The following is a 72,089-nucleotide window of genomic DNA, read 5'->3' on the forward strand; positions in this document are numbered from 1 at the left end:
CCTCTCCCATGCATTACCATAAATGTATTCCTGCTCACTCTCTCCCATTACACATGGCATCAGTGATAGGCCTCTCCCCAGCATTACCATAAATGTACTCCTGCTCACTCTCTCCTATTACACATGGCATCAGTGATAGGCCTCTCCCCAGCATTACCATGAATGTATTCCTGCTCACTCTCTCCCATTACACATGGCATCAGTGACAGGCCTATCCCCAGCATTACCATAAATGTATTCCTGCTTAGTCTCTCCCATTACACATGGCATCAGTGATAGGCCTCTCCCCTGCATTACCATAAAAGTATTCCTGCTTACTCTCTCCCATTACACATGGCATCAGTGATAGGCATCTCCCTACATTACCATAAATGTATTCCTGCTTACTCTTTCCCATTACACATGGCATCAGTGATAGGCCTCTCCCTACATTACCATAAATGTACTCCTGCTTACTCTCTCCCATTACACATGGCATCAGTGAGAGGCCTCTCCCCAGGATTACCATAAATGTATTCCTGCTTACTCTCTCCCATTACACATGGCATCAGTGATAGACCTCTCCCCTGCATTACCATAAATGTATTCCTGCTCACACTCTCCCATTACACATGGCATCAGTGATAGGCCTCTCCCCTGCATTACCATAAATGTATTCCTGCTCACTCTCTCCAACTACACATGGCATCAGTGATAGGCCTCTCCCCTGCATTACCATAAATGTATTCCTGCTCACACTCTCCCATTACACATGGCATCAGTGATAGGTCTCTCCCTACATTACGATAAATGTATTCCTGCTCACTCTCTCCCATTACACATGGCATCAGTGAGAGGCCTCTCCCCAGCATTACCATGAATGTATTCCTGCTTACTCTCTCCCATTACACATGGCATCAGTGATAGGCCTCTCCCCTGCATTACCATAAATGTATTCCTGCTCACTCTCTCCCACTACACATGACATCAGTGAGAGGCCTCTCCCCAGCATTACCATAAATGTATTGCTGCTCACTCTCTCCCATTATACATGGCATCAGTGAGATGCCTCTCCCCAGCATTACCATAAATGTATTCCTGCTCACTCTCTCCTATTACAAATGGCATCAGTGATAGGCCTCTCCCTACATTACCATAAATGTATTCCTGCTTACTCTCTCCCATTACACATGGCATCAGTGAAAGGCCTCTCCCCTGCATTACAATAAATGTACTCCTGCTTACTCTCTCCCATTACACATGGCATCAGTGAGAGGCCTCTCCCTACATTACCAAAAATGTATTCCTGCTTACTCTCTCCCATTACACATGGCATCAGTGAGAGGCCTCTCCCTACATTGCTATGAATGTATTCCTGCTTACTCTCTCCCATTACACATGGCATCAGTGATAGGTCTCTCCCTATATTACCATAAATGTATTCCTGCTTACTCTCTCCCATTACACATGGCATCAGCGAGAGGCCTATTTCCTGCATTACCATAAATGTATTCCTGCTTACTTTCTCCCATTACACATGGCATCAGTGAGAATCCTCTCCCCAGCATTACCATAAATGTATTCCTGCTCACTCTCTCCCATTACACATGGCATCAGTGATAGGCCTCTCCCCTGCATTACCATTAATGTATTCCTGCTCACACTCTCCCATTACACATGGCATCAGTGATAGGCCTCTCCCTACATTACCATAAATGTATTCCTGCTTACTCTGTCCCATTACACATGGCATCAGTGAGAGGCCTCTCCCCAGCATTACCATAAATGTATTCCTGCTTACTCTCTCCCATTACACATGGCATCAGTGATAGGCCTCTCCGCTGCATTGCCATAAATGTATTCCTGCTCACTCTCTCCCATTACACATGGCATCAGTGAGAGGCCTCTCCCCAGCATTACCATAAATGTATTCCTGCTCACTCTCTCCCATTACACATGGCATCAGTGAGAGGCCTCTCCCTACATTACCATAAATGTATTCCTGCTCACTCTCTCCCATTACACATGGCATCAGTGATAGGCCTCTCCCCAGCATTACCATAAATGTATTCCTGCTCACTCTCTCCCATTACACATAGCATCAGTGATAGGCCTCTCCCTACATTACCATAAATGTATTCCTGCTAACTCTCTCCCATTACACATGGCAGCAGTGAGAGGCCTCTCCCCAGCATTACCATAAATGTATTCCTGCTTACTCTCTCCCATTACACATGGCATCAGTGATAGGCCACTCCGCTGCATTACCATAAATGTATTCCTGCTCACTCTCTCCCATTACACATGGCATCAGTGAGAGGCCTCTCCCCAGCATTACCATAAATGTATTCCTGCTCACTCTCTCCCATTACACATGGCATCAGTGAGAGGCCTCTCCCCAGCATTACCATAAATGTATTCCTGCTCACTCTCTCCCATTACACATGGCATCAGTGAGAGGTCTCTCCCTACATTACCATAAATGTATTCCTGCTCACTCTCTCCCATTACACATGGCATCAGTAATAGGCCTCTCCCCTGCATTGCCATAAATGTATTCCTGCTCACTCTCTCCCATTACACATGGCATCAATGAGAGGCCTCTCCCCAGCATTACAATAAATGTATTCCTGCTCACTCTCTCCCATTACACATGGCATCAGTGAGAGGCCTCTCCCTACATTACCCTAAATGTATTCCTGCTCACTCTCTCCCATTACACATGGCATCAGTGATAGGCCTCTCCCCAGCATGACCATAAATGTATTCCTGCTCACTCTTTCCCATTACACATGGCATCAGTGATAGGCCTCTCCCTACATTACCATAAATGTACTGCTGCTTACTCTCTCCCATTACACATGGCATCAGTGAGAGGCCTCTCCCCAGGATTACCATAAATGTATTCCTGCTTACTCTCTCCCATTACACATGGCATCAGTGATAGACCTCTCCCCTGCATTACCATAAATGTATTCCTGCTCACACTCTCCCATTACACATGGCATCAGTGATAGGCCTCTCCCCTGCATTACCATAAATGTATTCCTGCTCACTCTCTCCAACTACACATGGCATCAGTGATAGGCCTCTCCCCTGCATTACCATAAATGTATTCCTGCTCACACTCTCCCATTACACATGGCATCAGTGATAGGTCTCTCCCTACATTACGATAAATGTATTCCTGCTCACTCTCTCCCATTACACATGGCATCAGTGAGAGGCCTCTCCCCAGCATTACCATGAATGTATTCCTGCTTACTCTCTCCCATTACACATGGCATCAGTGATAGGCCTCTCCCCTGCATTACCATAAATGTATTCCTGCTCACTCTCTCCCACTACACATGACATCAGTGAGAGGCCTCTCCCCAGCATTACCATAAATGTATTGCTGCTCACTCTCTCCCATTATACATGGCATCAGTGAGATGCCTCTCCCCAGCATTACCATAAATGTATTCCTGCTCACTCTCTCCTATTACAAATGGCATCAGTGATAGGCCTCTCCCTACATTACCATAAATGTATTCCTGCTTACTCTCTCCCATTACACATGGCATCAGTGAAAGGCCTCTCCCCTGCATTACAATAAATGTACTCCTGCTTACTCTCTCCCATTACACATGGCATCAGTGAGAGGCCTCTCCCTACATTACCAAAAATGTATTCCTGCTTACTCTCTCCCATTACACATGGCATCAGTGAGAGGCCTCTCCCTACATTGCTATGAATGTATTCCTGCTTACTCTCTCCCATTACACATGGCATCAGTGATAGGTCTCTCCCTATATTACCATAAATGTATTCCTGCTTACTCTCTCCCATTACACATGGCATCAGCGAGAGGCCTATTTCCTGCATTACCATAAATGTATTCCTGCTTACTCTCTCCCATTACACATGGCATCAGTGAGAATCCTCTCCCCAGCATTACCATAAATGTATTCCTGCTCACTCTCTCCCATTACACATGGCATCAGTGATAGGCCTCTCCCCTGCATTACCATTAATGTATTCCTGCTCACACTCTCCCATTACACATGGCATCAGTGATAGGCCTCTCCCTACATTACCATAAATGTATTCCTGCTTACTCTGTCCCATTACACATGGCATCAGTGAGAGGCCTCTCCCCAGCATTACCATAAATGTATTCCTGCTTACTCTCTCCCATTACACATGGCATCAGTGATAGGCCTCTCCGCTGCATTGCCATAAATGTATTCCTGCTCACTCTCTCCCATTACACATGGCATCAGTGAGAGGCCTCTCCCCAGCATTACCATAAATGTATTCCTGCTCACTCCCTCCCATTACACATGGCATCAGTGAGAGGCCTCTCCCTACATTACCATAAATGTATTCCTGCTCACTCTCTCCCATTACACATGGCATCAGTGATAGGCCTCTCCCCAGCATTACCATAAATGTATTCTTGCTCACTCTCTCCCATTACACATAGCATCAGTGATAGGCCTCTCCCTACATTACCATAAATGTATTCCTGCTAACTCTCTCCCATTACACATGGCAGCAGTGAGAGGCCTCTCCCCAGCATTACCATAAATGTATTCCTGCTTACTCTCTCCCATTACACATGGCATCAGTGATAGGCCACTCCGCTGCATTACCATAAATGTATTCCTGCTCACTCTCTCCCATTACACATGGCATCAGTGAGAGGCCTCTCCCCAGCATTACCATAAATGTATTCCTGCTCACTCTCTCCCATTACACATGGCATCAGTGAGAGGCCTCTCCCCAGCATTACCATAAATGTATTCCTGCTCACTCTCTCCCATTACACATGGCATCAGTGAGAGGTCTCTCCCTACATTACCATAAATGTATTCCTGCTCACTCTCTCCCATTACACATGGCATCAGTAATAGGCCTCTCCCCTGCATTGCCATAAATGTATTCCTGCTCACTCTCTCCCATTACACATGGCATCAATGAGAGGCCTCTCCCCAGCATTACAATAAATGTATTCCTGCTCACTCTCTCCCATTACACATGGCATCAGTGAGAGGCCTCTCCCTACATTACCCTAAATGTATTCCTGCTCACTCTCTCCCATTACACATGGCATCAGTGATAGGCCTCTCCCCAGCATGACCATAAATGTATTCCTGCTCACTCTCTCCCATTACACATAGCATCAGTGAGAGGCCTCTTCCTGCATTACCATAAATGTATTCCTGCTCACTCTCTCCCATTACACATGGCATCAGTGAGAGTCCCCTCCCTACATTACCATAAATGTATTCCTGCTCACTCTCTCCCATTACACATGGCATCAGTTAGAGGCCTCTCCCCTACTTTACCATATATGTATTTCTGCTCACTCTCACCCGTTACACATGGCATCAGTGAGAGGCCTCTCCCCGGCATTACCATAAATGTATTCCTGCTCACACTCTCCCATTACACATGGCATCAGTGAGAAGCCTCTCCCCAGCATTACCATAAATGTATTCCGGCTCACTCTCTCCCATTACACATGGTATCAGTGAGAGGCCTCTCTCCTACATTACCAAAAATGTATTCCTGCTCACTCTCTCCCATTATACATGTCATCAGTGCGAGGCCTCTCCCCAGCACTACCATAAATGAATTCCTGCTCACTCTCTCCTATTACACATGGCATCAGTGATAGACCTCTCCCCACATTACCAGAAATGTATTCCTGCTTACTCTCTCCCATTACACATGGCATCAGTGATAGGCCTCTCCCTGCATTACCATAAATGTACTCCTGCTTACTCTCTCCCATTACACATGGCATCAATGAGAGGCCTCTAGCCAGCATTACAATAAATGTATTCCTGCTCACTCTCTCCCATTACACATGGCATCAGTGAGAGGCCTCTCCCTACATTACCCTAAATGTATTCCTGCTCACTCTCTCCCATTACACATGGCATCAGTGATAGGCCTCTCCCCAGCATGACCATAAATGTATTCCTGCTCACTCTCTCCCATTATACATGTCATCAGTGAGAGGCCTCTCCCCAGCACTACCATAAATGAATTCCTGCTCACTCTCTCCTATTACACATGGCATCAGTGATAGGCCTCTCCCCACATTACCAGAAATGTATTCCTGCATACTCTCTCCCATTACACATGGCATCAGTGATAGGCCTCTCCCTGCATTACCATAAATGTACTCCTGCTTATTCTTTCCCATTACACATGGCATCAGTGAGAGATCTCTCCCCTGCATTACCATAAATGTATTCCTGCTTACTCTCTCCCATTACACATGGCATCAGTGAGAGGCCTCTCCCTACATTGCCATAAATGTATTCCTGCTTACTCTCTCCCATTACACATGGCATCAGTGATAGTCCTCTCCCTACATTACCATAAATGTATTCCTGCTTACTCTCTCCCATTACACATGGCATCAACGAGAGGCCTATTTCCTGCATTACCATAAATGTATTCCTCCTTACTCTCTCCCATTACACACGGCATCAGTGAGAATCCTCTCCCCTGCATTACCATAAATGTATTCCTGCTCACTCCCTCCCACTACACATGGCATCAGTGATAGGCCTCTCCCCTGCATTACCATAAATGTATTCCTGCACACACTCTCCCATTACACATGGCATCAGTGATAGGCCTCTCCCTACATTACCATAAATATATTCCTGCTTACTCTCTCCCATTACACATGGCATCAGTGAAAGGCCTCTCCCCAGCATTACCATAAATGTATTCCTGCTTACTCTCTCCTATTACACATGGCATCAGTGATAGGCCTCTCCCCTGCATTACCATAAATATATTCCTGCTCACTCTCTCCCATTACCCATGGCATCCAGTGTATTCCTGCTCACTCTCTCCCATTACATATGGCATCAGTGAGAGGCCTCTCCCCAGCATTACCATAAATGTATTGCTGCTCACTCTCTCCTATTATACATGGCATCAGTGAGAGGCCTCTCCCCTACTTTACCATATATGTATTTCTGCTCACTCTCACCATTTACACATGGCATCAGTGAGAGGCCTCTCCCCAGCATTACCATAAATGTATTCCTGCTCACTCTCTCCCATTACACATGGCATCAGTAAGAAGCCTCTCTCCTACATTACCATAAATGTATTCCTGCTCACTCTCTCCCATTATACATGTCATCAGTGAGAGGCCTCTCCCCAGCACTACCATAAATGAATTCCTGCTCACTCTCTCCTATTACACATGGCATCAGTGATAGGCCTCTCCCCACATTACCAGAAATGTACTCCTGCTCACACTCTCCCATTACACATGGCATCAGTGATAGGCCTCTCCCTACATTACCATAAATATATTCCTGCTCACTCTCTCCCATTACACATGGCATCAGTGAGAGGCCTCTCTTCTACATTACCATAAATGTATTCCTGCTCACTCTCTCCCATTATACATGTCATCAGTGAGAGACCTCTCCCCAGCACTACCATAAATGAATTCCTGCTCACTCTCTCCTATTACACATGGCATCAGTGATAGGCCTCTCCCTACATTACCATAAAAGTATTCCTGCTTACTCTCTCCCATTACACATGGCATCAGTGAGAGGTCCCTCCCTACATTACCATAAATGTATTCCTGCTTACTCTCTCCCATTACACATGACATAAGTGAGAGGCCTCTCCCTACATTACCATAAATTTATTCCTGCTTACTGTCTCCCATTACACATGGCATCCGTGATAGGCCTCTCCCTACATTACCATAAATGTATTCCTGCTTACTCTCTCCCATTACACATGGCATCAGTGAGAGGTCCCTCCCTACATTACCATAAATGTATTCCTGCTTACTCTCTCCCATTACACATGACATAAGTGAGAGGCCTCTCCCTACATTACCATAAATTTATTCCTGCTTACTCTCTCCCATTACACATGGCATCAGTGATAGGCCTCTCCCTACATTACCATAAATATATTCCTGCTCACTCTCTCCCATTAAACATGGCATCAGTGATAGGCCTCTCCCCTGCTTTACCATAAATGTAATCCTGCTTACTCTCTCCCATTACACATGGCATCAGTGAGAGGCCCCTCCCTACATTACCATAAATGTATTCCTGCTTACTCTCTCCCATTACACATGGCATCAGTGAGAGGCCTCTCTCTACATTGCCATAAATGTATTCCTGCTTACTCTCTCCCATTACACATGGCATCAGTGATAGGCCTCTCCCTATATTACCATAAATGTATTCCTGCTCACTCTCTCCCATTACACATGGCATCAGCGAGAGGCCTATTTCCTGCATTACCATAAATGTATTCCTGCTTACTCTCTCCCATTACACATGGCATCAGTGAGAATCCTCTCCCATGCATTACCATAAATGTATTCCTGCTCACTCTCTCCCATTACACATGGCATCAGTGATAGGCCTCTCCCCAGCATTACCATAAATGTACTCCTGCTCACTCTCTCCTATTACACATGGCATCAGTGATAGGCCTCTCCCCAGCATTACCATGAATGTATTCCTGCTCACTCTCTCCCATTACACATGGCATCAGTGACAGGCCTATCCCCAGCATTACCATAAATGTATTCCTGCTTAGTCTCTCCCATTACACATGGCATCAGTGATAGGCCTCTCCCCTGCATTACCATAAAAGTATTCCTGCTTACTCTCTCCCATTACACATGGCATCAGTGATAGGCATCTCCCTACATTACCATAAATGTATTCCTGCTTACTCTTTCCCATTACACATGGCATCAGTGATAGGCCTCTCCCTACATTACCATAAATGTACTCCTGCTTACTCTCTCCCATTACACATGGCATCAGTGAGAGGCCTCTCCCCAGGATTACCATAAATGTATTCCTGCTTACTCTCTCCCATTACACATGGCATCAGTGATAGGCCTCTCCCCAGCATTACCATAAATGTATTCCTGCTCACTCTCTCCCATTACACATGGCATCAGTGATAGGCCTCTCCCCTACATTACCATAAATGTATTCCAGCTTACTCTCTCCCATTACACATGGCATCAGTGAGAGGCCTGTCCCCAGCATTACCATAAATGTATTCCTGCTCACTCTCTCCCATTACACATGGCATCAGTGATAGGCCTCTCCCCAGCATTACCATAAATGTACTCCTGCTCACTCTCTCCTATTACACATGGCATCAGTGATAGGCCTCTCCCCAGCATTACCATAAATGTATTCCTGCTCACTCTCTCCCATTACACATGGCATCAGTGATAGGCCTCTCCCCAGCATTACCATAAATGTATTCCTGCTCACTCTCTCCCACTACACATGGCATCAGTGATAGGCCTCTCCCCAGCATTACCATAAATGTATTCCTGCTCACTCTCACCCATTACACATGGCATCAGTGATAGGCCTCTCCCCAGCATTTCCATAAATGTATTCCTGCTTACTCTCTCCCATTACACATGGCATCAGTGATAGGCCTCTCCCTACATTACCAAAAATTTATTCCTGCTCACTCTCTCCCATTACACATGGCATCAGTGATAGGCCTCTCCCTACATTACCATAAATGTATTCCTGCTTACTCTCTCCCATTACACATGGCATGAGTGAGAGGCCTCTCCCCAGCATTACCATAAATGTATTCTTGCTCACACTCTCCCATTACACATGTCATCAGTGATAGGCCTCTCCCCAGCATTACCATAAATGTACTCCTGCTCACTCTCTCCCATTACACATGGCATCAGTGATAGGCCTCTCCCCAGCATTACCATAAATGTATTCCTGCTAACTCTCTCCCACTACACATGGCATCAGTAATAGGCCTCTCCCCAGCATTACTATTTACTATAAATGTATTCCTGCTCACTCTCTCCCATTACACATGACATCAGTGAGAGGCCTCTCCCTACATTACCATAAATGAATTCCTGCTCACTCTCTCCCGTTACAGATGGCATCAGTGATAGGCCTCTCCCTACATTACCATAAATGTATTCCTGCTCACTCTCTCCCATTACACATGGCATCAGTGAGAGGCCTCTCCCCAGCATTACCATAAATGTATTCCTGCTCACTCTCTCCCATTACACATGGCATCAGTGATAGGCCTCTCCCCAGCATTACCATAAATGTATTCCTGCTCACTCTCTCCTATTACACATGGCATCAGTGATAGGCCTCTCCCCAGCATTACCATAAATGTATTCCTGCTCACTCTCTCCCATTACACATGGCATCAGTGATAGGCCTCTCCCCAGCATTTCCATAAATGTATTCCTGCTCACTCTATCCCATTACACATGGCATCAGTGATAGGCCTCTCCCTACATTACCATAAATGTATTCCTGCTCACTCTCTCCCATTACACATGGCATCAGTGATAGGCCTCTCCCTACATTACCATAAATGTATTCCTGCTTACTCTCTCCCATTACACATGGCATCAGTGAGAGGCCTCTCCCCAGCATTACCATAAATGTATTCTTGCTCACTCTCTCCCATTACACATGTCATCAGTGATAGGCCTCTCCCCAGCATTACCATAAACGTATTCCTGCTCACTCTCTCCCATTACACATGGCATCAGTGATAGGCCTCTCCCCAGCATTACCATGAACGTATTCCTGCTAACTCTCTCCCACTACACATGGCATCAGTGATAGGCCTCTCCCCAGCATTACCATAAACGTATTCCTGCTCACTCTCTCCCATTACACATGGCATCAGTGATAGGTCTCTCCCCAGCATTACCATAAATGTATTCCTGCTCACTCTCTCCCATTACACATGGCATCAGTGATAGGCCTCTTCCTGCATTACCATAAATGTATTCCTGCTCACTCTCTCCCATTACACATGGCATCAGTGAGAGTCCCCTCCATACATTACCATAAATGTATTCCTGCTCACTCTCTCCCATTACACATGGCATCAGTGAGAGGCCTCTCCCCTACTTTACCATATATGTATTTCTGCTCACTCTCTCCCATTACACATGGCATCAGTGAGAGGCCTCTCTCCTACATTACCATAAATGTATTCCTGCTCACTCTCTCCCATTATATATGTCATCAGTGAGAGGCCTCTCCCCAGCATTACCATAAATGAATTCCTGCTCACTCTCTCCTATTACACATGGCATCAGTGATAGGCCTCTCCCCACATTACCAGAAATGTATTCCTGCTCACACTCTCCCATTACACATGGCATCAGTGATAGGCCTCTCCCTACATTACCATAAATATATTCCTGCTCACTCTCTCCCATTACACATGGCATCAGTGAGAGGCCTCTCTCCTACATTACCATAAATGTATTCCTGCTCACTCTCTCCCATTATACATGTCATCAGTGAGAGACCTCTCCCCAGCACTACCATAAATGAATTCCTGCTCACTCTCTCCTATTACACATGGCATCAGTGATTGGCCTCTCCCCACATTACCATAAATGTATTCCTGCTCACTCTCTCCCATTATACATGGCATCAGTGAGAGGCCTCTCCCCAGCATTACCATAAATGTATTCCTGCTCAATCTCTCCTATTACACATGCCATCAGTGATAGGCCTCTCCCTACATTACCATAAATGTATTCCTGCTTACTCTCTCCCATTACACATGGCATCAGTGAGAGGTCCCTCCCTACATTACCATAAATGTATTCCTGCTTACTCTCTCCCATTACACATGGCATCAGTGAGAATCCTCTCCCATGCATTACCATAAATGTATTCCTGCTCACTCTCTCCCATTACACATGGCATCAGTGAGAGGCCTCTCCCTCCATTACCATAAATGTATTCCTGCTCACTCTCTCCCATTACACATGGCATCAGTGATAGGCCTCTCCCCTGCATTGCCATAAATGTATTCCTGCTCACTCTCTCCCATTACACATGGCATCAGTGAGAGGCCTCTCCCCAGCATTACCATAAATGTATTCCTGCTCACTCTCTCCCATTACGCATGGCATCAGTGAGAGGCCTCTCCCTACATTACCATAAATGTATTCCTGCTCATTCTCTCCCATTACACATGGCATCAGTGATAGGCCTCTCCCCAGCATTACCATAAATGTATTCCTGCTCAATCTCTCCCATTACACATGGCATCAGTGATAGGCCTCTTCCAGCATTACCATAAATGTATTCCTGCTCACTCTCTCCCATTACACATGGCATCAGTGATAGGCCTCTCCCTACATTACCATAAATGTATTCCTGCTCACTCTCTCCCATTACACATGGCATCAGTGAGAGTCCCCTCCCTACATTACCATATATGTATTTCTGCTCACTCTCACCATTTACACATGGCATCAGTGAGAGGCCTCTCCCCAGCATTACCATAAATGTATTCCTGCTCACTCTCTCCCATTACACATGGCATCAGGGAGAGGCCTCTCTCCTACATTACCATAAATGTATTCCTGCTCACTCTCTCCCATTATACATGTCATCAGTGAGAGGCCTCTCCCCAGCACTACCATAAATGAATTCCTGCTCACTCTCTCCTATTACACATGGCATCAGTGATAGGCCTCTCCCCACATTACCAGAAATGTATTCCTGCATACTCTCTCCCATTACACATGGCATCAGTGATAGGCCTCTCCCTGCATTACCATAAATGTACTCCTGCTTATTCTTTCCCATTACACATGGCATCAGTGAGAGATCTCTCCCCTGCATTACCATAAATGTATTCCTGCTTACTCTCTCCCATTACACATGGCATCAGTGAGAGGCCTCTCCCTACATTGCCATAAATGTATTCCTGCTTACTCTCTCCCATTACACATGGCATCAGTGATAGTCCTCTCCCTACATTACCATAAATGTATTCCTGCTTACTCTCTCCCATTACACATGGCATCAACGAGAGGCCTATTTCCTGCATTACCATAAATGTATTCCTGCTTACTCTCTCCCATTACACACGGCATCAGTGAGAATCCTCTCCCCTGCATTACCATAAATGTATTCCTGCTCACTCCCTCCCACTACACATGGCATCAGTGATAGGCCTCTCCCCTGCATTACCATAAATGTATTCCTGCACACACTCTCCCATTACACATGGCATCAGTGATAGGCCTCTCCCTACATTACCATAAATATATTCCTGCTTACTCTCTCCCATTACACATGGCATCAGTGAAAGGCCTCTCCCCAGCATTACCATAAATGTATTCCTGCTTACTCTCTCCCATTACACATGGCATCAGTGATAGGCCTCTCCCCTGCATAACCATAAATATATTCCTGCTCACTCTCTCCCATTACCCATGGCATCCAGTGTATTCCTGCTCACTCTCTCCCATTACATATGGCATCAGTGAGAGGCCTCTCCCCAGCATTACCATAAATGTATTGCTGCTCACTCTCTCCTATTATACATGGCATCAGTGAGAGGCCTCTCCCCTACTTTACCATATATGTATTTCTGCTCACTCTCACCATTTACACATGGCATCAGTGAGAGGCCTCTCCCCAGCATTACCATAAATGTATTCCTGCTCACTCTCTCCCATTACACATGGCATCAGTAAGAAGCCTCTCTCCTACATTACCATAAATGTATTCCTGCTCACTCTCTCCCATTATACATGTCATCAGTGAGAGGCCTCTCCCCAGCACTACCATAAATGAATTCCTGCTCACTCTCTCCTATTACACATGGCATCAGTGATAGGCCTCTCCCCACATTACCAGAAATGTATTCCTGCTCACACTCTCCCATTACACATGGCATCAGTGATAGGCCTCTCCCTACATTACCATAAATATATTCCTGCTCACTCTCTCCCATTACACATGGCATCAGTGAGAGGCCTCTCTTCTACATTACCATAAATGTATTCCTGCTCACTCTCTCCCATTATACATGTCATCAGTGAGAGACCTCTCCCCAGCACTACCATAAATGAATTCCTGCTCACTCTCTCCTATTACACATGGCATCAGTGATAGGCCTCTCCCTACATTACCATAAAAGTATTCCTGCTTACTCTCTCCCATTACACATGGCATCAGTGAGAGGTCCCTCCCTACATTACCATAAATGTATTCCTGCTTACTCTCTCCCATTACACATGACATAAGTGAGAGGCCTCTCCCTACATTACCATAAATTTATTCCTGCTTACTGTCTCCCATTACACATGGCATCCGTGATAGGCCTCTCCCTACATTACCATAAATGTATTCCTGCTTACTCTCTCCCATTACACATGGCATCAGTGAGAGGTCCCTCCCTACATTACCATAAATGTATTCCTGCTTACTCTCTCCCATTACACATGACATAAGTGAGAGGCCTCTCCCTACATTACCATAAATTTATTCCTGCTTACTCTCTCCCATTACACATGGCATCAGTGATAGGCCTCTCCCTACATTACCATAAATATATTCCTGCTCACTCTCTCCCATTAAACATGGCATCAGTGATAGGCCTCTCCCCTGCTTTACCATAAATGTAATCCTGCTTACTCTCTCCCATTACACATGGCATCAGTGAGAGACCTCTCCCCTGCATTACCATAAATGTATTCCTGCTTACTCTCTCCCATTACACATGGCATCAGTGAGAGGCCCCTCCCTACATTACCATAAATGTATTCCTGCTTACTCTCTCCCATTACACATGGCATCAGTGAGAGGCCTCTCCCTACATTGCCATAAATGTATTCCTGCTTACTCTCTCCCATTACACATGGCATCAGTGATAGGCCTCTCCCTATATTACCATAAATGTATTCCTGCTCACTCTCTCCCATTACACATGGCATCAGCGAGAGGCCTATTTCCTGCATTACCATAAATGTATTCCTGCTTACTCTCTCCCATTACACATGGCATCAGTGAGAATCCTCTCCCATGCATTACCATAAATGTATTCCTGCTCACTCTCTCCCATTACACATGGCATCAGTGATAGGCCTCTCCCCAGCATTACCATAAATGTACTCCTGCTCACTCTCTCCTATTACACAGGGCATCAGTGATAGGCCTCTCCCCAGCATTACCATGAATGTATTCCTGCTCACTCTCTCCCATTACACATGGCATCAGTGACAGGCCTATCCCCAGCATTACCATAAATGTATTCCTGCTTAGTCTCTCCCATTACACATGGCATCAGTGATAGGCCTCTCCCCTGCATTACCATAAAAGTATTCCTGCTTACTCTCTCCCATTACACATGGCATCAGTGATAGGCATCTCCCTACATTACCATAAATGTATTCCTGCTTACTCTTTCCCATTACACATGGCATCAGTGATAGGCCTCTCCCTACATTACCATAAATGTACTCCTGCTTACTCTCTCCCATTACACATGGCATCAGTGAGAGGCCTCTCCCCAGGATTACCATAAATGTATTCCTGCTTACTCTCTCCCATTACACATGGCATCAGTGATAGGCCTCTCCCCAGCATTACCATAAATGTTTTCCTGCTCACTCTCTCCCATTACACATGGCATCAGTGATAGGCCTCTCCCCTACATTACCATAAATGTATTCCAGCTTACTCTCTCCCATTACACATGGCATCAGTGAGAGGCCTCTCCCCAGCATTACCATAAATGTATTCCTGCTCACTCTCTCCCATTACACATGGCATCAGTGATAGGCCTCTCCCCAGCATTACCATAAATGTACTCCTGCTCACTCTCTCCTATTACACATGGCATCAGTGATAGGCCTCTCCGCAGCATTACCATAAATGTATTCCTGCTCACTCTCTCCTATTACACATGGCATCAGTGATAGGCCTCTCCCCAGCATTACCATAAATGTATTCCTGCTCACTCTCTCCCACTACACATGGCATCAGTGATAGGCCTCTCCCCAGCATTACCATAAATGTATTCCTGCTCACTCTCTCCCATTACACATGGCATCAGTGATAGGCCTCTCCCCAGCATTTCCATAAATGTATTCCTGCTTACTCTCTCCCATTACACATGGCATCAGTGATAGGCCTCTCCCTACATTACCAAAAATGTATTCCTGCTCACTCTCTCCCATTACACATGGCATCAGTGATAGGCCTCTCCCTACATTACCATAAATGTATTCCTGCTTACTCTCTCCCATTACACATGGCATGAGTGAGAGGCCTCTCCCCAGCATTACCATAAATGTATTCTTGCTCACTCTCTCCCATTACACATGGCATCAGTGATAGACCTCTCCCCTGCATTACCATAAATGTATTCCTGCTCACACTCTCCCATTACACATGGCATCAGTGAGAGGCCTCTCCCCTGCATTACCATAAATGTATTCCTGCTCACTCTCTCCAACTACACATGGCATCAGTGATAGGCCTCTCCCCTGCATTACCATAAATGTATTCCTGCTCACACTCTCCCATTACACATGGCATCAGTGATAGGTTTCTCCCTACATTACGATAAATGTATTCCTGCTCACTCTCTCCCATTACACATGGCATCAGTGAGAGGCCTCTCCCCAGCATTACCATAAATGTATTGCTGCTCACTCTCTCCCATTATACATGGCATCAGTGAGATGCCTCTCCCCAGCATTACCATAAATGTATTCCTGCACACTCTCTCCTATTACAAATGGCATCAGTGAGAGGCCTCTCCCTACATTACCATAAATGAATTCCTGCTCACTCTCTCCCGTTACAGATGGCATCAGTGATAGGCCTCTCCCTACATTACCATAAATGTATTCCTGCTCACTCTCTCCCATTACACATGGCATCAGTGAGAGGCCTCTCCTCAGCATTACCATAAATGTATTCCTGCTCACTCTCTCCCATTACACATGGCATCAGTGATAGGCCTCTCCCCAGCATTACCATAAATGTATTCCTGCTCACTCTCTCCTATTACACATGGCATCAGTGATAGGCCTCTCCCCAGCATTACCATAAATGTATTCCTGCTCACTCTCTCCCATTACACATGGCATCAGTGATAGGCCTCTCCCCAGCATTTCCATAAATGTATTCCTGCTCACTCTCTCCCATTACACATGGCATCAGTGATAGGCCTCTCCCTACATTACCATAAATGTATTCCTGCTCACTCTCTCCCATTACACATGGCATCAGTGATAGGCCTCTCCCTACATTACCATAAATGTATTCCTGCTTACTCTCTCCCATTACACATGGCATCAGTGAGAGGCCTCTCCCCAGCATTACCATAAATGTATTCTTGCTCACTCTCTCCCATTACACATGTCATCAGTGATAGGCCTCTCCCCAGCATTACCATAAACGTATTCCTGCTCACTCTCTCCCATTACACATGGCATCAGTGATAGGCCTCTCCCCAGCATTACCATAAACGTATTCCTGCTAACTCTCTCCCACTACACATGGCATCAGTGATAGGCCTCTCCCCAGCATTACCATAAATGTATTCCTGCTCACTCTCTCCCATTACACATGGCATCAGTGATAGGCCTCTTCCTGCATTACCATAAATGTATTCCTGCTCACTCTCTCCCATTACACATGGCATCAGTGAGAGTCCCCTCCATACATTACCATAAATGTATTCCTGCTCACTCTCTCCCATTACACATGGCATCAGTGAGAGGCCTCTCCCCTACTTTACCATATATGTATTTCTGCTCACTCTCTCCCATTACACATGGCATCAGTGAGAGGCCTCTCTCCTACATTACCATAAATGTATTCCTGCTCACTCTCTCCCATTATACATGTCATCAGTGAGAGGCCTCTCCCCAGCACTACCATAAATGAATTCCTGCTCACTCTCTCCTATGACACATGGCATCAGTGATAGGCCTCTCCCCACATTACCAGAAATGTATTCCTGCTCACACTCTCCCATTACACATGGCATCAGTGATAGGCCTCTCCCTACATTACCATAAATATATTCCTGCTCACTCTCTCCCATTACACATGGCATCAGTGAGAGGCCTCTCTCCTACATTACCATAAATGTATTCCTGCTCACTCTCTCCCATTATACATGTCATCAGTGAGAGACCTCTCCCCAGCACTACCATAAATGAATTCCTGCTCACTCTCTCCTATTACACATGGCATCAGTGATTGGCCTCTCCCCACATTACCATAAATGTATTCCTGCTCACTCTCTCCCATTATACATGGCATCAGTGAGAGGCCTCTCCCCAGCATTACCATAAATGTATTCCTGCTCAATCTCTCCTATTACACATGCCATCAGTGATAGGCCTCTCCCTACATTACCATAAATGTATTCCTGCTTACTCTCTCCCATTACACATGGCATCAGTGAGAGGTCCCTCCCTATATTACCATAAATGTATTCCTGCTTACTCTCTCCCATTACACATGACATAAGAGAGAGGCCTCTCCCTACATTACCATAAATGTATTCCTGCTTACTCTCTCCCATTACACATGGCATCAGTGATAGGCCTCTCCCTACATTACCATAAATATATTCCTGCTCACTCTCTCCCATTACACATGGCATCAGTGATAGACCTCTCCCCTGCATTACCATAAATGTATTCCTGCTCACACTCTCCCATTACACATGGCATCAGTGAGAGGCCTCTCCCCTGCATTACCATAAATGTATTCCTGCTCACTCTCTCCAACTACACATGGCATCAGTGATAGGCCTCTCCCCTGCATTACCATAAATGTATTCCTGCTCACACTCTCCCATTACACATGGCATCAGTGATAGGTTTCTCCCTACATTACGATAAATGTATTCCTGCTCACTCTCTCCCATTACACATGGCATCAGTGAGAGGCCTCTCCCCAGCATTACCATAAATGTATTGCTGCTCACTCTCTCCCATTATACATGGCATCAGTGAGATGCCTCTCCCCAGCATTACCATAAGTGTATTCCTGCACACTCTCTCCTATTACAAATGGCATCAGTGATAGGCCTCTCCCTACATTACCATAAATGTATTCCTGCTTACTCTCTCCCATTACACATGGCATCAGTGATAGGCCTCTCCCCTGCATTACCATAAATGTACTCCTGCTTACTCTCTCCCATTACACATGGCATCAGTGAGAGACCTCTCCCTACATTACCAAAAATGTATTCCTGCTTACTCTCTCCCATTACACATGGCATCAGTGAGAGGACTCTCCCCAGCATTACCATAAACGTATTCCTGCTAACTCTCTCCCACTACACATGGCATCAGTGATAGGCCTCTCCCCAGCATTACCATAAACGTATTCCTGCTCACTCTCTCCCATTACACATGGCATCAGTGATAGGCCTCTCCCCAGCATTACCATAAACGTATTCCTGCTAACTCTCTCCCACTACACATGGCATCAGTGATAGGCCTCTCCCCAGCATTACCATAAACGTATTCCTGCTCACTCTCTCCCATTACACATGGCATCAGTGATAGGCCTCTCCCCAGCATTACCATAAATGGATTCCTGCTCACTCTCTCCCATTACACATGGCATCAGTGATAGGCCTCTTCCTGCATTACCATAAATGTATTCCTGCTCACTCTCTCCCATTACACATGGCATCAGTGAGAGTCCCCTCCCTACATTACCATAAATGTATTCCTGCTCACTCTCTCCCATTACACATGGCATCAGTGAGAGGCCTCTCCCCTACTTTACCATATATGTATTTCTGCTCACTCTCTCCCATTACACATGGCATCAGTGAGAGGCCTCTCTCCTACATTACCATAAATGTATTCCTGCTCACTCTCTCCCATTATACATGTCATCAGTGAGAGGCCTCTCCCCAGCACTACCATAAATGAATTCCTGCTCACTCTCTCCTATTACACATGGCATCAGTGATAGGCCTCTCCCCACATTACCAGAAATGTATTCCTGCTCACACTCTCCCATTACACATGGCATCAGTGATAGGCCTCTCCCTACATTACCATAAATATATTCCTGCTCACTCTCTCCCATTATACATGGCATCAGTGAGATGCCTCTCCCCAGCATTACCATAAATGTATTCCTGCACACTCTCTCCTATTACAAATGGCATCAGTGATAGGCCTCTCCCTACATTACCATAAATGTATTCCTGCTTACTCTCTCCCATTACACATGGCATCAGTGATAGGCCTCTCCCCTGCATTACCATAAATGTACTCCTGCTTACTCTCTCCCATTACACATGGCATCAGTGAGAGACCTCTCCCTACATTACCAAAAATGTATTCCTGCTTACTCTCTCCCATTACACATGGCATCAGTGAGAGGCCTCTCCCCAGCATTACCATAAACGTATTCCTGCTAACTCTCTCCCACTACACATGGCATCAGTGATAGGACTCTCCCCAGCATTACCATAAACGTATTCCTGCTCACTCTCTCCCATTACACATGGCATCAGTAATAGGCCTCTCCCCAGCGTTACCATAAACGTATTCCTGCTAACTCTCTCCCACTACACATGGCATCAGTGATAGGCCTCTCCCCAGCATTACTATAAATGTATTCCTGCTCACTCTCTCCCATTACACATGGCATCAGTGATAGGCCTCTCCCCAGCATTACCATAAATGTACTCCTGTTCACTCTCTCCTATTACACATGGCATCAGTGATAGGCCTCTCCCCAGCATTACCATAAATGTATTCCTGCTCACTCTCTCCCATTACACATGGCATCAGTGATAGGCCTCTCCCCAGCATTACCATAAATGTATTCCTGCTCACTCTCTCCCACTACACATGGCATCAGTGATAGGCCTCTCCCCAGCATTACCATAAATGTATTCCTGCTCACTCTCTCCCATTACACATGGCATCAGTGATAGGCCTCTCCCCAGCATTTCCATAAATGTATTCCTGCTTACTCTCTCCCATTACACATGGCATCAGTGATAGGCCTCTCCCTACATTACCAAAAATGTATTCCTGCTCACTCTCTCCCATTACACATGGCATCAGTGATAGGCCTCTCCCTACATTACCATAAATGTATTCCTGCTTACTCTCTCCCATTACACATGGCATCAGTGAGAGGCCTCTCCCCAGCATTACCATAAATGTATTCTTGCTCACACTCTCCCATTACACATGTCATCAGTGATAGGCCTCTCCCCAGCATTACCATAAATGTATTCCTGCTCACTCTCTCCCATTACACATGGCATCAGTGATAGGCCTCTCCCCTGCATTACCATAAATGTATTCCTGCTAACACTCTCCCACTACACATGGCATCAGTGATAGGCCTCTCCCCAGCATTACTATAAATGTATTCCTGCTCACTCTCTCCCATTACACATGGCATCAGTGATAGGCCTCTTCCTGCATTACCATAAATGTATTCCTGCTCACTCTCTCCCATTACACATGGCATCAGTGAGAGTCCCCTCCCTACATTACCATAAATGTATTCCTGCTCACTCTCTCCCATTACACATGGCATCAGTGAGAGGCCTCTCCCCTACTTTACCATATATGTATTTCTGCTCACTCTCTCCCATTACACATGGCATCAGTGAGAGGCCTCTCTCCTACATTACCATAAATGTATTACTGCTCACTCTCTCCCATTATACATGTCATCAGTGAGAGGCCTCTCCCCAGCACTACCATAAATGAATTCCTGCTCACTCTCTCCTATTACACATGGCATCAGTGATAGGCCTCTCCCCACATTACCAGAAATGTATTCCTGCTCACACTCTCCCATTACACATGGCATCAGTGATAGGCCTCTCCCTACATTACCATAAATATATTCCTGCTCACTCTCTCCCATTATACATGGCATCAGTGAGATGCCTCTCCCCAGCATTACCATAAATGTATTCCTGCACACTCTCTCCTATTACAAATGGCATCAGTGATAGGCCTCTCCCTACATTACCATAAATGTATTCCTGCTTACTCTCTCCCATTACACATGGCATCAGTGATATGCCTCTCCCCTGCATTACCATAAATGTACTCCTGCTTACTCTCTCCCATTACACATGGCATCAGTGAGAGACCTCTCCCTACATTACCAAAAATGTATTCCTGCTTACTCTCTCCCATTACACATGGCATCAGTGAGAGGCCTCTCCCCAGCATTACCATAAACGTATTCCTGCTAACTCTCTCCCACTACACATGGCATCAGTGATAGGCCTCTCCCCTGCATTACCATAAATGTACTCCTGCTTACTCTCTCCCATTACACATGGCATCAGTGAGAGACCTCTCCCTACATTACCAAAAATGTATTCCTGCTTACTCTCTCCCATTACACATGGCATCAGTGAGAGGCCTCTCCCCAGCATTACCATAAACGTATTCCTGCTAACTCTCTCCCACTACACATGGCATCAGTGATAGGACTCTCCCCAGCATTACCATAAACGTATTCCTGCTCACTCTCTCCCATTACACATGGCATCAGTAATAGGCCTCTCCCCAGCGTTACCATAAACGTATTCCTGCTAACTCTCTCCCACTACACATGGCATCAGTGATAGGCCTCTCCCCAGCATTACTATAAATGTATTCCTGCTCACTCTCTCCCATTACACATGGCATCAGTGATAGGCCTCTCCCCAGCATTACCATAAATGTACTCCTCCTCACTCTCTCCTATTACACATGGCATCAGTGATAGGCCTCTCCCCAGCATTACCATAAATGTATTCCTGCTCACTCTCTCCCATTACACATGGCATCAGTGATAGGCCTCTCCCCAGCATTACCATAAATGTATTCCTGCTCACTCTCTCCCATTACACATGGCATCAGTGATAGGCCTCTCCCCAGCATTACCATAAATGTATTCCTGCTCACTCTCTCCCATTACACATGGCATCAGTGATAGGCCTCTCCCCAGCATTTCCATAAATGTATTCCTGCTTACTCTCTCCCATTACACATGGCATCAGTGATAGGCCTCTCCCTACATTACCAAAAATGTATTCCTGCTCACTCTCTCCCATTACACATGGCATCAGTGATAGGCCTCTCCCTACATTACCATAAATGTATTCCTGCTTACTCTCTCCCATTACACATGGCATCAGTGAGAGGCCTCTCCCCAGCATTACCATAAATGTATTCTTGCTCACACTCTCCCATTACACATGTCATCAGTGATAGGCCTCTCCCCAGCATTACCATAAATGTATTCCTGCTCACTCTCTCCCATTACACATGGCATCAGTGATAGGCCTCTCCCCTGCATTACCATAAATGTATTCCTGCTAACACTCTCCCACTACACATGGCATCAGTGATAGGCCTCTCCCCAGCATTACTATAAATGTATTCCTGCTCACTCTCTCCCATTACACATGGCATCAGTGATAGGCCTCTTCCTGCATTACCATAAATGTATTCCTGCTCACTCTCTCCCATTACACATGGCATCAGTGAGAGTCCCCTCCCTACATTACCATAAATGTATTCCTGCTCACTCTCTCCCATTACACATGGCATCAGTGAGAGGCCTCTCCCCTACTTTACCATATATGTATTTCTGCTCACTCTCTCCCATTACACATGGCATCAGTGAGAGGCCTCTCTCCTACATTACCATAAATGTATTCCTGCTCACTCTCTCCCATTATACATGTCATCAGTGAGAGGCCTCTCCCCAGCACTACCATAAATGAATTCCTGCTCACTCTCTCCTATTACACATGGCATCAGTGAGAGGCCTCTCCCCACATTACCAGAAATGTATTCCTGCTCACACTCTCCCATTACACATGGCATCAGTGATAGGCCTCTCCCTACATTACCATAAATATATTCCTGCTCACTCTCTCCCATTATACATGGCATCAGTGAGATGCCTCTCCCCAGCATTACCATAAATGTATTCCTGCACACTCTCTCCTATTACAAATGGCATCAGTGATAGGCCTCTCCCTACATTACCATAAATGTATTCCTGCTTACTCTCTCCCATTACACATGGCATCAGTGATAGGCCTCTCCCCTGCATTACCATAAATGTACTCCTGCTTACTCTCTCCCATTACACATGGCATCAGTGAGAGACCTCTCCCTACATTACCAAAAATGTATTCCTGCTTACTCTCTCCCATTACACATGGCATCAGTGAGAGGCCTCTCCCCAGCATTACCATAAACGTATTCCTGCTAACTCTCTCCCACTACACATGGCATCAGTGATAGGACTCTCCCCAGCATTACCATAAACGTATTCCTGCTCACTCTCTCCCATTACACATGTCATCAGTGATAGGCCTCTCCCCAGCATTACCATAAACGTATTCCTGCTCACTCTCTCCCATTACACATGGCATCAGTGATAGGCCTCTCCCCAGCATTACCATAAACGTATTCCTGCTAACTCTCTCCCACTACACATGGCATCAGTGATAGGCCTCTCCCCAGCATTACCATAAACGTATTCCTGCTCACTCTCTCCCATTACACATGGCATCAGTGATAGGTCTCTCCCCAGCATTACCATAAATGTATTCCTGCTCACTCTCTCCCATTACACATGGCATCAGTGATAGGTCTCTTCCTGCATTACCATAAATGTATTCCTGCTCACTCTCTCCCATTACACATGGCATCAGTGAGAGTCCCCTCCATACATTACCATAAATGTATTCCTGCTCACTCTCTCCCATTACACATGGCATCAGTGAGAGGCCTCTCCCCTACTTTACCATATATGTATTTCTGCTCACTCTCTCCCATTACACATGGCATCAGTGAGAGGCCTCTCTCCTACATTACCATAAATGTATTCCTGCTCACTCTCTCCCATTATACATGTCATCAGTGAGAGGCCTCTCCCCAGCACTACCATAAATGAATTCCTGCTCACTCTCTCCTATTACACATGGCATCAGTGATAGGCCTCTCCCCACATTACCAGAAATGTATTCCTGCTCACACTCTCCCATTACACATGGCATCAGTGATAGGCCTCTCCCTACATTACCATAAATATATTCCTGCTCACTCTCTCCCATTACACATGGCATCAGTGAGAGGCCTCTCTCCTACATTACCATAAATGTATTCCTGCTCACTCTCTCCCATTATACATGTCATCAGTGAGAGACCTCTCCCCAGCACTACCATAAATGAATTCCTGCTCACTCTCTCCTATTACACATGGCATCAGTGATTGGCCTCTCCCCACATTACCATAAATGTATTCCTGCTCACTCTCTCCCATTATACATGGCATCAGTGAGAGGCCTCTCCCCAGCATTACCATAAATGTATTCCTGCTCAATCTCTCCTATTACACATGCCATCAGTGATAGGCCTCTCCCTACATTACCATAAATGTATTCCTGCTTACTCTCTCCCATTACACATGGCATCAGTGAGAGGTCCCTCCCTACATTACCATAAATGTATTCCTGCTTACTCTCTCCCATTACACATGACATAAGAGAGAGGCCTCTCCCTACATTACCATAAATTTATTCCTGCTTACTCTCTCCCATTACACATGGCATCAGTGATAGGCCTCTCCCTACATTACCATAAATATATTCCTTCTCACTCTCTCCCATTACACATGGCATCAGTGATAGACCTCTCCCCTGCATTACCATAAATGTATTCCTGCTCACACTCTCCCATTACACATGGCATCAGTGAGAGGCCACTCCCCTGCATTACCATAAATGTATTCCTGCTCACTCTCTCCAACTACACATGGCATCAGTGATAGGCCTCTCCCCTGCATTACCATAAATGTATTCCTGCTCACACTCTCCCATTACACATGGCATCAGTGATAGGTTTCTCCCTACATTACGATAAATGTATTCCTGCTCACTCTCTCCCATTACACATGGCATCAGTGAGAGGCCTCTCCCCTACTTTACCATATATGTATTTCTGCTCACTCTCTCCCATTACACATGGCATCAGTGAGAGGCCTCTCTCCTACATTACCATAAATGTATTCCTGCTCACTCTCTCCCATTATACATGTCATCAGTGAGAGGCCTCTCCCCAGCACTACCATAAATGAATTCCTGCTCACTCTCTCCTATTACACATGGCATCAGTGATAGGCCTCTCCCCACATTACCAGAAATGTATTCCTGCTCACACTCTCCCATTACACATGGCATCAGTGATAGGCCTCTCCCTACATTACCATAAATATATTCCTGCTCACTCTCTCCCATTATACATGGCATCAGTGAGATGCCTCTCCCCAGCATTACCATAAATGTATTCCTGCACACTCTCTCCTATTACAAATGGCATCAGTGATAGGCCTCTCCCTACATTACCATAAATGTATTCCTGCTTACTCTCTCCCATTACACATGGCATCAGTGATAGGCCTCTCCCCTGCATTACCATAAATGTACTCCTGCTTACTCTCTCCCATTACACATGGCATCAGTGAGAGACCTCTCCCTACATTACCAAAAATGTATTCCTGCTTACTCTCTCCCATTACACATGGCATCAGTGAGAGGTCTCTCCCCAGCATTACCATAAACGTATTCCTGCTAACTCTCTCCCACTACACATGGCATCAGTGATAGGACTCTCCCCAGCATTACCATAAACGTATTCCTGCTCACTCTCTCCCATTACACATGGCATCAGTAATAGGCCTCTCCCCAGCGTTACCATAAACGTATTCCTGCTAACTCTCTCCCACTACACATGGCATCAGTGATAGGCCTCTCCCCAGCATTACTATAAATGTATTCCTGCTCACTCTCTCCCATTACACATGGCATCAGTGATAGGCCTCTCCCCAGCATTACCATAAATGTACTCCTGCTCACTCTCTCCTATTACACATGGCATCAGTGATAGGCCTCTCCCCAGCATTACCATAAATGTATTCCTGCTCACTCTCTCCCATTACACATGGCATCAGTGATAGGCCTCTCCCCAGCATTACCATAAATGTATTCCTGCTCACTCTCTCCCACTACACATGGCATCAGTGATAGGCCTCTCCCCAGCATTACCATAAATGTATTCCTGCTCACTCTCTCCCATTACACATGGCATCAGTGATAGGCCTCTCCCCAGCATTTCCATAAATGTATTCCTGCTTACTCTCTCCCATTACACATGGCATCAGTCATAGGCCTCTCCCTACATTACCAAAAATGTATTCCTGCTCACTCTCTCCCATTACACATGGCATCAGTGATAGGCCTCTCCCTACATTACCATAAATGTATTCCTGCTTACTCTCTCCCATTACACATGGCATCAGTGAGAGGCCTCTCCCCAGCATTACCATAAATGTATTCTTGCTCACACTCTCCCATTACACATGTCATCAGTGATAGGCCTCTCCCCAGCATTACCATAAATGTATTCCTGCTCACTCTCTCCCATTACACATGGCATCAGTGATAGGCCTCTCCCCAGCATTACCATAAATGTATTCCTGCTAACACTCTCCCACTACACATGGCATCAGTGATAGGCCTCTCCCCAGCATTACTATAAATGTATTCCTGCTCACTCTCTCCCATTACACATGGCATCAGTGATAGGCCTCTTCCTGCATTACCATAAATGTATTCCTGCTCACTCTCTCCCATTACACATGGCATCAGTGAGAGTCCCCTCCCTACATTACCATAAATGTATTCCTGCTCACTCTCTCCCATTACACATGGCATCAGTGAGAGGCCTCTCCCCTACTTTTCCATATATGTATTTCTGCTCACTCTCTCCCATTACACATGGCATAAGTGAGAGGCCTCTCTCCTACATTACCATTAATGTATTCCTGCTCACTCTCTCCCATTATACATGTCATCAGTGAGAGGCCTCTCCCCAGCACTACCATAAATGAATTCCTGCTCACTCTCTCCTATTACACATGGCATCAGTGATAGGCCTCTCCCCACATTACCAGAAATGTATTCCTGCTCACACTCTCCCATTACACATGGCATCAGTGATAGGCCTCTCCCTACATTACCATAAATATATTCCTGCTCACTCTCTCCCATTATACATGGCATCAGTGAGATGCCTCTCCCCAGCATTACCATAAATGTATTCCTGCACACTCTCTCCTATTACAAATGGCATCAGTGATAGGCCTCTCCCTACATTACCATAAATGTATTCCTGCTTACTCTCTCCCATTACACATGGCATCAGTGATAGGCCTCTCCCCTGCATTACCATAAATGTACTCCTGCTTACTCTCTCCCATTACACATGGCATCAGTGAGAGACCTCTCCCTACATTACCAAAAATGTATTCCTGCTTACTCTCTCCCATTACACATGGCATCAGTGAGAGGCCTCTCCCCAGCATTACCATAAACGTATTCCTGCTAACTCTCTCCCACTACACATGGCATCAGTGATAGGACTCTCCCCAGCATTACCATAAACGTATTCCGGCTCACTCTCTCCCATTACACATGTCATCAGTGATAGGCCTCTCCCCAGCATTACCATAAACGTATTCCTGCTCACTCTCTCCCATTACACATGGCATCAGTGATAGGCCTCTCCCCAGCATTACCATAAACGTATTCCTGCTAACTCTCTCCCACTACACATGGCATCAGTGATAGGCCTCTCCCCAGCATTACCATAAACGTATTCCTGCTCACTCTCTCCCATTACACATGGCATCAGTGATAGGTCTCTCCCCAGCATTACCATAAATGTATTCCTGCTCACTCTCTCCCATTACACATGGCATCAGTGATAGGTCTCTTCCTGCATTACCATAAATGTATTCCTGCTCACTCTCTCCCATTACACAAGGCATCAGTGAGAGTCCCCTCCATACATTACCATAAATGTATTCCTGCTTACTCTCTCCCATTACACATGGCATCAGTGAGAGGCCTCTCCCCTACTTTACCATATATGTATTTCTGCTCACTCTCTCCCATTACACATGGCATCAGTGAGAGGCCTCTCTCCTACATTACCATAAATGTATTCCTGCTCACTCTCTCCCATTATACATGTCATCAGTGAGAGGCCTCTCCCCAGCACTACCATAAATGAATTCCTGCTCACTCTCTCCTATTACAAATGGCATCAGTGATAGGCCTCTCCCCACATTACCAGAAATGTATTCCTGCTCACACTCTCCCATTACACATGGCATCAGTGATAGGCCTCTCCCTACATTACCATAAATATATTCCTGCTCACTCTCTCCCATTACACATGGCATCAGTGAGAGGCCTCTCTCCTACATTACCATAAATGTATTCCTGCTCACTCTCTCCCATTATACATGTCATCAGTGAGAGACCTCTCCCCAGCACTACCATAAATGAATTCCTGCTCACTCTCTCCTATTACACATGGCATCAGTGATTGGCCTCTCCCCACATTACCATAAATGTATTCCTGCTCACTCTCTCCCATTATACATGGCATCAGTGAGAGGCCTCTCCCCAGCATTACCATAAATGTATTCCTGCTCAATCTCTCCTATTACACATGCCATCAGTGATAGGCCTCTCCCTACATTACCATAAATGTATTCCTGCTTACTCTCTCCCATTACACATGGCATCAGTGAGAGGTCCCTCCCTACATTACCATAAATGTATTCCTGCTTACTCTCTCCCATTACACATGACATAAGAGAGAGGCCTCTCCCTACATTACCATAAATTTATTCCTGCTTACTCTCTCCCATTACACATGGCATCAGTGATAGGCCTCTCCCTACATTACCATAAATATATTCCTTCTCACTCTCTCCCATTACACATGGCATCAGTGATAGACCTCTCCCCTGCATTACCATAAATGTATTCCTGCTCACACTCTCCCATTACACATGGCATCAGTGAGAGGCCTCTCCCCTGCATTACCATAAATGTATTCCTGCTCACTCTCTCCAACTACACATGGCATCAGTGATAGGCCTCTCCCCTGCATTACCATAAATGTATTCCTGCTCACACTCTCCCATTACACATGGCATCAGTGATAGGTTTCTCCCTACATTACGATAAATGTATTCCTGCTCACTCTCTCCCATTACACATGGCATCAGTGAGAGGCCTCTCCCCTACTTTACCATATATGTATTTCTGCTCACTCTCTCCCATTACACATGGCATCAGTGAGAGGCCTCTCTCCTACATTACCATAAATGTATTCCTGCTCACTCTCTCCCATTATACATGTCATCAGTGAGAGGCCTCTCCCCAGCACTACCATAAATGAATTCCTGCTCACTCTCTCCTATTACACATGGCATCAGTGATAGGCCTCTCCCCACATTACCAGAAATGTATTCCTGCTCACACTCTCCCATTACACATGGCATCAGTGATAGGCCTCTCCCTACATTACCATAAATATATTCCTGCTCACTCTCTCCCATTATACATGGCATCAGTGAGATGCCTCTCCCCAGCATTACCATAAATGTATTCCTGCACACTCTCTCCTATTACAAATGGCATCAGTGATAGGCCTCTCCCTACATTACCATAAATGTATTCCTGCTTACTCTCTCCCATTACACATGGCATCAGTGATAGGCCTCTCCCCTGCATTACCATAAATGTACTCCTGCTTACTCTATCCCATTACACATGGCATCAGTGAGAGACCTCTCCCTACATTACCAAAAATGTATTCCTGCTTACTCTCTCCCATTACACATGGCATCAGTGAGAGGTCTCTCCCCAGCATTACCATAAACGTATTCCTGCTAACTCTCTCCCACTACACATGGCATCAGTGATAGGACTCTCCCCAGCATTACCATAAACGTATTCCTGCTCACTCTCTCCCATTACACATGGCATCAGTAATAGGCCTCTCCCCAGCGTTACCATAAACGTATTCCTGCTAACTCTCTCCCACTACACATGGCATCAGTGATAGGCCTCTCCCCAGCATTACTATAAATGTATTCCTGCTCACTCTCTCCCATTACACATGGCATCAGTGATAGGCCTCTCCCCAGCATTACCATAAATGTACTCCTGCTCACTCTCTCCTATTACACATGGCATCAGTGATAGGCCTCTCCCCAGCATTACCATAAATGTATTCCTGCTCACTCTCTCCCATTACACATGGCATCAGTGATAGGCCTCTCCCCAGCATTACCATAAATGTATTCCTGCTCACTCTCTCCCACTACACATGGCATCAGTGATAGGCCTCTCCCCAGCATTACCATAAATGTATTCCTGCTCACTCTCTCCCATTACACATGGCATCAGTGATAGGCCTCTCCCCAGCATTTCCATAAATGTATTCCTGCTTACTCTCTCCCATTACACATGGCATCAGTCATAGGCCTCTCCCTACATTACCAAAAATGTATTCCTGCTCACTCTCTCCCATTACACATGGCATCAGTGATAGGCCTCTCCCTACATTACCATAAATGTATTCCTGCTTACTCTCTCCCATTACACATGGCATCAGTGAGAGGCCTCTCCCCAGCATTACCATAAATGTATTCTTGCTCACACTCTCCCATTACACATGTCATCAGTGATAGGCCTCTCCCCAGCATTACCATAAATGTATTCCTGCTCACTCTCTCCCATTACACATGGCATCAGTGATAGGCCTCTCCCCAGCATTACCATAAATGTATTCCTGCTAACACTCTCCCACTACACATGGCATCAGTGATAGGCCTCTCCCCAGCATTACTATAAATGTATTCCTGCTCACTCTCTCCCATTACACATGGCATCAGTGATAGGCCTCTTCCTGCATTACCATAAATGTATTCCTGCTCACTCTCTCCCATTACACATGGCATCAGTGAGAGTCCCCTCCCTACATTACCATAAATGTATTCCTGCTCACTCTCTCCCATTACACATGGCATCAGTGAGAGGCCTCTCCCCTACTTTTCCATATATGTATTTCTGCTCACTCTCTCCCATTACACATGGCATAAGTGAGAGGCCTCTCTCCTACATTACCATTAATGTATTCCTGCTCACTCTCTCCCATTATACATGTCATCAGTGAGAGGCCTCTCCCCAGCACTACCATAAATGAATTCCTGCTCACTCTCTCCTATTACACATGGCATCAGTGATAGGCCTCTCCCCACATTACCAGAAATGTATTCCTGCTCACACTCTCCCATTACACATGGCATCAGTGATAGGCCTCTCCCTACATTACCATAAATATATTCCTGCTCACTCTCTCCCATTATACATGGCATCAGTGAGATGCCTCTCCCCAGCATTACCATAAATGTATTCCTGCACACTCTCTCCTATTACAAATGGCATCAGTGATAGGCCTCTCCCTACATTACCATAAATGTATTCCTGCTTACTCTCTCCCATTACACATGGCATCAGTGATAGGCCTCTCCCCTGCATTACCATAAATGTACTCCTGCTTACTCTCTCCCATTACACATGGCATCAGTGAGAGACCTCTCCCTACATTACCAAAAATGTATTCCTGCTTACTCTCTCCCATTACACATGGCATCAGTGAGAGGCCTCTCCCCAGCATTACCATAAACGTATTCCTGCTAACTCTCTCCCACTACACATGGCATCAGTGATAGGACTCTCCCCAGCATTACCATAAACGTATTCCTGCTCACACTCTCCCATTACACATGGCATCAGTGATAGGCCTCTCCCTACATTACCATAAATATATTCCTGCTCACTCTCTCCCATTACACATGGCATCAGTGAGAGGCCTCTCTCCTACATTACCATAAATGTATTCCTGCTCACTCTCTCCCATTATACATGTCATCAGTGAGAGACCTCTCCCCAGCACTACCATAAATGAATTCCTGCTCACTCTCTCCTATTACACATGGCATCAGTGATTGGCCTCTCCCCACATTACCATAAATGTATTCCTGCTCACTCTCTCCCATTATACATGGCATCAGTGAGAGGCCTCTCCCCAGCATTACCATAAATGTATTCCTGCTCAATCTCTCCTATTACACATGCCATCAGTGATAGGCCTCTCCCTACATTACCATAAATGTATTCCTGCTTACTCTCTCCCATTACACATGGCATCAGTGAGAGGTCCCTCCCTACATTACCATAAATGTATTCCTGCTTACTCTCTCCCATTACACATGACATAAGAGAGAGGCCTCTCCCTACATTACCAGAAATTTATTCCTGCTTACTCTCTCCCATTACACATGGCATCAGTGATAGGCCTCTCCCTACATTACCATAAATATATTCCTTCTCACTCTCTCCCATTACACATGGCATCAGTGATAGACCTCTCCCCTGCATTACCATAAATGTATTCCTGCTCACACTCTCCCATTACACATGGCATCAGTGAGAGGCCTCTCCCCTGCATTACCATAAATGTATTCCTGCTCACTCTCTCCAACTACACATGGCATCAGTGATAGGCCTCTCCCCTGCATTACCATAAATGTATTCCTGCTCACACTCTCCCATTACACATGGCATCAGTGATAGGTTTCTCCCTACATTACGATAAATGTATTCCTGCTCACTCTCTCCCATTACACATGGCATCAGTGAGAGGCCTCTCCCCTACTTTACCATATATGTATTTCTGCTCACTCTCTCCCATTACACATGGCATCAGTGAGAGGCCTCTCTCCTACATTACCATAAATGTATTCCTGCTCACTCTCTCCCATTATACATGTCATCAGTGAGAGGCCTCTCCCCAGCACTACCATAAATGAATTCCTGCTCACTCTCTCCTATTACACATGGCATCAGTGATAGGCCTCTCCCCACATTACCAGAAATGTATTCCTGCTCACACTCTCCCATTACACATGGCATCAGTGATAGGCCTCTCCCTACATTACCATAAATATATTCCTGCTCACTCTCTCCCATTATACATGGCATCAGTGAGATGCCTCTCCCCAGCATTACCATAAATGTATTCCTGCACACTCTCTCCTATTACAAATGGCATCAGTGATAGGCCTCTGACTACATTACCATAAATGTATTCCTGCTTACTCTCTCCCATTACACATGGCATCAGTGATAGGCCTCTCCCCTGCATTACCATAAATGTACTCCTGCTTACTCTATCCCATTACACATGGCATCAGTGAGAGACCTCTCCCTACATTACCAAAAATGTATTCCTGCTTACTCTCTCCCATTACACATGGCATCAGTGAGAGGTCTCTCCCCAGCATTACCATAAACGTATTCCTGCTAACTCTCTCCCACTACACATGGCATCAGTGATAGGACTCTCCCCAGCATTACCATAAACGTATTCCTGCTCACTCTCTCCCATTACACATGGCATCAGTAATAGGCCTCTCCCCAGCGTTACCATAAACGTATTCCTGCTAACTCTCTCCCACTACACATGGCATCAGTGATAGGCCTCTCCCCAGCATTACTATAAATGTATTCCTGCTCACTCTCTCCCATTACACATGGCATCAGTGATAGGCCTCTCCCCAGCATTACCATAAATGTACTCCTGCTCACTCTCTCCTATTACACATGGCATCAGTGATAGGCCTCTCCCCAGCATTACCATAAATGTATTCCTGCTCACTCTCTCCCATTACACATGGCATCAGTGATAGGCCTCTCCCCAGCATTACCATAAATGTATTCCTGCTCACTCTCTCCCACTACACATGGCATCAGTGATAGGCCTCTCCCCAGCATTACCATAAATGTATTCCTGCTCACTCTCTCCCATTACACATGGCATCAGTGATAGGCCTCTCCCCAGCATTTCCATAAATGTATTCCTGCTTACTCTCTCCCATTACACATGGCATCAGTCATAGGCCTCTCCCTACATTACCAAAAATGTATTCCTGCTCACTCTCTCCCATTACACATGGCATCAGTGATAGGCCTCTCCCTACATTACCATAAATGTATTCCTGCTTACTCTCTCCCATTACACATGGCATCAGTGAGAGGCCTCTCCCCAGCATTACCATAAATGTATTCTTGCTCACACTCTCCCATTACACATGTCATCAGTGATAGGCCTCTCCCCAGCATTACCATAAATGTATTCCTGCTCACTCTCTCCCATTACACATGGCATCAGTGATAGGCCTCTCCCCAGCATTACCATAAATGTATTCCTGCTAACACTCTCCCACTACACATGGCATCAGTGATAGGCCTCTCCCCAGCATTACTATAAATGTATTCCTGCTCACTCTCTCCCATTACACATGGCATCAGTGATAGGCCTCTTCCTGCATTACCATAAATGTATTCCTGCTCACTCTCTCCCATTACACATGGCATCAGTGAGAGTCCCCTCCCTACATTACCATAAATGTATTCCTGCTCACTCTCTCCCATTACACATGGCATCAGTGAGAGGCCTCTCCCCTACTTTTCCATATATGTATTTCTGCTCACTCTCTCCCATTACACATGGCATAAGTGAGAGGCCTCTCTCCTACATTACCATTAATGTATTCCTGCTCACTCTCTCCCATTATACATGTCATCAGTGAGAGGCCTCTCCCCAGCACTACCATAAATGAATTCCTGCTCACTCTCTCCTATTACACATGGCATCAGTGATAGGCCTCTCCCCACATTACCAGAAATGTATTCCTGCTCACACTCTCCCATTACACATGGCATCAGTGATAGGCCTCTCCCTACATTACCATAAATATATTCCTGCTCACTCTCTCCCATTATACATGGCATCAGTGAGATGCCTCTCCCCAGCATTACCATAAATGTATTCCTGCACACTCTCTCCTATTACAAATGGCATCAGTGATAGGCCTCTCCCTACATTACCATAAATGTATTCCTGCTTACTCTCTCCCATTACACATGGCATCAGTGATAGGCCTCTCCCCTGCATTACCATAAATGTACTCCTGCTTACTCTCTCCCATTACACATGGCATCAGTGAGAGACCTCTCCCTACATTACCAAAAATGTATTCCTGCTTACTCTCTCCCATTACACATGGCATCAGTGAGAGGTCTCTCCCCAGCATTACCATAAACGTATTCCTGCTAACTCTCTCCCACTACACATGGCATCAGTGATAGGACTCTCCCCAGCATTACCATAAACGTATTCCTGCTCACTCTCTCCCATTACACATGGCATCAGTAATAGGCCTCTCCCCAGCGTTACCATAAACGTATTCCTGCTAACTCTCTCCCACTACACATGGCATCAGTGATAGGCCTCTCCCCAGCATTACTATAAATGTATTCCTGCTCACTCTCTCCCATTACACATGGCATCAGTGATAGGCCTCTCCCCAGCATTACCATAAATGTACTCCTGCTCACTCTCTCCTATTACACATGGCATCAGTGATAGGCCTCTCCCCAGCATTACCATAAATGTATTCCTGCTCACTCTCTCCCATTACACATGGCATCAGTGATAGGCCTCTCCCCAGCATTACCATAAATGTATTCCTGCTCACTCTCTCCCACTACACATGGCATCAGTGATAGGCCTCTCCCCAGCATTACCATAAATGTATTCCTGCTCACTCTCTCCCATTACACATGGCATCAGTGATAGGCCTCTCCCCAGCATTTCCATAAATGTATTCCTGCTTACTCTCTCCCATTACACATGGCATCAGTCATAGGCCTCTCCCTACATTACCAAAAATGTATTCCTGCTCACTCTCTCCCATTACACATGGCATCAGTGATAGGCCTCTCCCTACATTACCATAAATGTATTCCTGCTTACTCTCTCCCATTACACATGGCATCAGTGAGAGGCCTCTCCCCAGCATTACCATAAATGTATTCTTGCTCACACTCTCCCATTACACATGTCATCAGTGATAGGCCTCTCCCCAGCATTACCATAAATGTATTCCTGCTCACTCTCTCCCATTACACATGGCATCAGTGATAGGCCTCTCCCCAGCATTACCATAAATGTATTCCTGCTAACACTCTCCCACTACACATGGCATCAGTGATAGGCCTCTCCCCAGCATTACTATAAATGTATTCCTGCTCACTCTCTCCCATTACACATGGCATCAGTGATAGGCCTCTTCCTGCATTACCATAAATGTATTCCTGCTCACTCTCTCCCATTACACATGGCATCAGTGAGAGTCCCCTCCCTACATTACCATAAATGTATTCCTGCTCACTCTCTCCCATTACACATGGCATCAGTGAGAGGCCTCTCCCCTACTTTTCCATATATGTATTTCTGCTCACTCTCTCCCATTACACATGGCATAAGTGAGAGGCCTCTCTCCTACATTACCATTAATGTATTCCTGCTCACTCTCTCCCATTATACATGTCATCAGTGAGAGGCCTCTCCCCAGCACTACCATAAATGAATTCCTGCTCACTCTCTCCTATTACACATGGCATCAGTGATAGGCCTCTCCCCACATTACCAGAAATGTATTCCTGCTCACACTCTCCCATTACACATGGCATCAGTGATAGGCCTCTCCCTACATTACCATAAATATATTCCTGCTCACTCTCTCCCATTATACATGGCATCAGTGAGATGCCTCTCCCCAGCATTACCATAAATGTATTCCTGCACACTCTCTCCTATTACAAATGGCATCAGTGATAGGCCTCTCCCTACATTACCATAAATGTATTCCTGCTTACTCTCTCCCATTACACATGGCATCAGTGATAGGCCTCTCCCCTGCATTACCATAAATGTACTCCTGCTTACTCTCTCCCATTACACATGGCATCAGTGAGAGACCTCTCCCTACATTACCAAAAATGTATTCCTGCTTACTCTCTCCCATTACACATGGCATCAGTGAGAGGCCTCTCCCCAGCATTACCATAAACGTATTCCTGCTAACTCTCTCCCACTACACATGGCATCAGTGATAGGACTCTCCCCAGCATTACCATAAACGTATTCCTGCTCACTCTCTCCCATTACACATGTCATCAGTGATAGGCCTCTCCCCAGCATTACCATAAACGTATTCCTGCTCACTCTCTCCCATTACACATGGCATCAGTGATAGGCCTCTCCCCAGCATTACCATAAACGTATTCCTGCTAACTCTCTCCCACTACACATGGCATCAGTGATAGGCCTCTCCCCAGCATTACCATAAACGTATTCCTGCTCACTCTCTCCCATTACACATGGCATCAGTGATAGGTCTCTCCCCAGCATTACCATAAATGTATTCCTGCTCACTCTCTCCCATTACACATGGCATCAGTGATAGGTCTCTTCCTGCATTACCATAAATGTATTCCTGCTCACTCTCTCCCATTACACAAGGCATCAGTGAGAGTCCCCTCCATACATTACCATAAATGTATTCCTGCTTACTCTCTCCCATTACACATGGCATCAGTGAGAGGCCTCTCCCCTACTTTACCATATATGTATTTCTGCTCACTCTCTCCCATTACACATGGCATCAGTGAGAGGCCTCTCTCCTACATTACCATAAATGTATTCCTGCTCACTCTCTCCCATTATACATGTCATCAGTGAGAGGCCTCTCCCCAGCACTACCATAAATGAATTCCTGCTCACTCTCTCCTATTACACATGGCATCAGTGATAGGCCTCTCCCCACATTACCAGAAATGTATTCCTGCTCACACTCTCCCATTACACATGGCATCAGTGATAGGCCTCTCCCTACATTACCATAAATATATTCCTGCTCACTCTCTCCCATTACACATGGCATCAGTGAGAGGCCTCTCTCCTACATTACCATAAATGTATTCCTGCTCACTCTCTCCCATTATACATGTCATCAGTGAGAGACCTCTCCCCAGCACTACCATAAATGAATTCCTGCTCACTCTCTCCTATTACACATGGCATCAGTGATTGGCCTCTCCCCACATTACCATAAATGTATTCCTGCTCACTCTCTCCCATTATACATGGCATCAGTGAGAGGCCTCTCCCCAGCATTACCATAAATGTATTCCTGCTCAATCTCTCCTATTACACATGCCATCAGTGATAGGCCTCTCCCTACATTACCATAAATGTATTCCTGCTTACTCTCTCCCATTACACATGGCATCAGTGAGAGGTCCCTCCCTACATTACCATAAATGTATTCCTGCTTACTCTCTCCCATTACACATGACATAAGAGAGAGGCCTCTCCCTACATTACCATAAATTTATTCCTGCTTACTCTCTCCCATTACACATGGCATCAGTGATAGGCCTCTCCCTACATTACCATAAATATATTCCTTCTCACTCTCTCCCATTACACATGGCATCAGTGATAGACCTCTCCCCTGCATTACCATAAATGTATTCCTGCTCACACTCTCCCATTACACATGGCATCAGTGAGAGGCCTCTCCCCTGCATTACCATAAATGTATTCCTGCTCACTCTCTCCAACTACACATGGCATCAGTGATAGGCCTCTCCCCTGCATTACCATAAATGTATTCCTGCTCACACTCTCCCATTACACATGGCATCAGTGATAGGTTTCTCCCTACATTACGATAAATGTATTCCTGCTCACTCTCTCCCATTACACATGGCATCAGTGAGAGGCCTCTCCCCTACTTTACCATATATGTATTTCTGCTCACTCTCTCCCATTACACATGGCATCAGTGAGAGGCCTCTCTCCTACATTACCATAAATGTATTCCTGCTCACTCTCTCCCATTATACATGTCATCAGTGAGAGGCCTCTCCCCAGCACTACCATAAATGAATTCCTGCTCACTCTCTCCTATTACACATGGCATCAGTGATAGGCCTCTCCCCACATTACCAGAAATGTATTCCTGCTCACACTCTCCCATTACACATGGCATCAGTGATAGGCCTCTCCCTACATTACCATAAATATATTCCTGCTCACTCTCTCCCATTATACATGGCATCAGTGAGATGCCTCTCCCCAGCATTACCATAAATGTATTCCTGCACACTCTCTCCTATTACAAATGGCATCAGTGATAGGCCTCTCCCTACATTACCATAAATGTATTCCTGCTTACTCTCTCCCATTACACATGGCATCAGTGATAGGCCTCTCCCCTGCATTACCATAAATGTACTCCTGCTTACTCTATCCCATTACACATGGCATCAGTGAGAGACCTCTCCCTACATTACCAAAAATGTATTCCTGCTTACTCTCTCCCATTACACATGGCATCAGTGAGAGGTCTCTCCCCAGCATTACCATAAACGTATTCCTGCTAACTCTCTCCCACTACACATGGCATCAGTGATAGGACTCTCCCCAGCATTACCATAAACGTATTCCTGCTCACTCTCTCCCATTACACATGGCATCAGTAATAGGCCTCTCCCCAGCGTTACCATAAACGTATTCCTGCTAACTCTCTCCCACTACACATGGCATCAGTGATAGGCCTCTCCCCAGCATTACTATAAATGTATTCCTGCTCACTCTCTCCCATTACACATGGCATCAGTGATAGGCCTCTCCCCAGCATTACCATAAATGTACTCCTGCTCACTCTCTCCTATTACACATGGCATCAGTGATAGGCCTCTCCCCAGCATTACCATAAATGTATTCCTGCTCACTCTCTCCCATTACACATGGCATCAGTGATAGGCCTCTCCCCAGCATTACCATAAATGTATTCCTGCTCACTCTCTCCCACTACACATGGCATCAGTGATAGGCCTCTCCCCAGCATTACCATAAATGTATTCCTGCTCACTCTCTCCCATTACACATGGCATCAGTGATAGGCCTCTCCCCAGCATTTCCATAAATGTATTCCTGCTTACTCTCTCCCATTACACATGGCATCAGTCATAGGCCTCTCCCTACATTACCAAAAATGTATTCCTGCTCACTCTCTCCCATTACACATGGCATCAGTGATAGGCCTCTCCCTACATTACCATAAATGTATTCCTGCTTACTCTCTCCCATTACACATGGCATCAGTGAGAGGCCTCTCCCCAGCATTACCATAAATGTATTCTTGCTCACACTCTCCCATTACACATGTCATCAGTGATAGGCCTCTCCCCAGCATTACCATAAATGTATTCCTGCTCACTCTCTCCCATTACACATGGCATCAGTGATAGGCCTCTCCCCAGCATTACCATAAATGTATTCCTGCTAACACTCTCCCACTACACATGGCATCAGTGATAGGCCTCTCCCCAGCATTACTATAAATGTATTCCTGCTCACTCTCTCCCATTACACATGGCATCAGTGATAGGCCTCTTCCTGCATTACCATAAATGTATTCCTTCTCACTCTCTCCCATTACACATGGCATCAGTGAGAGTCCCCTCCCTACATTACCATAAATGTATTCCTGCTCACTCTCTCCCATTACACATGGCATCAGTGAGAGGCCTCTCCCCTACTTTTCCATATATGTATTTCTGCTCACTCTCTCCCATTACACATGGCATAAGTGAGAGGCCTCTCTCCTACATTACCATTAATGTATTCCTGCTCACTCTCTCCCATTATACATGTCATCAGTGAGAGGCCTCTCCCCAGCACTACCATAAATGAATTCCTGCTCACTCTCTCCTATTACACATGGCATCAGTGATAGGCCTCTCCCCACATTACCAGAAATGTATTCCTGCTCACACTCTCCCATTACACATGGCATCAGTGATAGGCCTCTCCCTACATTACCATAAATATATTCCTGCTCACTCTCTCCCATTATACATGGCATCAGTGAGATGCCTCTCCCCAGCATTACCATAAATGTATTCCTGCACACTCTCTCCTATTACAAATGGCATCAGTGATAGGCCTCTCCCTACATTACCATAAATGTATTCCTGCTTACTCTCTCCCATTACACATGGCATCAGTGATAGGCCTCTCCCCTGCATTACCATAAATGTACTCCTGCTTACTCTCTCCCATTACACATGGCATCAGTGAGAGACCTCTCCCTACATTACCAAAAATGTATTCCTGCTTACTCTCTCCCATTACACATGGCATCAGTGAGAGGCCTCTCCCCAGCATTACCATAAACGTATTCCTGCTAACTCTCTCCCACTACACATGGCATCAGTGATAGGACTCTCCCCAGCATTACCATAAACGTATTCCTGCTCACACTCTCCCATTACACATGGCATCAGTGATAGGCCTCTCCCTACATTACCATAAATATATTCCTGCTCACTCTCTCCCATTACACATGGCATCAGTGAGAGGCCTCTCTCCTACATTACCATAAATGTATTCCTGCTCACTCTCTCCCATTATACATGTCATCAGTGAGAGACCTCTCCCCAGCACTACCATAAATGAATTCCTGCTCACTCTCTCCTATTACACATGGCATCAGTGATTGGCCTCTCCCCACATTACCATAAATGTATTCCTGCTCACTCTCTCCCATTATACATGGCATCAGTGAGAGGCCTCTCCCCAGCATTACCATAAATGTATTCCTGCTCAATCTCTCCTATTACACATGCCATCAGTGATAGGCCTCTCCCTACATTACCATAAATGTATTCCTGCTTACTCTCTCCCATTACACATGGCATCAGTGAGAGGTCCCTCCCTACATTACCATAAATGTATTCCTGCTTACTCTCTCCCATTACACATGACATAAGAGAGAGGCCTCTCCCTACATTACCATAAATTTATTCCTGCTTACTCTCTCCCATTACACATGGCATCAGTGATAGGCCTCTCCCTACATTACCATAAATATATTCCTTCTCACTCTCTCCCATTACACATGGCATCAGTGATAGACCTCTCCCCTGCATTACCATAAATGTATTCCTGCTCACACTCTCCCATTACACATGGCATCAGTGAGAGGCCTCTCCCCTGCATTACCATAAATGTATTCCTGCTCACTCTCTCCAACTACACATGGCATCAGTGATAGGCCTCTCCCCTGCATTACCATAAATGTATTCCTGCTCACACTCTCCCATTACACATGGCATCAGTGATAGGTTTCTCCCTACATTACGATAAATGTATTCCTGCTCACTCTCTCCCATTACACATGGCATCAGTGAGAGGCCTCTCCCTTACTTTACCATATATGTATTTCTGCTCACTCTCTCCCATTACACATGGCATCAGTGAGAGGCCTCTCTCCTACATTACCATAAATGTATTCCTGCTCACTCTCTCCCATTATACATGTCATCAGTGAGAGGCCTCTCCCCAGCACTACCATAAATGAATTCCTGCTCACTCTCTCCTATTACACATGGCATCAGTGATAGGCCTCTCCCCACATTACCAGAAATGTATTCCTGCTCACACTCTCCCATTACACATGGCATCAGTGATAGGCCTCTCCCTACATTACCATAAATATATTCCTGCTCACTCTCTCCCATTATACATGGCATCAGTGAGATGCCTCTCCCCAGCATTACCATAAATGTATTCCTGCACACTCTCTCCTATTACAAATGGCATCAGTGATAGGCCTCTCCCTACATTACCATAAATGTATTCCTGCTTACTCTCTCCCATTACACATGGCATCAGTGATAGGCCTCTCCCCTGCATTACCATAAATGTACTCCTGCTTACTCTATCCCATTACACATGGCATCAGTGAGAGACCTCTCCCTACATTACCAAAAATGTATTCCTGCTTACTCTCTCCCATTACACATGGCATCAGTGAGAGGTCTCTCCCCAGCATTACCATAAACGTATTCCTGCTAACTCTCTCCCACTACACATGGCATCAGTGATAGGACTCTCCCCAGCATTACCATAAACGTATTCCTGCTCACTCTCTCCCATTACACATGGCATCAGTAATAGGCCTCTCCCCAGCGTTACCATAAACGTATTCCTGCTAACTCTCTCCCACTACACATGGCATCAGTGATAGGCCTCTCCCCAGCATTACTATAAATGTATTCCTGCTCACTCTCTCCCATTACACATGGCATCAGTGATAGGCCTCTCCCCAGCATTACCATAAATGTACTCCTGCTCACTCTCTCCTATTACACATGGCATCAGTGATAGGCCTCTCCCCAGCATTACCATAAATGTATTCCTGCTCACTCTCTCCCATTACACATGGCATCAGTGATAGGCCTCTCCCCAGCATTACCATAAATGTATTCCTGCTCACTCTCTCCCACTACACATGGCATCAGTGATAGGCCTCTCCCCAGCATTACCATAAATGTATTCCTGCTCACTCTCTCCCATTACACATGGCATCAGTGATAGGCCTCTCCCCAGCATTTCCATAAATGTATTCCTGCTTACTCTCTCCCATTACACATGGCATCAGTCATAGGCCTCTCCCTACATTACCAAAAATGTATTCCTGCTCACTCTCTCCCATTACACATGGCATCAGTGATAGGCCTCTCCCTACATTACCATAAATGTATTCCTGCTTACTCTCTCCCATTACACATGGCATCAGTGAGAGGCCTCTCCCCAGCATTACCATAAATGTATTCTTGCTCACACTCTCCCATTACACATGTCATCAGTGATAGGCCTCTCCCCAGCATTACCATAAATGTATTCCTGCTCACTCTCTCCCATTACACATGGCATCAGTGATAGGCCTCTCCCCAGCATTACCATAAATGTATTCCTGCTAACACTCTCCCACTACACATGGCATCAGTGATAGGCCTCTCCCCAGCATTACTATAAATGTATTCCTGCTCACTCTCTCCCATTACACATGGCATCAGTGATAGGCCTCTTCCTGCATTACCATAAATGTATTCCTGCTCACTCTCTCCCATTACACATGGCATCAGTGAGAGTCCCCTCCCTACATTACCATAAATGTATTCCTGCTCACTCTCTCCCATTACACATGGCATCAGTGAGAGGCCTCTCCCCTACTTTTCCATATATGTATTTCTGCTCACTCTCTCCCATTACACATGGCATAAGTGAGAGGCCTCTCTCCTACATTACCATTAATGTATTCCTGCTCACTCTCTCCCATTATACATGTCATCAGTGAGAGGCCTCTCCCCAGCACTACCATAAATGAATTCCTGCTCACTCTCTCCTATTACACATGGCATCAGTGATAGGCCTCTCCCCACATTACCAGAAATGTATTCCTGCTCACACTCTCCCATTACACATGGCATCAGTGATAGGCCTCTCCCTACATTACCATAAATGTATTCCTGCTCACTCTCTCCCATTATACATGGCATCAGTGAGATGCCTCTCCCCAGCATTACCATAAATGTATTCCTGCACACTCTCTCCTATTACAAATGGCATCAGTGATAGGCCTCTCCCTACATTACCATAAATGTATTCCTGCTTACTCTCTCCCATTACACATGGCATCAGTGATAGGCCTCTCCCCTGCATTACCATAAATGTACTCCTGCTTACTCTCTCCCATTACACATGGCATCAGTGAGAGACCTCTCCCTACATTACCAAAAATGTATTCCTGCTTACTCTCTCCCATTACACATGGCATCAGTGAGAGGCCTCTCCCCAGCATTACCATAAACGTATTCCTGCTAACTCTCTCCCACTACACATGGCATCAGTGATAGGACTCTCCCCAGCATTACCATAAACGTATTCCTGCTCACTCTCTCCCATTACACATGTCATCAGTGATAGGCCTCTCCCCAGCATTACCATAAACGTATTCCTGCTCACTCTCTCCCATTACACATGGCATCAGTGATAGGCCTCTCCCCAGCATTACCATAAACGTATTCCTGCTAACTCTCTCCCACTACACATGGCATCAGTGATAGGCCTCTCCCCAGCATTACCATAAACGTATTCCTGCTCACTCTCTCCCATTACACATGGCATCAGTGATAGGTCTCTCCCCAGCATTACCATAAATGTATTCCTGCTCACTCTCTCCCATTACACATGGCATCAGTGATAGGCCTCTTCCTGCATTACCATAAATGTATTCCTGCTCACTCTCTCCCATTACACATGGCATCAGTGAGAGTCCCCTCCATACATTACCATAAATGTATTCCTGCTCACTCTCTCCCATTACACATGGCATCAGTGAGAGGCCTCTCCCCTACTTTACCATATATGTATTTCTGCTCACTCTCTCCCATTACACATGGCATCAGTGAGAGGCCTCTCTCCTACATTACCATAAATGTATTCCTGCTCACTCTCTCCCATTATACATGTCATCAGTGAGAGGCCTCTCCCCAGCACTACCATAAATAAATTCCTGCTCACTCTCTCCTATTACACATGGCATCAGTGATAGGCCTCTCCCCACATTACCAGAAATGTATTCCTGCTCACACTCTCCCATTACACATGGCATCAGTGATAGGCCTCTCCCTACATTACCATAAATATATTCCTGCTCACTCTCTCCCATTACACATGGCATCAGTGAGAGGCCTCTCTCCTACATTACCATAAATGTATTCCTGCTCACTCTCTCCCATTATACATGTCATCAGTGAGAGACCTCTCCCCAGCACTACCATAAATGAATTCCTGCTCACTCTCTCCTATTACACATGGCATCAGTGATTGGCCTCTCCCCACATTACCATAAATGTATTCCTGCTCACTCTCTCCCATTATACATGGCATCAGTGAGAGGCCTCTCCCCAGCATTACCATAAATGTATTCCTGCTCAATCTCTCCTATTACACATGCCATCAGTGATAGGCCTCTCCCTACATTACCATAAATGTATTCCTGCTTACTCTCTCCCACTACACATGGCATCAGTGAGAGGTCCCTCCCTACATTACCATAAATGTATTCCTGCTTACTCTCTCCCATTACACATGACATAAGAGAGAGGCCTCTCCCTACATTACCATAAATTTATTCCTGCTTACTCTCTCCCATTACACATGGCATCAGTGATAGGCCTCTCCCTACATTACCATAAATATATTCCTTCTCACTCTCTCCCATTACACATGGCATCAGTGATAGACCTCTCCCCTGCATTACCATAAATGTATTCCTGCTCACACTCTCCCATTACACATGGCATCAGTGAGAGGCCTCTCCCCTGCATTACCATAAATGTATTCCTGCTCACTTTCTCCAACTACACATGGCATCAGTGATAGGCCTCTCCCCTGCATTACCATAAATGTATTCCTGCTCACACTCTCCCATTACACATGGCATCAGTGATAGGTTTCTCCCTACATTACGATAAATGTATTCCTGCTCACTCTCTCCCATTACACATGGCATCAGTGAGAGGCCTCTCCCCAGCATTACCATAAATGTATTGCTGCTCACTCTCTCCCATTATACATGGCATCAGTGAGATGCCTCTCCCCAGCATTACCATAAATGTATTCCTGCACACTCTCTCCTATTACAAATGGCATCAGTGATAGGCCTCTCCCTACATTACCATAAATGTATTCCTGCTTACTCTCTCCCATTACACATGGCATCAGTGATAGGCCTCTCCCCTGCATTACCATAAATGTACTCCTGCTTACTCTCTCCCATTACACATGGCATCAGTGAGAGACCTCTCCCTACATTACCAAAAATGTATTCCTGCTTACTCTCTCCCATTACACATGGCATCAGTGAGAGGACTCTCCCCAGCATTACCATAAACGTATTCCTGCTAACTCTCTCCCACTACACATGGCATCAGTGATAGGCCTCTCCCCAGCATTACCATAAACGTATTCCTGCTCACTCTCTCCCATTACACATGGCATCAGTGATAGGCCTCTCCCCAGCATTACCATAAACGTATTCCTGCTAACTCTCTCCCACTACACATGGCATCAGTGATAGGCCTCTCCCCAGCATTACCATAAACGTATTCCTGCTCACTCTCTCCCATTACACATGGCATCAGTGATAGGCCTCTCCCCAGCATTACCATAAATGTATTCCTGCTCACTCTCTCCCATTACACATGGCATCAGTGATAGGCCTCTTCCTGCATTACCATAAATGTATTCCTGCTCACTCTCTCCCATTACACATGGCATCAGTGAGAGTCCCCTCCCTACATTACCATAAATGTATTCCTGCTCACTCTTTCCCATTACACATGGCATCAGTGAGAGGCCTCTCCCCTACTTTACCATATATGTATTTCTGCTCACTCTCTCCCATTACATATGGCATCAGTGAGAGGCCTCTCTCCTACATTACCATAAATGTATTCCTGCTCACTCTCTCCCATTATACATGTCATCAGTGAGAGGCCTCTCCCCAGCACTACCATAAATGAATTCCTGCTCACTCTCTCCTATTACACATGGCATCAGTGATAGGCCTCTCCCCACATTACCAGAAATGTATTCCTGCTCACACTCTCCCATTACACATGGCATCAGTGATAGGCCTCTCCCTACATTACCATAAATATATTCCTGCTCACTCTCTCCCATTATACATGGCATCAGTGAGATGCCTCTCCCCAGCATTACCATAAATGTATTCCTGCACACTCTCTCCTATTACAAATGGCATCAGTGATAGGCCTTTCCCTACATTACCATAAATGTATTCCTGCTTACTCTCTCCCATTACACATGGCATCAGTGATAGGCCTCTCCCCTGCATTACCATAAATGTACTCCTGCTTACTCTCTCCCATTACACATGGCATCAGTGAGAGACCTCTCCCTACATTACCAAAAATGTATTCCTGCTTACTCTCTCCCATTACACATGGCATCAGTGAGAGGCCTCTCCCCAGCATTACCATAAACGTATTCCTGCTAACTCTCTCCCACTACACATGGCATCAGTGATAGGACTCTCCCCAGCATTACCATAAACGTATTACTGCTCACTCTCTCCCATTACACATGGCATCAGTAATAGGCCTCTCCCCAGCGTTACCATAAACGTATTCCTGCTAACTCTCTCCCACTACACATGGCATCAGTGATAGGCCTCTCCCCAGCATTACTATAAATGTATTCCTGCTCACTCTCTCCCATTACACATGGCATCAGTGATAGGCCTCTCCCCAGCATTACCATAAATGTACTCCTGCTCACTCTCTCCTATTACACATGGCATCAGTGATAGGCCTCTCCCCAGCATTACCATAAATGTATTCCTGCTCACTCTCTCCCATTACACATGGCATCAGTGATAGGCCTCTCCCCAGCATTACCATAAATGTATTCCTGCTCACTCTCTCCCACTACACATGGCATCAGTGATAGGCCTCTCCCCAGCATTACCATAAATGTATTCCTGCTCACTCTCTCCCATTACACATGGCATCAGTGATAGGCCTCTCCCCAGCATTTCCATAAATGTATTCCTGCTTACTCTCTCCCATTACACATGGCATCAGTGATAGGCCTCTCCCTACATTACCAAAAATGTATTCCTGCTCACTCTCTCCCATTACACATGGCATCAGTGATAGGCCTCTCCCTACATTACCATAAATGTATTCCTGCTTACTCTCTCCCATTACACATGGCATCAGTGAGAGGCCTCTCCCCAGCATTACCATAAATGTATTCTTGCTCACACTCTCCCATTACACATGTCATCAGTGATAGGCCTCTCCCTACATTACCATAAATATATTCCTGCTTACTCTCTCCCATTACACATGGCATCAGTGAAAGGCCTCTCCCCAGCATTACCATAAATGTATTCCTGCTTACTCTCTCCCATTACACATGGCATCAGTGATAGGCCTCTCCCCTGCATTACCATAAATATATTCCTGCTCACTCTCTCCCATTACCCATGGCATCCAGTGTATTCCTGCTCACTCTCTCCCATTACACATGGCATCAGTGAGAGGCCTCTCCCCAGCATTACCATAAATGTATTGCTGCTCACTCTCTCCTATTATACATGGCATCAGTGAGAGGCCTCTCCCCTACTTTACCATATATGTATTTCTGCTCACTCTCACCATTTACACATGGCATCAGTGAGAGGCCTCTCCCCAGCATTACCATAAATGTATTCCTGCTCACTGTCTCCCATTACACATGGCATCAGTGATAGGCATCTCCCCAGCATTACCATAAATGTATTCCTGCTTACACTCTCCCATTACAAATGGCATCAGTGATAGGCCTCTCCCTACATTACCATAAATGTATTCCTGCTTACTCTCTCCCATTACACATGGCATCAGTGAGAGGCCTCTCCCCAGCATTACCATAAATGTATTCCTGCTCACTCTCTCACGTTACACATGGCATCCGTGATAGGCCTCTCCCTTCATTACCATAAATGTATTCCTGCTCACTCTCTCCCATTACACATGGCATCAGTGATAGGCCTCTCCCTACATTAACATAAATGTATTCCTGCTCACTCTCTCCCATTACACATGGCATCAGTGAGAGACCTCTCCCTACATTAACATAAATGTATTCCTGCTCACTCTCTCCCATTACACATGGCGTCAGTGATAGGCCTCTCCCTACATTACCATAAATGTATTCCTGCTCACTCTCTCCCATTACACATGGCATCAGTGAGAGACCTCTCCCTACATTACCATAAATTTATTCCTGCTCACTCTCTCCCATTACACATGGCATTAGTGATAGGCCTCTCCCCAGCATTACCATAAATGTATTCCTGCTCACTCTCTCCCATTACACATGGCATCATTGATAGGCCTATTTCCTGCATTACCATAAATGTATTCCTGCTTACACTCTCCCACTACACATGTCATCAGTGATAGGCCTTTCCCCTGCATTACCATAAATGTATTCCTGCTCACTCTCTCCCATTACACATGGCATCAGAGATAGGCCTCTCCCCTGCATTACCATAAATGTATTCCTGCTCACTCTCTCTAATTATACATGGCATCAGTGATAGGCCTCTCCCTATATTGCCATAAATGTATTCTTGCTTACTCTCTCCCATTACACACGGCGTCAGTGAGAGACCTCTCCCCTGCATTTCCATAAATGTATTCCTGCTCACTCTCTCCCATTACACATGGCATCAGTGATTGGCCTCTCCCCAGCATTACCATAAATGTATTCCTGCTCACTCTCTCCCACTACACATGGCATCTGTGAGAGGCCTCTCCCCAGCATTACCATAAATGTATTCCTGCTCACTCTCTCCCATTACACATGACATCAGTGAGAGGCCTCTCCCTACATTACCATAAATGTATTCCTGCTCACTCTCTCCCATTACACATGGCATCAGTGATAGGCCTCTCCCCAGCATTACCATAAATGTATTCCTGCTCACTCTCTCCCATTACACATGGCATCAGTGATAGGCCTCTCCCCAGCATTACCATAAATGTATTCCTGCTCACTCTCTCCCATTACACATGGCATCAGTGATAGGCCTCTCCCCAGAATTACTATAAATGTATTCCTGCTCACTCTCTCCCATTACACATGGCATCAGTGAGAGGCCTCTCCCTACATTACCATAAATGTATTCCTGCTCACTGTCTCCCATTACACATGGCATCAGTGGTAGGCCTCTCCACAGCATTACCATAAATGTCTTCCTGCTTACACTCTCCCATTACACATGGCATCAGTGATAGGCCTCTCCCTACATTACCATAAATGTATTCCTGCTCACTCTCTCCCGTTACACATGGCATCAGTGATAGGCCTCTCCCTACATTAACATAAATGTATTCCTGCTCACTTTCTCCCATTACACATGGCATCAGTGATAGGCCTCTCCCTACATTACCTTAAATGTATTCCTGCTCACTCTCTCCCATTACACATGGCATCAGTGAGAGGCCTCTCCCCAGCATTACCATAAATGTATTCCTGCTCACTATCTCCCACTACAAATGGCATCAGTGATAGGCCTCTCCCCAGCATTACCATAAATGTATTCCTGCTCACTCTCTCCCGAACACATGGCATCAGTGATAGGCCTCTCCCCAGCATTACCATAAATATATTCCTGCTCACTCTCTCCCACTACACATGGCATCAGTGAGAGGCCTCTCCCCAGCATTACCATAAATGTATTCCTGCTCACTCTCTCCCATTACACATGGCATGAGTGATAGGCCTCTCCCCAGCATTACCATAAATGTATTTCTGCTCACTCTCTCCCATTACACATGGGATCAGTGATAGGCCCCTCCCCAGCATTACCATAAATGTATTCCTGCTCACTCTCTCCCACTACACATGGCATCAGTGATATGCCTCTCCCCAGCAGTACCATAAATATAGTCCTGCTCACTCTCTCCCACTACACATGGCATCAGTGAGAGGCCTCTCCCTACATTACCATAAATTTATTCCTGCTCACTGTCTCCCATTACACATGGCATCAGTGATAGGCCTCTCCCCAGCCATACCATAAATGTATTCCTGCTTACACTCTCCCATTACACATGGCATCAGTGATAGGCCTCTCCCTACATTACCATAAATGTATTCCTGCTTACTCTCTCCCATTACACATGGCATCAGTGAGAGGCCTCTCCCCAGCATTACCATAAATGTATTCCTGCTCAATCTCTCCCGTTACACATGGCATCAGTGATAGGCCTCTCCCTTCATTACCATAAATGTATTCCTGCTCACTCTCTCCCATTACACATGGCATCAGTGATAGGCCTCTCCCAACATTAACATAAATGTATTCCTGCTCACTCTCTCGCATTACACATGGCATCAGTGAGAGACCTCTCCCTACATTAACATAAATGTATTCCTGCACACTCTCTCCCATTATACATGTCATCAGTGATAGGCCTCTCCCTATATTGCCATAAATGTATTCCTGCTTACTCTCTCCCATTACACATGGCATCAGTGATAGGCCTCTCCCCTGCATTACCATAAATGTATTCCTGCTCACTCTCTCCCATTACACATGGCATCAGTGAGAGACCTCTCCCCTACATTACCATGAATGTATTCCTGCTCACTCTCTCCCATTACACACGGCGTCAGTGAGAGACCTCTCCCCTGCATTACCATAAATGTATTCCTGCTCACTCTCTCCCATTACACATGGCATCAGTGAGAGACCTCTCCCCAGCATTTCCATAAATGTATTCCTGCTCACTCTCTCCCATTACACATGGCATCAGTGAGAGGCCTCTCCCTACATTACCATAAATGTATTCTTGCTCACTCTCTCCCATTACACGTGGCATCAGTGATTGGCCTCTCCCCAGCATTACCATAAATGTATTCCTGCTCACTCTCTCCCACTACACATGGCATCAGTGAGTGGCCTCTCCCCAGCATTACCATAAATGTATTCCTGCTCACTCTCTCCCATTACACTTGACATCAGTGAGAGGCCTCTCCCTACATTACCATAAATGTATTCCTGCTCACTCTCTCCCATTACACATGGCATCAGTGAGGCCTCTCCCCAGCATTACCATAAATGTATTCCTGCTCACTCTCTCCCATTACACATGGCATCAGTGATTGGCCTCTCCCCAGCATTACCATAAATGTATTCCTGCTCACTGTCTCCCATTACACATGGCATCAGTGATAGGCCTCTCCCCTGCATTACCATAAATGTATTCCTGCTTACACTCTCCCATTACACATGGCATCAGTGATAGGCCTCTCCCTACATTACCATAAATGTATTCCTGCTCACTCTCTCCCGTTACACATGGCATCAGTGATAGGCCTCTCCCTACATTACCATAAATGTATTCCTGCTCACTCTCTCCCATTACACATGGCATCAGTGATAGGTCTCTCCCTACATTAACATAAATGTATTCCTGCTCACTCTCTCCCATTACACATGGCATCAGTGATAGGTCTCTCCCTACATTAACATAAATGTATTCCTGCTCACTCTCTCCCATTACACATGGCATCAGTGATAGGCCTCTCCCTACATTAACATAAATGTATTCCTGCTCACTCTCACCCATTACTCATGGCATCAGTGATAGGCCTCTCCCTACATTAACATAAATGTATTCCTGCTCACTTTCTCCCATTACACATGGCATCAGTGATAGGCCTCTCCCTACATTATCATAAATGTATTCCTGCTCACTCTCTCCCATTACACATGGCATCAGTGAGAGGCCTCTCCCCAGCATTACCATAAATATATTCTTGCTCACTCTCTCCCACTACACATGGCATCAGTAATAGGCCTCTCCCCAGCATTACCATAAATATATTCCTGCTCACTCTCTCCCACTACACATGGCATCAGTGAGAGGCCTCTCCCCAGCATTACCATAAATGTATTCCTGCTCACTCTCTCCCATTACACATGGCATGAGTGATAGGCCTCTCCCAGCATTACCATAAATGTATTTCTGCTCACTCTCTCCCATTACACATGGCATCATTGAGAGGCCTCTCCCTACATTACCATAAATGTATTCCTGCTCACTGTCTCCCATTACACATGGCATCAGTGATAGGCCTCTCCCCAGCATTACCATAAATGTATTCCTGCTTACACTCTCCCATTACACATGGCATCAGTGATAGGCCTCTCCCTACATTACCATAAATGTATTCTTGCTTACTCTCTCCCATTACACATGGCATCAGTGAGAGGCCTCTCCCCAGCATTACCATAAATGTATTCCTGCTCACTCTCTCCCGTTACACATGGCATCAGTGATAGGCCTCTCCCTTCATTACCATAAATGTATTCCTGCTCACTCTCTCCCATTACACATGGCATCAGTGATTGGCCTCTCCCTACATTAACATAAATGTATTCCTGCTCACTCTCTCCCATTACACATGGCATCAGTGAGAGACCTCTTCCTACATTAACATAAATGTATTCCTGCTCACTCTCTCCCGTTACACATGGCATCAGTGAGAGGTCTAAGCCTACATTAACATACATGTATTCCTGCTCACTCTCTCCCATTACACATGGCACCAGTGAGAGGCCTCTCCCCTACATTACCATAAATGTATTACTGCTCACTCTCTCCCATTACACATGGCATGAGTGATAGGCTCTCCCCAGCATTACCATAAATGTATTCCTGCTCACTCTCTCCCATTATACATGGCATCAGTGATAGGCCTCTCCCTATATTGCCATAAATGTATTCCTGCTTACTCTCTCCCATTACACATGGCATTAGTGAGAGGCCTCTCCCTACTTTACCATAAATGTATTCCTGCTCACTCTCTCCCACTACACATGTCATCAGTGATAGGCCTCTCCCCTGCATTACCATAAATGTATTCCTGCTCACTCTCTCCCATTACACATGGCATCAGTGATAGGCCTCTCCCCTGCATTACCATAAATGTATTCCTGCTCACTCTCTCCCATTATACATGGCATCAGTGATAGTCCTCTCCCTATATTGCCATAAATGTATTCCTGCTTACTCTCTCCCATTACACATGGCATCAGTGAGAGGCCTCTCCCTACATTACCATAAATGTATTCCTGCTCACTCTCTCCCATTACACATGGCATCAGTGAGAGGCCTCTCCCCATCATTACCATAAATGTATTCCTGCTCACTCTCTCCCATTACACATGGCATCAGTAATAGGCCTCTCCCCAGAATTACCATAAATGTATTCCTGCTCACTCTCTCCCATTACACATGGCATCAGTGAGAGGCCTCTCCCTACATTACCATAAATGTATTCCTGCTCACTGTCTCCCATTACACATGGCATCAGTGATAGGCCTCTCCCCAGCATTACCATAAATGTATTCCTGCTTACACTCTCCCATTACACATGGCATCAGTGAGAGGCCTCTCCCTACATTACCATAAATGTATTCCTGCTCACTCTCTCCCGTTACACATGGCATCAGTGATAGGCCTCTCCTTACATTACCATAAATGTATTCCTGCTCACTCTCTCCCATTACACATGGCATCAGTGAGAGACCTCTCCCTACATTAACATAAATGTATTCCTGCTCACTCTCTCCCATTACACATGGCATCAGTGATAGGCCTCTCCCTACATTAACATAAATGTATTCCTGCTCACTCTCTCCCATTACACATGGCATCAGTGATAGGCCTCTCCCTACATTAACATAAATGTATTCCTGCTCACTTTCTCCCATTACACATGGCATCAGTGATAGGCCTCTCCCTACATTACCATAAATGTATTCCTGCTCACTCTCTCCCATTACACATGGCATCAGTGAGAGGCCTCTCCCCAGCATTACCATAAATATATTCCTGCTCACTCTCTCCCACTACACATGGCATCAGTGATAGGCCTCTCCCCAGCATTACCATAAATGTATTCCTGCTCACTCTCTCCCACTACACATGGCATCAGTGATAGGCCTCTCCCCAGCATTACCATAAATATATTCCTGCTCACTCTCTCCCACTACACATGGCATCAGTCAGAGGCCTCTCCCCAGCATTACCATAAATGTATTCCTGCTCACTCTCTCCCATTACACATGGCATGAGTGATAGGCCTCTCCCCAGCATTACCATAAATGTATTTCTGCTCACTCTCTCCCATTACACATGGCATCAGTGAGAGGCCTCTCCCTACATTACCATAAATGTATTCCTGCTCACTGTCTCCCATTACACATGGCATCAGTGATAGGCCTCTCCCCAGCATTACCATAAATGTATTCCTGCTTACACTCTCCCATTACACATGGCATCAGTGATAGGCCTCTCCCTACATTACCATAAATGTATTCCTGCTTACTCTCCCCCATTACACATGGCATCAGTGAGAGGCCTCTCCCCAGCATTACCATAAATGTATTCCTGCTCACTCTCTCCCATTACACATGGCACCAGTGAGAGGCCTCTCCCCTACATTACCATAAATGTATTCCTGCTCACTCTCTCCCATTACACATGGCATCAGTGATAGGCCTCTCCCCAGCATTACCATAAATGTATTCCTGCTCACTCTCTCCCATTACACATGGCATCAGTCAGAGGCCTCTCCCCAGCATTACCATAAATGTATTCCTGCTCACTCTCTCCCATTACACATGGCACCAGTGAGAGGCCTCTCCCCTACATTACCATAAATGTATTCCTGCTCACTCTCTCCCATTACACATGGCATCAGTGATAGGCCTCTCCCCAGCATTACCATAAATGTATTCCTGCTCACTCTCTCCCATTACACATGGCATCAGTGATAGGCCTATTTCCTGCATTACCATAAATGTATTCCTGCTTACACTCTCCCACTACACATGTCATCAGTGATAGGCCTCTCCCCTGCATTACCATAAATGTATTCCTGCTCACTCTCTCCCATTACACATGGCATCAGTGATAGGCCTCTCCTCTGCATTACCATAAATGTATTCCTGCTCACTCTCTCCCATTATACATGGCATCAGTGATAGGCCTCTCCCTATATTGCCATAAATGTATTCCTGCTCACTCTCTCCCATTACACATGGCATCAGTAATAGGCCTCTCCCCTGCATTACCATAAATGTATTCCTGCTCACTCTCTCCCATTACACATGGCATCAGTGAGAGACCTCTCCCCTACATTACCATAAATGTATTCCTGCTCACTCTCTCCCACTACACACGGCGTCAGTGATAGACCTCTCCCCTGCATTACCATAAATGTATTCCTGCTCACTCTCTCCCATTACACATGGCATCAGTGATAGGCCTCTCCTCTGCATTACCATAAATGTATTCATGCTCACTCTCTCCCATTACACATGGCATCAGTGAGAGACCTCTCCCCTACATTACCATAAATGTATTCCTGCTCACTCTCTCCCACTACACACGGCGTCAGTTATAGACCTCTCCCCTGCATTACCATAAATGTATTCCTGCTCACTCTCTCCCATTACACATGGCATCAGTGAGAGACCTCTCCCTACATTACCATAAATGTATTCCTGCTCACTCTCTCCCATTACACATGGCATCAGTGATTGGCCTCTCCCCAGCATTACCATAAATGTATTCCTGCTCACTCTCTCCCACTACACATGGCATCAGTGAGAGGCCTCTCCCCTGCATTACCATAAATGTGTTCCTGCTTACTCTCTCCCATTACACATGGCATCAGTGAGAGGCCTCTCCCTACATTACCATAAATGTATTCCTGCTCACTCTCTCCTATTAAACATGGCATCAGTGAGAGGCCTCTCCCTACATTACCATAAATGTATTCCTGCTCACTCTCTCCCATTACACATGGCATCAGTGAGAGGCCTCTCCCCAGCATTACCATAAATGTATTCCTGCTCACTCTCTCCCATTACACATGGCATCAGTGAGAGGCCTCTCCCTACATTACCATAAATGTATTCCTGCTCACTCTCTCCCTTTACACATGGCATCAGTGAGAGGCCTCTCCCCAGCATTACCATAAATGTATTCCTGCTCACTCTCTCCCACTACACATGGCATCAGTGATAGGCCTCTCCCCAGCATTACCATAAATATATTCCTGCTCACTCTCTCCCACTACACATGGCATCAGTGAGAGGCCTCTCCCCAGCATTACCATAAATGTATTCCTGCTCACTCTCTCCCATTACACATGGCATGAGTGATAGGCCTCTCCCCAGCATTACCATAAATGTATTTCTGCTCACTCTCTCCCATTACACATGGCATCATTGAGAGGCCTCTCCCTACATTACCATAAATGTATTCCTGCTCACTGTCTCCCATTACACATGGCATCAGTGATAGGCCTCTCCCCAGCATTACCATAAATGTATTCCTGCTTACACTCTCCCATTACACATGGCATCAGTGATAGGCCTCTCCCTACATTACCATAAATGTATTCTTGCTTACTCTCTCCCATTACACATGGCATCAGTGATAGGCCTCTCCCTACATTAACATAAATGTATTCCTGCTCACTCTCTCTCATTACACATGGCATCAGTGAGAGACCTCTCCCTACATTAACATAAATGTATTCCTGCTCACTCTCTCCCGTTACACATGGCATCAGTGAGAGGTCTAAGCCTACATTAACATACATGTATTCCTGCTCACTCTCTCCCATTACACATGGCACCAGTGAGAGGCCTCTCCCCTACATTACCATAAATGTATTCCTGCTCACTCTCTCCCATTACACATGGCATGAGTGATAGGCCTCTCCCCAGCATTACCATAAATGTATTCCTGCTCACTCTCTCCCATTACACATGGCATCAGTGATAGGCCTCTCCCCTGCATTACCATAAATGTATTCCTGCTCACTCTCTCCCATTATACATGGCATCAGTGATAGGCCTCTCCCTATATTGCCATAAATGTATTCCTGCTTACTCTCTCCCATTGCACATGGCATCAGTGAGAGGCCTCTCCCTACATTACCATAAATGTATTCCTGCTCACTCTCTCCCATTACACATGGCATCAGTGATAGGCCTCTCCCCATCATTACCATAAATGTATTCCTGCTCACTCTCTCCCATTACACATGGCATCAGTGATAGGCCTCTCCCCAGAATTACCATAAATGTATTCCTGCTCACTCTCTCCCATTACACATGGCATCAGTGAGAGGCCTCTCCCTACATTACCATAAATGTATTCCTGCTCACTGTCTCCCATTACACATGGCATCAGTGATAGGCCTCTCCCCAGCATTACCATAAATGTATTCCTGCTTACACTCTCCCATTACACATGGCATCAGTGAGAGGCCTCTCCCTACATTACCATAAATGTATTCCTGCTCACTCTCTCCCGTTACACATGGCATCAGTGATAGGTCTCTCCCTACATTACCATAAATGTATTCCTGCTCACTCTCTCCCATTACACATGGCATCAGTGAGAGACCTCTCCCTACATTAACATAAATGTATTCCTGCTCACTCTCTCCCATTACACATGGCATCAGTGATAGGCCTCTCCCTACATTAACATAAATGTATTCCTGCTCACTCTCTCCCATTACACATGGCATTAGTGATAGGCCTCTCCCTACATTAACATAAATGTATTCCTGCTCACTTTCTCCAATTACACATGGCATCAGTGATAGGCCTCTCCCTACATTACCATAAATGTATTCCTGCTCACTCTCTCCCATTACACATGGCATCAGTGAGAGGCCTCTCCCCAGCATTACCATAAATATATTCCTGCTCACTCTCTCCCACTACACATGGCATCAGTGATAGGCCTCTCCCCAGCATTACCATAAATGTATTCCTGCTCACTCTCTCCCACTACACATGGCATCAGTGATAGGCCTCTCCCCAGCATTACCAAAAATATATTCCTGCACACTCTCTCCCACTACACATGGCATCAGTCAGAGGCCTCTCTCCAGCATTACCATAAATATATTCCTGCTCACTCTCTCCCATTACACATGGCATGAGTGATAGGCCTCTCCCCAGCATTACCATAAATGTATTTCTGCTCACTCTCTCCCATTACACATGGCATCAGTGAGAGGCCTCTCCCTACATTACCATAAATGTATTCCTGCTCACTGTCTCCCATTACACATGGCATCAGTGATAGGCCTCTCCCCAGCATTACCATAAATGTATTCCTGCTTACACTCTCCCATTACACATGGCATCAGTGATAGGCCTCTCCCTACATTACCATAAATGTATTCCTGCTTACTCTCTCCCATTACACATGGCATCAGTGAGAGGCCTCTCCCCAGCATTACCATAAATGTATTCCTGCTCACTCTCTCCCATTACACATGGCACCAGTGAGAGGCCTCTCCCCTACATTACCATAAATGTATTCCTGCTCACTCTCTCCCATTACACATGGCATCAGTGATAGGCCTCTCCCCAGCATTACCATAAATGTATGCCTGCTCACTCTCTCCCATTACACATGGCATCAGTGATAGGCCTATTTCCTGCATTACCATAAATGTATTCCTGCTTACACTCTCCCACTACACATGTCATCAGTGATAGGCCTCTCCCCTGCATTACCATAAATGTATTCCTGCTCACTCTCTCCCATTACACATGGCATCAGTGATAGGCCTCTCCTCTGCATTACCATAAATGTATTCCTGCTCACTCTCTCCCATTATACATGGCATCAGTGATAGGCCTCTCCCTATATTGCCATAAATGTATTCCTGCTTACTCTCTCCCATTACACATGGCATCAGTAATAGGCCTCTCCCCTGCATTACCATAAATGTATTCCTGCTCACTCTCTCCCATTACACATGGCATCAGTGAGAGACCTCTCCCCTACATTACCATAAATGTATTCCTGCTCACTCTCTCCCACTACACACGGCGTCAGTGATAGACCTCTCCCCTGCATTACCATAAATGTATTCCTGCTCACTCTCTCCCATTACACATGGCATCAGTGATTGGCCTCTCCCCAGCATTACCATAAATGTATTCCTGCTCACTCTCTGCCACTACACATGGCATCAGTGAGAGGCCTCTCCCCAGCATTACCATAAATGTATTCCTGCTTACTCTCTCCCATTACACATGGCATCAGTGAGAGGCCTCTCCCTACATTACCATAAATGTATTCCTGCTCACTCTCTCCCATTACACATGGCATCAGTGAGAGGCCTCTCCCCAGCATTACCATAAATGTATTCCTGCTCACTCTCTCCCATTACACATGGCATCAGTGAGAGGCCTCTCCCTACATTACCATAAATGTGTTCCTGCTCACTCTCTCCCTTTACACATGGCATCAGTGAGAGGCCTCTCCCCAGCATTACCATAAATGTATTCCTGCTCACTCTCTCCCATTACACATGGCATCAGTGAGAGGCCTCTCCCCTACATTACCATAAATGTATTCCTGCTCACTCTCTCCCATTACACATGGCATCAGTGAGAGGCCTCTCCCTACATTACCATAAATGTATTCCTGCTCACTCTCTCCCATTACACATGGCATCAGTGAGAGGCCTCTCCCCTACATTACCATAAATGTATTCCTGCTCACTCTCTCCCATTACACATGGCATCAGTGAGAGGCCTCTCCCCAGCATTACCATAAATGTATTCCTGCTCACTCTCTCCCATTACACATGGCATCAGTGAGAGGCCTCTCCCCTACATTACCATAAATGTATTCCTGCTCACTCTCTCCGATTACACATGGCATCAGTGAGAGGCCTCTCCCTACATTACCATAAATGTATTCCTGCTCACTCTCTCCCATTACACATGGCATCAGTGAGAGGCCTCTCCCCATCATTACCATAAATGTAGTCCTGCTCACTCTCTCATATTACACATGGCATCAGTGAGAGGCCCCTCCCTACATTACCATAAATGTATTCCTGCTCACTCTCTCCCGTTACACATGGCATCAGTGAGAGACCTCTCCCCTGCATTACCATAACTGTATTCCTGCTCACACTCTCCCGTTACACATGGCATCTGTGATAGGCCTCTCCCCTGCATTACCATAAATATATTCCTGCTCACTCTGTCCCGTTACACATGGCATCAGTGAGAGGCCTCTCCCCAGCATTACCATAAATGTACTCCTGCTCACTCTCTCCCATTACACATGGCATCAGTGAGAGGCCTCTCCCTACATTACCATAAATGTATTCCTGCTCACTCTCTCCCATTACACATGGCATCAGTGAGAGGCCTCTCCCGAGCATTACCATAAATGTATTCCTGCTCACTCTCTCCCATTACACATGGCATCAGTGAGAGGCCTCTCCCCTACATTACCATAAATGTATTCCTGCTCACTCTCTCCCATTACACATGGCATCAGTGAGAGGCCTCTCCCTACATTACCATAAATGTATTCCTGCTCACTCTCTCCCATTACACATGGCATCAGTGAGAGGCCTCTCCCCATCATTACCATAAATGTAGTCCTGCTCACTCTCTCATATTACACATGGCATCAGTGAGAGGCCCCTCCCTACATTACCATAAATGTATTCCTGCTCACTCTCTCCCGTTACACATGTCATCAGTGAGAGACCTCTCCCCTGCATTACCATAACTGTATTCCTGCTCACACTCTCCCGTTACACATGGCATCTGTGATAGGCCTCTCCCCTGCATTACCATAAATATATTCCTGCTCACTCTGTCCCGTTACACATGGCATCAGTGAGAGGCCTCTCCCCAGCATTACCATAAATGTATTCCTGCTCACTCTCTCCCATTACACATGGCATCAGTGAGAGGCCTCTCCCCTACATTACCATAAATGTATTCCTGCTCACTCTCTCCCATTACACATGGCATCAGTGAGAGGCCTCTCCCTACATTACCATAAATGTATTCCTGCTCACTCTCTCCCATTACACATGGCATCAGTGAGAGGCCTCTCCCCATCATTACCATAAATGTAGTCCTGCTCACTCTCTCATATTACACATGGCATCAGTGAGAGGCCCCTCCCTACATTACCATAAATGTATTCCTGCTCACTCTCTCCCGTTACACATGGCATCAGTGAGAGACCTCTCCCCTGCATTACCATAACTGTATTCCTGCTCACACTCTCCGGTTACACATGGCATCTGTGATAGGCCTCTCCCCTGCATTACCATAAATATATTCCTGCTCACTCTGTCCCGTTACACATGGCATCAGTGAGAGGCCTCTCCCCAGCATTACCATAAATGTATTCCTGCTCACTCTCTCCCATTACACATGGCATCAGTGAGAGGCCTCTCCCTACATTACCATAAATGTATTCCTGCTCACTCTCTCCCATTACACATGGCATCAGTGAGAGGCCTCTCCCCAGCATTACCATAAATGTATTCCTGCTCACTCTCTCCCATTACACATGGCATCAGTGAGAGGCCTCTCCCCTACATTACCATAAATGTATTCCTGCTCACTCTCTCCCATTACACATGGCATCAGTGAGAGGCCTCTCCCTACATTACCATAAATGTATTCCTGCTCACTCTCTCCCATTACACATGGCATCAGTGAGAGGCCTCTCCCCTACATTACCATAAATGTATTCCTGCTCACTCTCTCATATTACACATGGCATCAGTGAGAGGCCCCTCCCTACATTACCATAAATGTATTCCTGCTCACTCTCTCCCATTACACATGGCATCAGTGAGAGACCTCTCCCCTGCATTACCATAAATGTATTCCTGCTCACACTCTCCCGTTACACATGGCATCTGTGATAGGCCTCTCCCCTGCATTACCATAAATATATTCCTGCTCACTCTGTCCCGTTACACATGGCATCAGTGAGAGGCCTCTCCCCAGCATTACCATAAATGTATTCCTGCTTACTCTCTCCCATTACACATGGCATCAGTGATAGGCCTCTCCCCTGCATTACCATAAATGTATTCCTGCTCACTCTCTCCCATTACACATGGCGTCAGTGAGAGACCTCTCCCCAGCATTACCATAAATGTATTCCTGCTCACTCTCTCCCATTACACATGGCGTCAGTGAGAGACCTCTCCCCAGCATTACCATAAATGTATTCCTGCTCACTCTCTCCCATTACATCACATGGCATCAGTGAGAGGCCTCTCCCCTACATTACCATAAATGTATTCCTGCTCACTCTCTCATATTACACATGGCATCAGTGAGAGGCCCCTCCCTACATTACCATAAATGTATTCCTGCTCACTCTCTCCCGTTACACATGGCATCAGTGAGAGACCTCTCCCCTGCATTACCATAAATGTATTCCTGCTCACACTCTCCCGTTACACATGGCATCTGTGATAGGCCTCATAAATATATTCATGCTCACTCTGTCCCGTTACACATGGCATCAGTGAGAGGCCTCTCCCCAGCATTACCATAAATGTATTTCTGCTTACTCTCTCCCATTACACATGGCATCAGTGAGAGGCCTCTCCCTACATTACCATAAATGTATTCCTGCTCACTCTCTCCCATTACACATGGCATCAGTGAGAGGCCTCTCCCAAGCATTACCATAAATGTATTCCTGCTCACTCTCTCCCATTACACATGGCATCAGTGAGAGGCCTCTCCCCAGCATTACCATAAATGTATTCCTGCTCACTGTCTCCCATTACAGATGGCATCAGTGAGAGGCCTCTCCCCTACATTACCATAAATGTATTCCTGCTCACTCTCTCCCATTACACATGGCATCAGTGAGAGGCCTCTCCCTACATTACCATAAATGTATTCCTGCTCACTCTCTCCCGTTACACATGGCATCAGTGAGAGACCTCTCCCTACATTACCATAAATGTATTCCTGCTCACTCTCTCCCATTACACATGGCATCAGTGACAGGCCTCTCCCTACATTACCATAAATGTATTCCTGCTCACTCTCTCCTATTACACATGGCATCAGTGAGAGGCCTCTCCCTACATTACCATAAATGTATTCCTGCTCACTCTCTCCCATTACACATGGCATCAGTGAGAGGCCTCTCCCCAGCATTACCATAAATGTATTCCTGCTCACTCTCTCCCATTACACATGGCATCAGTGAGAGGCCTCTCCCTACATTACCATAAATGTGTTCCTGCTCACTCTCTCCCTTTACACATGGCATCAGTGAGAGGCCTCTCCCCAGCATTACCATAAATGTATTCCTGCTCACTCTCTCCCATTACACATGGCATCAGTGAGAGGCCTCTCCCCTACATTACTATAAATGTATTCCTGCTCACTCTCTCCCATTACACATGGCATCAGTGAGAGGTCTCTCCCTACATTACCATAAATGTATTCCTGCTCACTCTCTCCCATTACACATGGCATCAGTGAGAGGCCTCTCCCCTACATTACCATAAATGTATTCCTGCTCACTCTCTCCCATTACACATGGCATCAGTGAGAGGCCTCTCCCCAGCATTACCATAAATGTATTCCTGCTCACTCTCTCCCATTACACATGGCATCAGTGAGAGGCCTCTCCCCTACATTACCATAAATGTATTCCTGCTCACTCTCTCCCATTACACATGGCATCAGTGAGAGGCCCCTCCCTACATTACCATAAATGTATTCCTGCTCACTCTCTCCCGTTACACATGGCATCAGTGAGAGACCTCTCCCCTGCATTACCATAACTGTATTCCTGCTCACACTCTCCCGTTACACATGGCATCTGTGATAGGCCTCTCCCCTGCATTACCATAAATATATTCCTGCTCACTCTGTCCCGTTACACATGGCATCAGTGAGAGGCCTCTCCCCAGCATTACCATAAATGTATTCCTGCTTACTCTCTCCCATTACACATGGCATCAGTGATAGGCCTCTCCCCTGCATTACCATAAATGTATTCCTGCTCACTCTCTCCCATTACACATGGCATCAGTGAGAGACCTCTCCCCAGCATTACCATAAATGTATTCCTGCTCACTCTCTCCCATTACACATGGCGTCAGTGAGAGATCTCTCCCCAGCATTACCATAAATGTATTCCTGCTCACTCTCTCCCATTACACATGGCATCAGTGAGAGTCCTCTCCCCTACATTACCATAAATGTATTCCTGCTCACTCTCTCATATTACACATGGCATCAGTGAGAGGCCCCTCCCTACATTACCATAAATGTATTCCTGCTCACTCTCTCCCGTTACACATGGCATCAGTGAGAGACCTCTCCCCTGCATTACCATAAATGTATTCCTGCTCACACTCTCCCGTTACACATGGCATCGTGATAGGCCTCTCCCCTGCATTACCATAAATATATTCCTGCTCACTCTGTCCCGTTACACATGGCATCAGTGAGAGGCCTCTCCCCAGCATTACCATAAATGTATTCCTGCTTACTCTCTCCCATTACACATGGCATCAGTGAGAGGCCTCTCCCTACATTACCATAAATGTATTCCTGCTCACTCTCTCCCATTACACATGGCATCAGTGAGAGGCCTCTCCCCTACATTACCATAAATGTATTCCTGCTCACTCTCTCCCATTACACATGGCATCAGTGAGAGGCCTCTCCCCAGCATTACCATAAATGTATTCCTGCTCACTCTCTCCCATTACACATGGCATCAGTGAGAGGCCTCTCCCTACATTACCATAAATGTATTCCTGCTCACTCTCTCCCATTACACATGGCATCAGTGAGAGGCCTCTCCCCAGCATTACCATAAATGTATTCCTGCTCACTCTCTCCCATTACACATGGCATCAGTGAGAGGCCTCTCCCCTACATTACCATAAATGTATTCCTGCTCACTCCCATTACACATGGCATCAGTGAGAGGCCTCTCCCTACATTACCATAAATGTATTCCTGCTCACTCTCTCCCATTACACATGGCATCAGTGAGAGGCCCCTTCCTACATTACCATAAATGTATTCCTGCTCACTCTCTCCCGTTACACATGGCATCAGTGAGAGACCTCTCCCCTGCATTACCATAAATGTATTCCTGCTCACACTCTCCCGTTACACATGGCATCTGTGATAGGCCTCTCCCCTGCATTACCATAAATATATTCCTGCTCACTCTGTCCCATTACACATGGCATCAGTGAGAGGCCTCTCCCCAGCATTACCATAAATGTATTCCTGCTTACTCTCTCCCATTACACATGGCATCAGTGATAGGCCTCTCCCCTGCATTACCATAAATGTATTCCTGCTCACTCTCTCCCATTACACATGGCATCAGTGAGAGACCTCTCCCCAGCATTACCATAAATGTATTCCTGCTCACTCTCTCCCATTACACATGGCGTCAGTGAGAGACCTCTCCCCAGCATTACCATAAATGTATTCCTGCTTGCTCTCTCCCATTACACATGGCATCATTAACAGCATACAGTCATATTCTCCTGGACGTTTCTCCAACATCCAGTATCCCAACAGTTGTGTATGAATGGATGAGCAGCAGGCTTAAAATCAAAAAGAAATGATCCCCCATCAGCGATTTGTCACAGAATTTATTAAGGATCCAGATAACATAAAGATATAGAGAACACAGAAGTGTTAAGAATAATAAAAAAGTGCTTATCTCCAGTGCCAGATCAAGATTCACATGGGCCTGGTGCTGTAATTGATGAAGGGCCTATTTTGTGACGCCACAGTGAAGGATTGGTGAGTGATGTAGCACTCCGAGTCCCTCAATGAAGTGAAAAACGGTGTTCTTTAATCAACATTTTGGGAAGAGACTCCCTATCCTCTGAGGAAATGTCGATTAAAGTACACCGTTTTTCACTGCTTTGAGAGACTCAGAGGGCCGGCTTTCTACTATTGCTTCATGTGGGGTGACTTTCTCCTAAGGGGGCACCTGAGCAAGTAATAATGCATGTTTTAAGACTGCGAGAGTGCTGGTTCTATTAGATTGTATATATATATATATATATATATATATATATATTTACATACATACACACACACACACTTAATAATGGTGTAAGGTCCATCCGTCTCATCAGTGCAGGTGCAGTGGAAGCCTGGACTAGTGCACCAATAGCTAGAGCGGTACCTAGAATATTACCGGATGCCAGGAACAAGGTAAGTATGGGTGGTAGGACGGAGGAAGGGTGGAGTAAAGAAGAGCAGAGAGGGAATGGGTCCAGCCAGAACGGAGGGTGTGACAGAGAATGAGGTGACCTGGCATACAGTATGTACATGATTATATATTTACATATGTAAATCTATTAATACAAACACACATATATAGACACATATGTACACTTACAGACATATTTTATATATATATATAATATATATATACACACACACACATTGCAATATATATATTACTAAACAATTATTAATATCTTTGGGCAGTGGCAGTGCACTTACAGAGGGAGGCACTACAGTGACACTCCAGTACACCACTTCCTCGATCTGCAGCATTAGCAGCCCATCCCCGATCAGCTGTCCCGATCGCTTGGACCTCCTTCATGGAGCTGAGGCTGAGCTTAGCTGCTTTTGGGCTTGATGGTGTGGCCGGCGGCGCTTTTCTGACATCATGCAGAGCGGAAAAGGAACGGTGTGCATCGCAGGCAGGCTTATGAAGCCTCCAATTGTGCTGCCACTATTAATATGAACGGCAGTGCTTGAACCGCCGGTGGGCTGGCAGGCAGAGGGTTTCATAGGCGGGTCTTGAGTAGCCAGGCTGTAACAGGAAAATATTTTTTTCCTGTCTCCAGCAGCGCTGCAGATCGTGGGTGGGCTATTTATTGGTGTGGCCTGGAGCTGTAGCTCCACATGCCCCATTGTTAATCCGGCCCTGCTTATCTTAAAAGGTAGCAAGAGTCACTGATCAAAGTCCACATTTAGGAGAGGCTCAGACTTATGTTTGAAAACTGCATTGCCAACCACATTAAGCATGACTGTAATTTAGGGCCACTGAGATCCATATCAATGCAAGAGCCCCCACTTCACTAGTGTCAGGACCCGGACTGTTAGACTACGGCTGAGAGCCCGGGCGACTGTGCTCCACGTGTCCAGATTCAGGTGTCCTCTCTGGCATGCCCGCTCTCCCGGCAGCCATGTGCGGCGTCGGTCGTGTGAAGTCATCTAAACACTGCCTGAATGCCTAAAGGAAAAACGTTAAAAAAAGGGGGAAGCGCTGGGGCAAGTCACAATCAACATAATACTTTAATTAGGACCTTAAAAATAGTTAATATTCCATATACCAAATATAGACATATAATATCTTCTAAGATAATGGTGTAAACAACCTGAAGAAATCTGTCTGCACACAGAATAGGTATAATTTACTAGATATCACTCACGTAATATTCACAGTAAAACAAAACTGTCAAAGCTTAATTCAATTGGGTGAATGATATACCTAATATAGAGTAGTGGTGCAGAGTGTGAGACAGCCGGATGTAACAGTTCTGTTCATTACAACTAATGGTCAAAAGTTATTTGCAGATCAACAGTCTGGTTATAAGCAGCAGCAAAGATTCCTGTAGTAATTCACTTGTTAGTTGCAGCAAGCATGTAAATGAACAGCAGTATGGTTAGCAGCAAGCATGATAAATTTAAGCAGTCCAGTTGTTAAGGGTCACAGTAAGCGTGTTTCAAAGGTCAATACCAGACTGATAGTTGGTAGCAACAAGCATGAAATATAATTGTTCAAGCAGCAGTATAACTTGTAACCGATAAATAAGTTCAATAGGGAGCAATAAAAACTCCTCAAAGGTAAAGGTGTCTCCAGCTAATACAGATCTCCCATATGCTGTATGAAAATTAAATATCATCTTCACTGTTGGCTGTCACCGGCATCCCGGTCAACAGCCAGTGCTTGTGCTTCTTTTTTCAACACAGCGGCTCAATGTCCAAGGGATGAGGACAGAGCACATGCTGTGATCAGCGGTTATCCCACTAGTCCCGCTATGCTGCTGTGTGTATATCTCTGGCGTCTGACGTCACACAACTCCAGCAACACTTCCTGGTATTGCGATCACATGACGTGTTTCTCTGCCAATCAGGAGGGCTGTTTCATCAGAGGAGTGCCTAAATGTCCGCTCCCACTACCCAGTGGTTTCTTACTCGCCTGCATGGCGATATTCCGCGGTGTCCATGAACGCCTCTTCGGTCCATGGGCGTGGCCATCTTGGTTTGATCATGTGATCCTACAGTTACCAATCCTAAGTCTTTCCTGGAATCAGCTATTCGTATGTGGCCAACCAGCAGCAGGCACTGGGTATATAAGTCCATTCTGGACACTCAGTCAATGTCTGTGCAACGGCTCCTAAAGGTTTCCTTTTGGCTCCTGCTGGATCTTCATTTGTTCCTGACTCAGTACACTTACTGGCTCCAAGAACTTCTGCTATTTACTGAGTATAGCTCAGCACCTTGCACTCTATAAAGCGCTGCGGAATATGTGTGCGCTATATTAATAACTGATAATAAATAAATAATAAATAAGAACTTTTTGCTTATTACTGAACACAGTTCGGCACCTTGCTCCAAGAACTTCTGCTAATTACTGAACACAGCTCAGCACCTGGCTCCAAGAACTTCTGCTAATTACTGAGCACTGCTCAGCACCTGGCTCCAAGAACTCTTGCTAACCACTGAGCACAGTTCAGCACCTGGCTCCAAGTACTCTTCCTATTAATGAGCATAGCTTAGCACTTTCCTCCTAGAACTCTGGACCTCATTCAGAGTATCTCGCTAGCGATGTGCGCTCGCAAACGGCCCTATGGTTTGCTTGCGCATGCTTCGTTCTGCGCATGCGTGAACTACTCTGTGTGATCACAGCCCGCTCGCCCAGCAAAGACAGCCCAGTGAAATGAGTGACAAGAGAGGACGTTTGTGGTAACAGGGGCAGGACACTAATAACGGGGGAGTGGAGGTGCGAACGCAGGCGTGCCTGAGTGTTTCAACGCCATTTTTAAGGCATGCATAATTAGCAGCGTCATAGTACACGTCACATGCTCGTTTTTTACACTGAAGTCCTCGCAGTGCTTGCGGTAGGGTAAACCAACCACAAGCGCTGCGATCACTTCCGATTGTTCTCGATGTACAAATGTTTTAATACAATTCCTGGAGATGACGTGTGCTGGTGGGCGGCTCTGCCTGTGCGATTGGGCGTACGCTGGCCGCTCGCTAAGACATGGTGGGTGTGCTTATACCTTGGCGAGCGATCGCTTCCCATTTGAAAAAGTTGCATACACTGGATGCGAGCAATCGCATCTAGCGAGAGACTCTGAATGAGGTCCTCTGTCTTTTACCTGGGCTCAAGCCAGTGCTTCAACATACAGTCTTCAGTCATTCACAGATCGTTTCAAGCATCTGTCTAGTGGTATATTATTACGTATTACCGGGACTGGTTCTGTGCTTATACCACTATATCCTCCAACCATTCTTGTCATCATTAAAGTTCTATTCTTCTGATCTACTCAAGTCTTGTGCCGTCATATGAGTAAATCATATCTAAGACCTCCTCAGTTTGTGCTGCCAGTATCATTGCCTGCAAAGCCTGTTCATCATTGGAGGCCAATTTCCCCAGAGTCGTGACAACTACTGTCTACGAAGTTGTATGCAGACCTATACACCAGTGGGTATCTGGTCAGAAGGTCGACAGTAAGCATGTAAACATTCATAATGTCGACAGTACACTGACAAAATGGTTAAAACTGTTGACAGGCACCATGTTGACATCCTCAGAATGTCAACATCCAAACTGTCGGGTTAGAATTAGGCTGTGAGGGTGAGGTTAGGGTTAGGGATTATCCACTGGGGCCACCGGGTCAAGGTAAGACACCGCTAGACCTCTGGGGAGACAGTTCATTATGTCGACATATCCATGTAGACATAATGAATGTCAACATGGTCAATGTCGACATGCTGAGCATGTTGACAGTTCGACCATGTTGACATCTCATGTAGAGATAATGATTGTTGACATGATAATTGCCGACC

The sequence above is a fragment of the Taudactylus pleione genome, unplaced genomic scaffold (genome assembly GCF_031769625.1).
Source record: "Taudactylus pleione unplaced genomic scaffold, aTauple2 ptg000283l, whole genome shotgun sequence".
Classification (NCBI taxonomy): Eukaryota; Metazoa; Chordata; class Amphibia; order Anura; family Myobatrachidae; genus Taudactylus; species Taudactylus pleione.